The following is a 72,089-nucleotide window of genomic DNA, read 5'->3' on the forward strand; positions in this document are numbered from 1 at the left end:
CCTCTCCTATTCTCTTCCTCCACTGTTGAACCGGAACAAAGGTCACTTTGAAGGGAAGCAAAACTCAACTGTTACCAAAGGCGCAAAGATCAAAGTTGGCAGCTACACTAAAGTTCAGGATTAAGAGACTTCCTCTTTAAGATCAAAATTCCAGATGATCCAAATATAGGCAAATGAGCCCCAGTAGAACACTCAGCTTTCTGTGCTGAATCCAGGAAAGAAGCAGAAATCACCATAGAAGCAACTCGGTTTCACTCTTTGCAACCCCGTGGGCTCTATGCTAATTGCCTACCCCAACAGTGAGATCGCATTTCAAAATATGGTCAAACACAAAACAGCCAAGTCAATCAAGCATTAAGTATTCAAGCACAATTATCCGAACACATGCCCAAGGACCAGCAGTGAAGCAGCTTAATTTGGGAGCGGCTCCGTAATCATCTCTCAGGGCAGCTGAGATTTTAACCTCTCCCCTCGGGCCTCCTGTTCGGGGCACTAGGCTAGCTCTCTCTGTGTGAGAGATCACAACGGGAGCCGCTGCCCCCCAGTTGTGAGGCCTCATTTAAATTCATGCTAAGAGGGAGGGAGGGGAAAGGGGGGCAGAAGGTCTGCCGAAGCCCCCATTGTTGGGGAGAGACGTGTGGGAGCAGATGGTCTGGCTGGTCACTCAGTCTGGCTGTCAGATGCTCTCTGTCAAGTTCCCTGGGGACTGCGGGGTTTTCTTTCCACTCTCCGCTCTGGTTGTGTCTGTTTGCTCAGTGTGAGCCAGGGGTCTTCTTCTTTATCACCCCTCAGACTTCCAGGAGGTGGAGTTGCCTCGTCCTTCCCCCACTCCTTCCCTCTGCTTTCTCTGCCTTTTCTGGACCAGCTAGTGAGTGCCGCGCCTCCAAGGGCCCGCTCACTGCAGAGAAAAGCAAGCGTTTTCCTTTGTCTCTAATTGATGCTGTGCTCTCTTCCAACAGCTTCTGACTGGCATGCTCACTCGGTTATTTAACAAATTACTCCACAGCCCTCATTAGGACTACTGACATGTGCAGCTAACCAGCCCCTACAGTTAGGGACGATGGAGTAACTGACTTCCATCGTCTCTGTGCCTCCTTTTAGTTCCGTCCCGCATAGGATAAGCAGACAGACCTTCAGAGGTTTAGTAGGCCTTAATATGCGCCTTTAATATTACGTCAGGATCTAAAAAACTAAATGGATAAAGCATGGGTTACAGATGTGACTCTTATTTGCATCAGTAAGGGACAAACACAGAGTCAGCTTTTCTACATATAACTCTGTCTCTAAAGCATTAGCTGTTGAACATAAATCTTGGCCTCAAAACCTGCTCCCTTTTAAGATTCCACACAGCTTGTGCCAAGGCAGCTATTCCTTGCAGTTCTCAGTCAAGATTTCCCCCAGCTCAGGAGGCTGTTAAATTTGTTTTAGTTTTTAGACCATACTGGCAGCTCAGGGCTCACTAATGATGCCTCTGTCAGCTGGATGAAGTCAATGTCAGCCCAGAGAGGTTAGTGTCTGAGATTGGGTGGCAAAGTGAAAGTGAGAAATATCATTCGATCCCCTCATCTGGATGGCATTAATGTTTTCCTCTCATAAGTTATCCTCTGGAAATAAATGCTTGAGTGCATCACTCATCAATAAAATTTTGTTTTCATGTTTATCTCCCTTTCTCCCCCAAATTGGAGAAACCTTGAAGGAAGAGATTGTAGTAGTTATATTTATTGGTTCAGGATACAATGCTATCTCTTGACATGTCAGAATAGCTCAATAAATGTTGAATAAATGAATGAAAGAAATTAACTCATATTAGAAATTACAAAATGGAATATAAGAAAATTTATGACTATCTCTAAACTAAATGTCAAACATTTTTTTTCCATACCCCTACCATTCCAGATGTTCCTGTGTGCTACAGTAAAAACCATACCATCTTACTGTGAAGTAAAATGGCTGTGAAAAATTAAAAAGAGAACCTGACTCACTAAAAACTTATAATCTAAAAGATCAAAAACTCTAACTGCCCAAGTACTAATGTTGGGTGAAGACCAGCCCATAGGCTAACAATTTGGACAAGCAGTTCTGCAAGAAGTGCAACTGACATACCTGTGAGGGATGGTACGGGAGCTTACCATGGCCTGTAAACCCCACCCAGTTCTTTGCATGAGTCCTTAGTAGCCAGGGGCTACATGCAGAAGCAGAAGGTATGGATTGAATAAGTGCAGTGGTGCTTTAGTGCCCAAGATCCAAAGTGTGACGAAGAGGGTGGGGGCCGTCTTCCCTTGAGCAGCACTGCTGCAGGAGCTTAAGCATTTACAGCTTTCAGAACCTCAGGGGATGGCATCTCTAGCACAGTCTTCAAGCTTCTTCATTGAGTACCTGTTGCACTAAGATACCAAGTAGCTTAGCAGGACATCATCGTAGTTGGAGGGGCTGAAGAAAAAAGAAAAGGAGGAAACAGACATAACCCATTATAGTACAGAATGCTGTGCAAACACCCTTAAAGAAAGGCAAAAATTGAAAATTTGAAGAGGCCTGCCTATATGCCCTACTTTAGCAGACAGAGGTGAAAGCCAGGACGTATTGATTATGTACACTTACATACATACTTTTATTTTTATTGTATGTTAGCTTTTCTTTTCATATAGACATAAGTACCAGAAAACCCATCTTGCACATATAACAATGTACCCTCTAATTTGAAATCATAGAACACTCTTTAGGAGTGGGCATCTCTATAGTCTGTGTTCTAACATTTTTCTATGAAAGGCTTCTTGAATCTGTTCAATCTATTATTTTTTACCTTTATAAAAGTCTTTTTGTTATAACATGAACCAAAGAGACCACTTTAAAATAAGATGAGCAAATCCTCCACAGGCAGACTGCCACCATCCCCTCTCATACCCATTACAGACATTGCTAGTCACTTAAGGCCTTAATTGTAGCCTTCAAATTCCGCTAAAGCACAGTATACCGGCAGCTTTTACCAATCAGTCTGTGCTGGTATTTGAGATTACTCCTATTTGTCACCTTCTTTAAAGATAAAAATTGTATATTACAAACATAAAAGCACAGGAAGTGAGCTTCATTGCTCAAGAGGCAGTGAGAAGACTCTATGATGCAACTTTTATTATCAAAAGGGCAGGTCCACCATTGTCAGGAAGTGCTCCTGGTTTCCACACGACGACATGAAATACAGCCTGTGGGATGGCGTAGAGGATCATGATGGGAGGACAAGCTTGGAAAAATGGTAACCTGACATACTTACCCTTGTGTGTGTCTAGGAGATGGTAGGTATTTTGTAGCATTGGGGAAACTGAGGGTTCTAGGAAGATTTTCAGGGAGGTGGCTTCTCAGGATTGGCAGGATACAGGGTGGGAACAGGTAGTCATTTCTCCTCGGCCACCTCTTCCTAGAAACGATAAGGGAAAGCCTTGGATCTCATTTCTTTTCTTGAACATCACCTTCATATTAGCATAGAGGCCCCTCAGGCAGCATGCTAATATATAAGAAAGTCCGTCACAGAAACTAACCAAAAACACTCACAACCCAGAGTGCCACTGGCCATAATGTCAATGGCTATACTTTGCTGCATACTGTCAAGGATTAGAAATTTGAAGAGCAGGTAGCTCTTGTTCCATGGTTCAGATTTCAGCTATCATTTCAGTGCTATGTGCTTTGCATACATTAACAACCTCACTTGATACCCACAACTGCCCTATGAATTATCCCCATTTTAAAATACCTAAGACCCAATGAAGTTAAAGTGCCCACAGTCATAGAGCCTGAAGTGGCCAAATCAGCATTCAGATTAGAACAGGTTTGTGGCAGCAAAGGCAGCGTTCTTTCACCACACACTATAAATCCATGTCAGGGGTGAATAACCTATGCTCCTAGAATATCTTTAAGGACCATCCATGCTTCTTCCTTCTCTCTGTCTGACATGAGTTTTACAGGGACTTCTTTTTTCTTGGCCAACTCTTGTTTCATGTGCCATATCTGGGTCTAAGAATGGAACAGAGAAGGACAGTTCCTATGGCTTAACTTTCTACCATAGAAAATAATTGAAGGCACTCTTCTCTGAAGTTTCACTACCCTTCTCTTGTACAGTGAATATCCAACCAGGTTGTTAATATCCTCATTTGTAGGTATCTATGTTTGTTTTACAACAAAATTACATATGATTATATTAAAGTTACAAACATTCCTGATTGGTCACTCATTGATGGTAGGATGAGACAATGAAATGAAAGTAAAATTATTCTTTCTGAGATTTCAGCTCTTCAATAAATGTACACTGGCATAATGTTAATGTTTAACAGCTGGTATTAACCAGGTATCAACCAGAGAGAATGTGCAGGCCCTAGGGCCCCCCAGCTGTGCCAGACATTAGGAACCTCTTAATTGCTGAAATATGCAGAAATGTGGAAAGATGGTAAAGCACAATGAGGAGACCAAAGTAGTGACTATTTATCTGGCAGCAAGGAAGTTCCAATAGCTTAAAAATTGGTGGGGTCACAGAGGTGGTGCAATGGTGGAACATCAGCCCTGGATATGCTTTCTAAAACATGACTCACAGTAACACAGTTGAATGTTTTAACATGTCAAGAAGAGTATGTCGATCAAAAGTGGGGTTTGTTAGCCACACTGCTGGCCAACCCGGCATAGAACATGGAGGCCAATGCCAGTAGCTGTAACCATCTTGATGCTGATCCAGGAGAGACTTTGGTCCATTCATCAGGATTTATCAGTGGTGGAGATGGGCCCAGCTGGCTCGCTGAGCCCAGATCCATTAAACAGTTAAGCTACCTAACTAATCCCCTCACTCTATTTCCATATCTATTTTAAAATTTATTTTATTTGAACTTCTGTGCTGCTTTTTTTCTGTGAAACAGCTAAGATGAAAATATTTTTACACAATCATGTTGAGCATGTTGAGCAAACTTGGAGGAAGCAGTAGATGTCTATTACATTGCTGCTTTCAGCACCCTTCCCTGATCAGTTTCAAGTATGATAATTAACACAGATATTGGGCAAGAGCATTCCTAAGAAAAAGTTTGATTTCACCATGCCTAGTATGTTTAACTTGGAAAGTCCTGAAAGAACTGTTTCAGTGATATCAGCCAGGTTTTCCATTAAACATGATAGTTATGGGGAAAATAAAAGAAGGAGAGTGGAATTATTTTCCAAGTGCTGATAACACTGAAAATGTACACAGATTCAAGGAGGGTTTGGTAAATCCAGTGATGTAAAATCTGAACAGATTAGTGTCCTCTCAAGGCCTTTCTGATTTGTGTGTTAGAGATTGTCTTCCCATCAAGCTGATGCTGTCAGAGGGGATTATTAGGCTGGTTGAAAATGAATATGATCCATTTGATGATATACCATGAGACTGTGAAGGTTGGTGGTACAAAATGCCTGATGCAACCAACCAAATGTCCCTGTTCCTAAAACCTCAGAACTCCACGTGTTCTAAGGATGAAGGATTTGAATCAAGGGAATCAGAGGCTTGAGCAATCATTGGAAGAGCTGGGGCAGCAAGGAACAGACAAGCATTTGCCAAAGATCTCTGCCCACAGCAGTGAGACTTGTGATTCCCAAGAAGCCTGCTGCAAATGTCAAGAACATCCAGGAAGCTCCCTCTACCTATCTCAGTCAGAGCATGAACCAAAGATTTTCTAAAAGCCACCCTGTCTATCTCTACTGCCTGGATCACAAAGCAGGTAATTCACAGGAGCTTCTGACATGACTGGCTCTCACGAGCAGACCCTAACTTGGAACCACATGGGGAGGGGGATCCTGGAAGAATGTTTCTAGCTTCTCCTCTATAAAACCTTAGAAGTGGACCAATGTCATTTCAAGCTGATAACAGACAACTCAGAACAACATGAAAAGGCCCAGGCTTGTGAATGAATGGGTAAATGAACATGAATCCCTGAATACTTGAAGTAGTCACATTTTTACACAGCCTTTTTTTTTTTTTTTTTTTTTTTTTTTTTTGAGACGGAGTTTCGCTCTTATTACCCAGGCTTGAGTGCAATGGCGCGATCTCGGCTCACCGCAACCTCCGCCTCCTGGGTTCAGGCAATTCTCCTGCCTCAGCCTCCTGAGTAGCTGGGATTACAGGCACGAGCCACCATGCCCAGATAATTTTTTGTATTTTTAGTAGAGACGGGGTTTCACCATGTTGACCAGGATGGTCTCGATCTCTCGACCTCGTGATCCACCCGCCTTGGCCTCCCAAAGTGCTGGGATTATAGGCTTGAGCCACCGCACCCAGCCTTACACAGCCTTTTAAAACCTAGTCAGGAACATTCTGGTGGCTGAATCTTATTCGGGAGCTTTCTAAGGGTTAGACCTCAGTTGATCCCTAAAACTCAATGTTTCTCAAACTTACAAAAGAAAAGAACCTGGAATAAATAATGCTCTTCGCAAAATACTATGTTCTGCCAAACACCTGAAAATATCAGCATAGTGAACTCCATCACGTGAAGCACGAACAATTTTACTAAAAGAAAAATTCTGCATGTAGAACTGGGAGCCCACATGTCCACAAAGAAACAAGCTGTCCAACCAAGCATGATCAACTCTTTCAGAATTTTTCCATTAATATTCATTTGCTGCTTGTTCATTTCTTTGGTCATCTGCTAGTGCTTGCTACCAGAAAAGTGGTAGCAGGCATCAAAGTCAAGAATAAATTTCGGGACAAAACAGTGAGAAAATTTTCTACTCTAATATGACAAGGTTTTCTCCCTGCAAATTTTGAAAGGATTGCCACAACCCTGGACTAATACTAGCCATCTCAGCCCAATATTCCACTGGGCAGTTTTACCATGTAATGGATTTTGATCAACACCTGAAGGAGTATTAAAATATGGTCGGGTGTGGTGGCTCATGCCCCTAATCTCAGCATTTTGGGGTGCCTAGGTGGGCAGATCACAAGGTTGAGCGATTGAGACCATCCTGGCCAACATGGTGAAACCTCCATTTCTACGAAAACTACAAAATTAGCTGGGTGTGGTGGCATGTTCCTGTAGTCCCAGCTACTCAGAAGGCTGAGTCAGGAGAATCACTTGAACCCATGAGGTGGAGGTTGCAGTGAGTCTAGATCATGCTACTGCACTCCAGCTTGATGATAGAGCAAAACTCTGTCAAAAAAAAAAAAAAGAGCATTAAATACTGGCCTAACTACATGTTAAAAGATAAAGTAATTGGGAATAACTTGATATCCAATAAGCTGTTCCTGCTGAAAACAACACTTAAAGATGGGAATCTCTAATGATTTTTCCAAACCTGAGATTCTTTGAAGTGCACATCTCTAAAAGTCCTGTGCCAGGAAGTTCTGAGTGGCTCAAAATCTTGGAAATTTTGCAGAACTTTTCAATACTCTGCTAGAGTTTTGAAGTAAATGCAAGAAGTAAAAAAGGGTCTTCTGCTGGAAAAGCAAAAAAATAGTATAGACATTTAAAGCTAAAAGAGTAGCCAGGCATGGTGGCTCATGCCTATAATCCCAGCACTTTGGAAGGCCAAGGAGGGCAGATCAGCTGAGGTCAGGAGTTCAAGACCAGCCTGACCAACATGGTGAAACTCCATCTCTACTAAAAATACCAAAAATTAGCCAGGTGTGGTGGTGTGTGCCTGTAATCCCAGCTACTTGGGAGGCTGAGGAAAGAGAATCGCTTGAACCAGAAGGTGGAGGTTGCAGTGAGCTGAGATCGTGCCACTGCACTCCAGCCTGGGTGACAGAGTGAGACTCTGTCTCAAAAAAAAAAAAAAGCTGAAAGAGTATGTGTATATTTGCATATGTGCACATGTACACACAAGCACACATGTGCACAAGAGTGTACTAACTAAAATTTTTAGCAGTTAAAGGGCATAGACTAGAGTTTTGACACTGAAGTATCATCTATGGGCATTAAGAGAGAAATGAGGTAGACTCCTTCTCCTAAATGCCTAAAGCTTACCCGGGGGATTAAAAAAAAAAAAAAAAAAAAAAAAACAACTGGAAAACATAGGAATGGGACTTTGACTCTTCCCAGAGGAATGTCAAATCTATTTATTTTAAAATGTGTGTCGTGAACTGTCTTGCTGCAACTAAAACCAGATGATGAGAAAGGACATCATGCAGCCTCATAAAGGGAACTGTCCAGAAGGCGGGACTCTGGATTGTGTAACCCAGATCCAACAATACAGTCAAGCTCAGTGGAATTACAAACAGGGTGTATACTAAAACTTGACTGGACCAGCCTGGTTCAGTGAATGACTTCTTATTACCCTTAGAATAAAATTTAAGCTCCTTATTATGGTTTTTAAGTCCTAAAGGACTAGGCCTCTGCCCACCCAGTGCTCTCCTTCATGTTCACTGAGCTCCAACCACACTGGCATTCTTATGTTTATTCAAATACACTTAATTTATTCCAACCTCAGGGGCTTTATACCTGCTACTTTCTCAATTCTTCACTTGCACACATCTTTTGAAAGAGAGATCTTTCCTAACCACCCTCCCTAAAAGAACTTCCATCATCCCAACCCAGCCATGGTCTTTCCCATTTCCCTCCTTTATGTTCTTCATAGGACTGGCCATCATCTGAAATGAAAGTATAGGCATACTTTTTTCAACTACCTCTACTGCTGGAACATAAAGGTCATGAAAATGAGGACCTTATCTTTCTTAATCACAGCATGAATGAGTTGGCAGAGTTGGACCAGCAAGAGAGATAACTCTTAGAGCATATTCTCTACTGTTGGTTAATTTATTTTTTTAGTTATTCAAAAAGCACTTATTAAGTTTCTGCCCTATGCCAGGCACCATTCTAGGTGCTCAGAATAAAACAATGAACAAAGTCACTGTCCTCCTGGAGCTTACATTCTAGTGTGCAGAGATAGTCAACAAACAAATGTAACAATATCAAGTACGCTTATGAAGAAAAATAAAGCTGAATGTGAAAAAATGATACAGAATTGGTATTTTATATTTTATTCTATATAGGGTATTCTGTGAAGGCTTCTCTGGAAAAGTGCTATTTAAGTAGAGACCTAAAAGAAGTGATGAAGCTACCAAGTAAGCTCAGACAAGAGGAACTATTACCCCACACAGAGGAAATAGGAATTGCAAAGGCCCTGAGATGGGCGTATGGTTGGCATGGTCAGAGAACAACCAGAAGGCCAGTGTGGCTGAAGTATGGAGCATGAAGGGGATGGGGTAGAGAGTGATACTGGTTCGAGTGCAGTGCCTCAGGCCTGGAATCCCAGGATTTTGAGAGGCCAAGGTGGGTGGATCATTTGAATTCAGGAGTTGGAGATCAGCCTGGGTGACACAGCAAAGGCCCATTTTTACAAAAACAAACAAACAAACAAACAAACAAACAAAAAACATACAAAAATTAGCCAGGCCTGGTGACCTATACCTGTAGTCCCACAGGGGTTCCCTGTGGGCGTGTCTGTATGTACACAGTGGCTGGCAAACGATCTGACTTTTTCACTTAGCATCACTCTACCTGCTTTGACCATTTTCACAAGACCAAGCCCGGACAAGACGACTGGCCTAAGCCACATTACTATGTTTGCCTCTCTCCTCTCATGGATGTTCAGTTGATTTAAAACTGGCTATCTTCAAAGATACACTTGAAACAGAGGTGATGCTACTTGAAGATTACTAGTATCACTCCCTTTCTCATATACCCTTTAACCATCAGTAAGCTTCAGTGTTCTTCCCTCTGCATTTTTTCACTTTCCCCATCGTATCTCCTCTCATGGTTTCCTTGGTCATTCATTCATCAGAAACTCCCAACACTTTAGCAGCAGTTTCGAACTCTCTCCTCACTTGCAAACCCAAGAGTGGAATGCCTTAAGCCTTACAGGGAGCACATTCTGCCCATTTCCTTCCCAATATGCCCTCCTCCCCACCCCCCCAACCAATCCTCTTCCTCTACGTTTAGTTAGAAAACTGCACTAGTGTAGGTATAGATTCCCAATCTGCAAATGTTTCTCCCCTAGCAAATTGGTCTCTGTGTCTTTTCAATTCTCTCATATCTGCTCTGGACTCTACCACTACTGCCCCTGACTTTCAGTCATCTCCTGCTCAGACTTTAACAACAGAATCCTAATCATTTTCTTTACCACTTGTAAACCAACCTGCAAGAGGCAATAACTCTTCATTATTGATTGACTTCAAATGAATGTGGTGCTGCCTCGGATAGAAATTCCCAAACAGGAATCCAGCAAAACTTGAACATCAACATGGGTTGCGGGATAGCACCTGCCAAAGTTTCTTCTTTAAAGAAGATGATAGTTGAATATGCAAGTACAGATAAGTTTGTCACAAAGAAAATCAACCTCATCACATTTCAGATGCATGCTCAATGCAAGGGAAGGTGTGTCGGTACACTTTAGATTTCAAGAGACCTTTTGGGGGGCTCCCTAGTTAGATGGCTTTCAAGACACATGGCTTCTCCTCACTTCCATCTTCCCATCTGGAAATTCAGATATTAATAGTGCCCACTTGGCAGGATTGTTATATTATGTGATAGTGTGTGCAACACCAATCTCTGTCTGCCTGATGCAAAGAAAATGGCATGAGATGCCCTTTTTCCCTTAGCACCTCCTCGTTACTTCTCCCTTTATCCAGGCTCATGCTTCTCCACAGCAATATTGGACCTGAGCATAAGATTCTGGACGATCTCCCCAATGTGCTAACTGTGAGGGGGATTTAAGGTGAGCAGCCTTTTCTTCTGAGTCCCTAGCCTGTGTGTTGGGCAAATGCTTCCACCGGCTGGCTGACATATGTGGCCTGCTGCAGACTAATTTCTTCTGACATGTTGCCTTGAATGCACAGTCACAGAGCATGTGCTGAAGTGCTAAACACCCCCAAACTGTGCACTTTCCAATCTGTGAAAGCTTTTTGGTGGGTCCAGGCTTTTTTTCTAGACCTGAGGCATTATAATGAGGAAGCACATGGACACGTCATTGAGGCAATCTGTCACCTTGCAAATGCTTAATAGCAGCAGCAGGACCTGTGTGTCCCTCTCAGTGAGCCAGACACCACGACACAGCTGCTCTTCTGTTGAAGTTGTTGCTGCATTAATGAGCTTCCAGACAAAGGCATGACTGTGTGGCATGTAGCTCAGGGTCCGCACACAGGCTGGGAGTAATGCACAGAGGGAGACCTATACTCGAAAATATTACTTCATTTGCAAAAAATTGGTTTGGAGCCCACAGGAATTACAGCGTTTCTTGAGACTTCAATACTCGTAAAGGCCAGATCATCCCCCTGCAATCTTTTACGATAACAGTAGCATGTTAACAGCTATCTGATCCCCCAGGGTTTATAGTGTTTTCACACTTTGAACCTCACCATATCCATATAAACGTATTGTTTTACAGATGAGGAAATTCAAGCCCTTCAAAGGTTCAACAAAATACCGAAGTACACGTGGCTAATAAAAGGCAGGGACAGCCCTTGAATGGAAACCTGTGTGACTCCAGGTTCTTGACTTTCTGAAGAATTATCACCAGACTTACTCTCAGTTCCCCCATATACGATGAGATGTCACTGAAACAGCTAAAAAGGAAGCTTCTGATAGAAGGAGCTTTCAAGGGACTGAGCTTCTCCATTAAGATTTTAAGTCCTTTATCTGCCAGCATGTTAAGGGAGGAGACTAGGGCATCCCAGATGTTTTCAAAAGCTAAGCATTACACCCAAAGCAGGTCCTTCCTCTGCCTTGCCTGTGATGATGATATAGGAACCTTATGTGATTCCTCACACCACCAATACAGGAGAGTAACAATTGAAACACAACAAAGAATACAGAACAGATGTAGAAATCAAACCCCAAACTACCTCTACTACTTCTATGACTACTATTAACAAAATAATAATGCAGATAAGACGTCAATAACAAAAATAACAGTTAGTAGTCAGCATTTCTTTAGCCTCTACCACATGAAGACACTTAGCGTTTGCATACATTATCTTGAATTCTCTCAACAATCATCAAATAGAGGTTGTCATCCTTCTGCAGATGAGGACACTGAGATTCAGAGAGGTAAAGGAACTTGCTGGAGGTCACAGAGTTTGTACATGGCAGAATGAGGCAAGATGCTCAGGTGTCCCGACTCCAAGGCTGTGCTATTTCCGCTTGCCTTCTCTAAAGGAGATAGATAATCACCAAACTAGTGAGTAGTGTCCTGGAGGTTGGAACATCCCCGTAACCCAGTCTGGGCAAGGCTGAAAAAGACTAATAGGTGCATAGCTGCTCCTTCTGGTCATCCACGGTAAGTATTATCCTTCGGGACCCAGAAAATGGGTTTCAATTCCTGCTTTTAATCTTCTGTGTCTGACCAAGAAATAAGGAACAAAGGGACAAATTCTAAAATAAATTATTGCTTCAGGTATGAGTTCAACTGAACCCTCTGACAGTGTGTGAAAGTATCTGTGTATGTGCACACACACCCACATTCATGTCACACAGGTGTAGGAAGCAAGCAGAGAACGGTAGGCTGATTACATGTCCTTTTCTGCCTCCTGACAGCTATGAAACTACAAGTGGGTAGATTATAGTTGAAGATAAAAATAGACATTATACTGCCGCTTTCTCTTCCCAGCTTTTTAGTCGCTCCAGCTTGAAAGCATATTGTAGCATTTTATTGTAGTCTGGGCTCTTGTGGCTTCTCTTGTTTGCCATTCCTTTTTGGAAAACTAGAAACATTCCCTCTCCATGGGGAAATGAACTCAAGTAAGTGAGAGTGTGAGAGAGGCAGCAGAGTGCCCGTGTGTGTGTCTGTGTGTAAGTGCTTGTGTGCACACCCAGGTCCCTCCATGCCTGAGGAAGGAAAGGAGGTGGAACGAGTGCATGTGTATGCCTGTGTCCCACTGCCTCTAAGAGAAGAGAGGAGGCAGAGTGTGAATCTGAATAGAGCGGAAATTGGGAATTGACACAGCTGTTTTTGTTTCACTGTAACCATTTTTAGAACCTCAGGATGCCCTAAGCTTCCAAAGGAGGCAGCCCACTCAGCCTTGGGATTAAACACTAGCCAAGAGTGAGTAGTGATTTGAAGGCACTGGATGCATCATCCCAAGGTCTAGAGCAGACCTCTCATCCAAGCATTGCAGGTCACTTGGTATAATGCATATCTGGTGCCCCCTTTGCCTGACAGTTAAACTGAATTGTGCAAGTAGTTGCACATCAGGTCTCATTCCAAACCTTTGCCTTTCCACTTATCATCTCCATTCTTTATCCTGAAATTTTATTTTAGGGTCACTTCAAACACAGCAAGGCACAGTGTTCCATATTTCACGCTTAGGTTCCCTGGACAACAGCTCCGCCAATCAGCGGATCTATGTTTTATAATACACATTTCTGTACCCACCACAGACCTACTGAATTTGACTCTGTTGAGATTTTGACTTTTAACAACCTTCTCCTGGATGTTAGTATCATAAGCGCTAAATGTTTCAAATGCCTAATAAAGCAGCAAAAAATCAAGACTTCGGTGTTGTACTTCCTGGTATCAACCACTGAAATATTCAGCCTCTCGTCACCTTTACTAGTTCTACCACTCTATAACCAGGAAAAAAAAAAAAAGAGCTATTTACAAGCCTTATGACTCTCATCAACTCGCAATTTCTCTAGGTTTCATTTCTTTATCTGCAAAATGGGGATGATAACGGCGCCTAGTGTAGGGTTGCTGTGTGAATTAAATGAGAGAACATATATGTTAACATAGGGCAGTAGTGATCAACTGGGAGTGGGGTGACGCTGCCCATCAGGAGACAGCGGACTATCTGGAGACATTTTTGGTGGTCATAGAGGAGTAGGGGTGCTGCTATGATGTAGAATAGAAGCCAGGGATACTGCTAGACATCCTACAATGTACAAAGCAGCTCCTCGCAATAAGGAATTACCAGCTCATCATATCAATCCTTAACATTTTGAGAAACCCAGGTGTGAGGTTCAGCCCATCAGGCCTGGGTTCAAATTTTAGGTGCTAACAGTATAGCTGTGTGATTTTCGGTATTGCTCAGCCATTTGGAGCTTTGATTTCTCCATCTGTAAAATAGGGATAAAGAAATCTTGTCTCGCAAGTTTAGTGAGAGTTCAAAGAACTAATTCATAAAATATGTCTGGCATATTTTTCAGTAGGGTCCTTTCTTTTAGTTCCTCTTAAAAGAGGCTGGTTTCCACATTTATAATAACCTAGGAAGCCAAAGGCTTCCTTACCTTTCATTCGCAAGTGAGGTACTTTATGCGTTGGCGCAGGGCAGGGAACAGATGGCCCATCATCTGAGTATGCATGCATGGCCAGGCCCTGTTACTGAGGTTAGGAATCACAGGGCCTCCTGTTGGGCCATGGCTCCAGAACAGTCCCATAGACAGCGAGAGGCTGACACGCTTACCCTGAATGCACTATTAACCCCATGATGCTATTTTTAAATAATGAAAGAACGAGCTTATTGGGAAAAAAAGAGTACAAAGCCTAAAAATAAATCTAGCTAACAAGGTGAGGCTTATAATCTAGAGACAAGAAAACATGACTCCCTTTAACATTTAGCCCGTTGGATTTAGAATCCTCCAAAATTATCATCAACTACTTTTTTATCCACTTAAATGAGAGAGAGCAGAGGTATAGATAAATCAAAGCTGTTTTAGATTTTATATGCGACCTCAAAGAGCACATGAAATCTAAAACATTGTATTGACTTATATATATCTTGATGCAAAATATGCAGGATCATGGTGTACCCTTCCAAACAAGCTGTTGTTTCTGATGGCCCATCCCAGGATACTCTCGGGTTAAGCTTGGCACTACTGTCAGCGGAGTAGAAGAGCTTGGAATTTCACTACTCTGGGGGCAACTTGAACCTATAATGATCACAAACAAACAGCAGTTGCCAGATCTTAAGATTAACTTGCACTAAGAGAGAGATGTGGAGACCTCCCCAACCTCACTTCTCCCCAAGTCCCAAGGCCACCCAAGTCATCTTCATTCCCCTACTTTCCAGCACAATCAATTCCAACATCCTTAGCCAACTGAATGCACATTATTTTTTGTCCACCTATCCACCTAATGTCCTCAAAGTACAAAATGACCAAGGGCATGGTTCAAGCCCTCAAGCAGTGGTAAAAGCAGAGGAAACAAGATCCCCACTTCCCAGAAAATCAAGGCTCCTGTGTCCTAAGAAAGAAAAGATGCAAATTAGAATCAGGGTTCTTACTCTTTGTTTTTGAGCCCAATCACACACCACCCTCCTGGGAAGGGGAGAGAAGGGAGTGGGGTGAGGGGCTCTGCTATAGGATTTTTGCTCCAGATAGAGATGGAAACAAGCAAACACCACACAACTGCTGCCACAGCATGGAGCCTGCGATGAAGTCAGCAGGCAGGTGTCGCCTCACTCTCCCTCATCCCCCTCATCGTTATCACGCACAGCTGCATCAGCTTTTACTTTTCATTCCGGTCAAATACACTGTAAATTCATCCTCCTCATCAGGAAGTCTCCCGTTAAGGAAATGAGACTCTGACGCGATCCCAGCAGAGAAGCTCAGACCCCCAGTGGGCTCTCTGCCCGAGGGAGACAGCCACACAAATGGAAGGCTGCTTTTGTCTTTCTGGGATGGTGGAGGGGGGAGCAATGCTGCCTTCCAGAGCCACCCCTAGTGTGGGTCTCAGAACCTTGAGAATAAAGGACCCTGTCTATGCTTTCTCTGTACTGTCAGCTTTGCCCCCCCTCCCAAAAAAAGTGCTCTCCATCTACCCTGGGTAGGGACAAAATGCAATGTTGTGCAATCCTATGGCAGCCCTTGAAGTATGTAGGTAGTATCTTCATTTTACAGCGGAAAAAAAATGATTTTCAGAGAATAGAGAACGACCTCTTTCCCCAAGGAGGCCTCCTCAGCTGTAAAATTCACTTTACATTGAAATATGTGCAAGTGGTTAAGAAAGAATCTGATCTTGTTACTTCCTGGCTTAAAACCCTCCAAAAGCTTCCCCATTGCCTGAGGCAGTACTTCTCAACCCTGGCTGCACACTGGAATTACCTGGGGAAATTTTAAAAATGCCAATGTCCTGGCCCCAACCCAGACCAATTAAACCAGAATCTATGGGGGTGGAACTCAGTCTTGGCATTGGTGTTTTTGAAAGCTGCTGAGCAATTCTCAAGTGCAGTCAAGATTAAGAACCACTGCCCTAAGGGATTAGTGTCAGGCTCCTTAACATCTCTTGCCAAATCCTTTGCAGCCAGGCCCTTGCTTCTTTCTGTGGTCTCATCACTCACCCCTCTCTCCTACTCCCTCCTTACCAGTCTTCATCCCTCCTAGGCCAGCCTGAGCTTCTCCAGAGGACTTCCACACTCCTGCCTCTTTGCTTTGATGCTCTAGCACCAATCTTCCCTAGAATGCCACTCCCTCTCTTCACCTAATTCCTACTTGTTCTTTCAGATGGAGCTCAGCCCTGCTGCCTCCAGAAAGCCTTTCCTGACACCCTTTAGATATCTCTAGATCACCTCCTAGGTACTCTGTATGAGCATACCTCTAGCATTCCTATACATTGCAACTGAGTTTCACTTATCTTCTCCCTCACTGGAATGAGTACTTTGACGAGATCAGATCCTATGCTTCCCCTCATTCTCAGTACACAGTACCAGACACTCAAAAAGTTTGTTGATCTACAAGAATTGAGAGCAGAGACTCACACACACACACACACACACACACACACTCATCCTTGTACACCAATGTTCACAGTGGCATTGTTCACAACTGCCAGATGTGGGAAACAACCCGTGTGCATCACAGATGAATGAGTAAGCAAAATGTTGCATAGAATACATACAATGGGATATCATTCAGCCTTTAAAAAGAAGGAAATTCCGACACATGTACAACATGGATGAACTTTGGAAATGTTATGCTAAGTCCAATAAGCTTAACACACAAGGATAAATAACTAAGTTAAATAAGCTTGACACACAAGGATAAATATTGTATATTTATGTGAGATGCCTAAAATAGGCAAATTCATAGAGGCAGAAATTAGAATAGGGGTTACCAGGAGACAAGGCAGTGAAGGGGAAGGGGTAATGGGAGCTGTTAAGTAGGTATAGAGTTTCTGTTTGAGATGATGAAAAAGCTCTAAAAATGGGTTAATGGTGATGGTTGTATAACATTGTCAATGTACTTAATGCCACTAAATTATACACTTAAAAATGGTTAAAATAGCAACTTTTATGTTATGCTCATTTTAACCACAATTTTACAAGGAAAAAATAGCTGAATAAATAAATCACATTGGACGTCAAAGAGCATCTAAAGCAGGCGTCCTCAAACTACGGCCCATGGGCCACATGTGGCCCCCTGAGGCCATTTATCCGGCCCCCTGCCGCACTTCAGGAAGGGGCACCTCTTTCATTGGTGGTCAGTGAGAGGAGCGCAGTATGTGGCGGCCCTCCAACAGTCTGAGGGACAGTGAACTGGCCCCCTGTGTAAAAAGTTTGGGGACGCCTGATCTAAAGCCTTACTCAGGCCCCTTATACCACGTAATGTGGCTCCTTATACCACGTAATGTGGCTCCTGCTGTCCTCTCTGATATAATCTCCTAGCCTTTCTCATAAACATTCTACTCTGGCCACATTCCACTCCTGTTTTTTTCTGCAAAAATACCAGACTTGTTCTCCCACGTTCATTGCAATAGCTTTCTAGTGGTTAAAATGGTCTTATTCTACATCTTCATATGCCTCCCTCCCTCCCTATTAAGTAAGTGTCCTTCTGAGGAAGGACATGACCACTCCATTTCAAACTGCTATCTTTACTCCCACCATCTAGATTATTGTCTGTATCGGTTAAGCCAATGCTTGCTGATGTCATGAACAAATTCTAGAATCTCAGTGACTTAAAACAGTCCTAAACTTTAGGGTGCAACCAGATCATCTTGAGGACTTTTAAAAACACAGATTACTAGACTCTACCCCTCCAAGATTCAGTATGTCTGGGATAGGGCCCAAGAATAACCATTTGTGGCAGTTCCTAGGTGCTATGGTTTGAATGTTTGAGTCACCTCCAGAATTCATGTTAAAACAATACCCAGTGCAACAGTATTGTATTAGTCCAGTTCATGGTGCTGATAAAGACATAGTGGAGACCGGGCAATTTACAAAAGAAAGAGGTTTATTGAACTTACAGTTCCATGTGGCTGGGGAGACCTCACAATCATGATGGAAGATGAAAGTCACATCTCACATGGTGGCAAACAAGAGAAGAGTGATTGTGCAGAGAAACTCCTGTTTCTAAAACCATCAGATCTTGTGAGACTTATTCACTAGCATGAGAACAATACAGCGAAGACCCACCCTCAGAATTCAACCACCTTCCACTGGGTTCCTCCCACACAACATGTGTGAATTGTAGGGGTTACAATTCAACATGAGATTTGTGTGGGAACACAGCCAAGTCATATCAAATATTAATAGGTGTAGCCTTTAGGAGATGAATAGGCCATGAGGTCTCCACTCTCATGAGTGAGTTTAGTGACCTTATAGAAAGAGCAGCAGAAACTAGCTAGACTCCTTTTTCCCTTCTGTCCCTTCTACCATATGAGAACACAGTGTTCAAAATGTCATCCTGGAAGCAGAGAGCAGCCTTCACTAGACACCAAATCTGCTTTGCTCTGATCTTGGGCTTCCAAGTCCCCAGAACTATGAGAAATAAATTTCTATTATTTATAAATTACCCAGTCTTAGGTATTTTGTCATAGCATCCTAAACAGATTAAGACCCTAGGTGATGCCGATGCTGCTAGTCTAGGGACCCAATTTTGAGAACCACTGGTTTAACACAATTAAGGTTTATTTCTCATTCATATGACTGCAGCACATATGCATTTCAAGCTGGGAAGCGTTCCTCCATGCAGTAATTCAGGATACTATGGCTCCGCTACTTTTAACACACTGCCCACAGTTGCCCCAGGAGTGGTCTCCCTCCAAGTCAACCAAAATACAAAAAAGCATGAAGGACCATAAATGACAAATTTTTATGGTCCATACCTGCAAGTGGCACATCACTTTTTTTCACATTTTATTGGCCAGAACTCAGTCAAATGGCCACACTGAACTGCAAGGGAAGTTGACAAATACAGTCTATCTTTGTATCCATGTGAAAGAGTAAATGGAATTGGTAATCAACTATACCCACCAGCCCCTCATGCTATTATATTTGCCTTCATAATAAGGCCTGTCTCCACCTGATATTAAATAACTTATTTATTTGCTTACCTTTTAATGGCCTCTCCATGAGACTGTAAGCTAACAAGGGCAGAGTCACTCTCTTATTCATCACTATATTTTCAGTACCTAGTACAGTGCTTGGAACTGTGAACATAGAGGGCACCAATAACTATTTCTTGAATTATTAAATATATTTTTTGTGGGGCACACTATCTGATGACCTCATATTTACTTCTCATCTTTCAGATGCTCTTGAAACCATATTCTTTATCCTGCTTATGTCACTGAGCCCCTGCCATCAGAGTAGGCCCATGTTTAATTAAGCCAACATATGGGACAAGTTTTTCTAATAGCACTAACCAAGTTATGCTGCACTAACGACTGCTCTGTCCTGAGCATATCAGTCATGGTATCTTGTCATTCCCAATGTCTCTTTCTAGTTTACCCTAGTGGCTCTCTTTGGAAGCAATAAGAAGAGCCCACAAGTTCATTCCTAGCCAGGCTAAGGACTCATGAGTTGGTCTAGCACAGAGCACACTCTAAATGGAGTGATCATAACTAAGACAGATAGCTACCCTGTGGGATTTGAACTAGGGGAGTTTGGAAATTAATCGGCAAAACATAAAAGAGTAAATACACAGAAAGAAGTAGACACGCTGTGACTGTGAAGTAGCAACAGTCAAGAGAGATGAAGCAACTGCCTTGGATCCTCACGGCCTTCCTGTTACAATTGTAGTAAATTGCAGGATGTCTTAAAAAATTAACTGTCAGTTTAACAAAATGAACTGCCCCACCCAGAGATGGTAACTAGGATTACATACTTCATCCAAGATACTACTTGCTCCCTGCCCTCATTACCTTATACTAAGGATACCACGGCAGTTTCTTCACTACCTTTCTCATCTTTTCTGCACCTTTCCACCAGATCCATCTCTCATAAAATACGAGATTTGCTCTAATACTTCCTGCTCTAATACCCTCCAATGTTCCCCACAGATTACAGAAGTAACGCTTAATTTGCATCTATGTGATAAGAATTCTTCTAGGGCTACATATACATTGTCTCACTTAATCATTAGATGAACCCTACAATTAGGACCACCATTTTTATTTTGCAGCTATAGTGATCGGATCATGAAAGGAAAGAATACATTGCCCACACACATGGAGCTAGGAAACAGCAGAGCCAAAGCAGAAACCCACATATGCCTGTTTCTAAAGCTTCTCCTATTTGCAAATAGTATACATTCTTTCATTCATTCAGATATATTTGCTGAGTGTCAACCATGTGCCAGAATTGTGTACGTACCAGGATTATAATAGATAATTTACTGATAGATAATTGTAAGAGTACTGTGATAGAATGAATTATCATTAGTATTAGACAGGAAGTATGAATGCTAAGAAAGCAAACTGCAGAAACTCTTGCAAGCCTAGCCTCATTGCTCAGGGAAACCCTTCTCAAGGCAGTGTCATTGGAGTTATCTGAAGGTCACATAGGCGTGAACAACCTGCTTTCTATTAGGAACATTATCCTGGTGGCAAAGAGACTGTGTAATGCCTTGTCTCTCTCTCTGACTCTCCTACACTGCTGGGCAGGGAAGAGGGAAGCTAGGGGAAGAAGGGATAAAGGGACAAATCCAAAAAGACCTATTAATTGTCAGATGATATTACCAAAGCATATTTTGTATTTCAACAATTCTTATCCTTTGGGTTTCCAATTGTTTCTGTGTAATTTTAAACTAAAATCTATTTCCTTACCCAGCAGCATCTCTTTCTTCTTCCACACAGAGATGCATTTTTATTACTAGTCTGTTGGCAGTGCTAATTATATTCTCCATAGCACATTCCTGATTGCATGAAATTAAATAAGGCAGGTGTGAAGGTGACAAAACAAAACAAAATATATGACTTATATGACAGACTGATTGGTTTGGTAGAGGACAGGGTAAAAACAGCAAATGTTATTCTATATAAAGATTAGGGCAAAAGGCACAATAGAGTCACACTTTTATACAGGTAAATCAAATCAAACTGAAAATAATTTTTAGCAGTTTCCTTTATTATAAATGTAGTCTGAACACACTGTCTTACTGTTTTTCAGCCTTTCACAGGCTTCTGATTTACCTTCTATTTAAGATGTCTCTAAATTAATAGAACTATTTTGATAGAATATTCAATTTTGCATTACAACTTGAAGGTTGATTCACAATCATCACTTCAACATCAGAGTGAAAGCAGAAATTATAAACATCTTTATAAGAGCTTTACCAAATGGGACAAAGATGGAAAATAAATTCTATGTAAGAAGCAGAAATAGAAAATCTGCACAAATAAGCCAAACTCTAAATCCATACTGGATTAGATAAATTTCAAAGGTGATAAAATATTTGTGGGAATGGGATGTCCCCAAATCAGAAAGCCTGACTTGTGGTTTTGCTGATGTCTCCCATAATTTTAGTGATATACATATACACTGTAGTTGTGTGTTCACCAAATCTCATTTCCTTTTCTTCCTGGACCCATCTTCTGTACCCATATTCCCAGCCTCCCACAGATGAGGTGTGGCCTTGAGACTGAGTTCCACCCAAGGAAATGTGAATGGAAGACCTAGGGGAGCCTGGGAGCATGAATGACTAAGCAGAGCACACCCCACCCCTCCACACACATCTGCCCTGACCCTCATGAGACTGCAATGGAAGGGAGCAAATGCGTTAAGTGACTGAGTGTCCAGTGTTGTTTTTTGTGCAGTAGCTGACCAACCCTAAGGCAGGGATGACCCAGGTCCTGCCATAGTAGACCACAATTTTGTAGGCCATGAGTTAACCTACAGATAAATGAGTTAACTGCAGATGTTTTGAATGGTTCTACTGGATATCGATGGTTGAGAAACTTTATATTAAGATATAACAAGGCATCTGAATAAATTTCCAAAGGCCAGAGCATCTAAGAGGAACAAAGTTATAAAGGAGGAGTAGATGGAAGGAAAGATGAGTAAGGGGGTAATGCAGCTAGTATCTAAGATGCTCCTTCCAAACCTGTGAGCTCCCTCCTGAGAGAAGTAATCAGGTTCCTCTTTGCTTAAGTGCCTCACGCATGCACCAGCAACTAAAGTCCAAAACCTCTAAAGCTGTCATTAAACACTCTCCATGATCTCATCTCTGCCCAGCTCTTTAACCCATTTACGCCGGAGGTTGCAAATTTTTGTGTGTGAAAAATCAGACCTTGGCAATGACCTTCAGCAGTAGGATATAAATAACTCCCACAAATTTAGCATTCCCATAATAGAACACTAAGCATAAATTTAATCATCAACCACTATTTATCCTCTGCTTGACCCACCTTGTATTGCAAGTGTTTCCTTAACAACCCCATCTTATGCCCTTATGTGTAACATTCCCTTTGTAAGGTGTACCTTCCCCCACCTCATTTGCCTCCATAATTCATAATCATCTTTCCAAGCTAAGCTTAAACAACATCTGCTGATGACTGTTATTCTGAGGAAACGTGCTCCTTAAGCTGGTTTCCATAACCCTTTATAACCACATGTATCACAGCACTTATGAAAGTCATGATTGTTGCTCTTCATTCTCATTTTTGGCTAGATGCATATGTCCTTGATGACAAGAACCACGTGTGATGGCTCTTCTCTCCCAATGGCCTGTTGAGTATCTTGCCCCTTGCCACCTCCCTCCCACCAAGGTAACAAACAATAAGTATATGATTAAGTTGAAAATGAGACACTTCCTTGGGCACACAGTCCAGATGTGACTGGAAACAGTGGAACACTGTACAAATTTTCCAGGAAACCTAGGAAATATGCCAGCAAAAGAAGTCCACTGTAGCTCTTGAATAAGTTTTGCTTTACAGACTGTCAGTCAGTCAATCTTAAGGTGGAATTACACTTTTCTGTAAATACAGATGTCAAAGGAAAGCAAGCTTAGGAACCTATACGTTCTCTAAAGATGCCTGAGAATGTATACAAATAAAAAGTGAACATGACAACCTGAGACATAAAAATAAATCTAGATCAAAGGACTTCTTGATTCCAAAGGCCACCCCTTCCTGACTCCACACATTAAAAATATTCATTTTTCCCTTAAATAAAACAGGCTTTTATTCCACTGTTGAAATCCAAGTACCAGAAATATCCTACAAGTACAATAGGGGCATGGTTAATTACATCATGGACTATCCAACAGAACAAATTATAATGGCAAAGAAAAATGTTCACTGCCAATTTTGACTATCGAAAGTATCATCTCAATAAAACATTATTTTAAATTATATTTATATTTTTAAAAAGGAAAGAACTGCCAAAAACTGCTGTAATTGTGGTTTCATAACAGCAGTAAAATAGATGGTTTTATTTTCTTCCATATGCCTGTTTGTATGTTTCAGGTTTTCTATGATAAAGGCAGAATGCCTTTATAATTAGAAAATGCAAGAATGCTCTTAAGTCAGACAGTGTGGCTTTGAATCCTATTCCCACTTCATTATAACTGTGACCTTCATGCAAGTAATACACTTCTCTATTGCTTCAGGTTTCTCATCTGGAAATGGAGATGATGATTCTTTTTAGGGTTTTCATAAGATAATTGTGAGGTAGTCCACATGAAACACTTACAGCAGTGGCTGGCATACAGCAAACCTTGATAAATGCTACCCAAAGTTTCTGCACGTGGAAGAGCCCAGTGGGGGGTTCAGAAACTCAAGCAGCAAGGTCAGATGGGGAGAGGATGGGCTTAAACAGCAAACTTTTATCTCCTACACAGTTGTACTCAAGACTGCTTAGGGATTCAAACCTGGCAAATTACTGGTTCCCTGTCATGCAATGCTCAGTATCTCCTTTGCTCAACACAGCTGCCAGAGAGGAAGGAAGAAAAGATCAATTTTCAACTTTATTCTCCATTGTCTTTCTACTTTCTCATCGCAGCCTCCCTTTCATTTGTATTTTGTCTTAACTGCCAATTTTGGGCTTAATTGGTAGAAGGCAAAAAAGCTCAAGTAAAACGAAGCTCAGCAGAATATAAAGAAACAAAGGACTAAAAAATGAAGGCATGAATGGCTGTCTCAACTCTATATAATCAGTGAAGCAGGTTGACATGGCACTGTAACATATATAACCTCCTACTGAAGTGGACTGTTTCATTTATTGCTCCAATTTTCTCATGGCAGAGATAATTTGCCTGTGTGATGATTACACTGTGTCTCAGGAACTTTTGCCTACTGTTGTATCTTAAATTTGGGAAATCTGTCTGCTTTCAAAGTACTGAAGATAACTTGGGAGGCAAAGCAATCTCATTTCCACTCCAACACAGTTGCAGACTTGGGTTCAATCTATGAAAGTCAATTGGTAGATTTGCACAAGTAGTCTAATTAGAGATATTCAGATAGCAGGCACAGGTTCCGTTTGCATTCTAGTATTTTTTTAAAAAAATCAATGTCCACACACAGGAAGAAAACTGAGCACTTATTTTAAAGCCTCAAATTACAGCAGTGCCACGCACAGAAAGCCAGTAGAGGGGTTATAGGTCAATACAAAAATACCACCTCATGGGGAAGAATGATTAGAAGGGATGGACAGAATTTTCACCTCCAGGTCACAAGTTCAAAATGCTGCCCAGCCCTGCCTGTATGGTATTTATAACCTACTAAGAGTCCATCTAAAAAGGGTTGGCTCAGGGACTATCTTTCCACCAGAAATTGTCATCCTTTCAGCGAGGAGAGTGAGAAACAGTAGGATTCCACCCCCCCGCCCCGCCCACAAAGGAACTCACCTATGCAGCTCCTTGAGATGTATTCCAGCAGGCACAGCTGTGTCAATTGCCCATTGACTAGAGCCCATTCCCAGCGTTCTTGACCCAGGCTCTGTGGCTGTGGGCCCTGGGAAGGTGAGGCTTCCAGGGGGAAACTCAGTCAACATCATTTACCTTACGTCTGACTTTCAGTCACAGAGTCAGAAAGAAGGAACAGAAAACATGAAGGTATTTCCAAATGTCCAAATAAATCTCCTTCCTCCAAGTTCTTCAGGCTCAAGTTCTGGGGTACTGAATCAAACTAGCAACTAAAAGCTGAAGAGGATTCTCTATGTTTAAATAGAAAACTAATATTTATTAAACCATAACCATGAGACAGCACTCTATGAATTGCTTTCCTAGACTTCCTTCATTTCACAAACATTTAATGTAGAGAAGCTAAGCCAAAAAATGAATTTTAAAAAATCAGGATATATGGATGAGGGAATATATTCCCTGTCGCAAGGGAGTCTGCAGGAGTCTTTAATTCTTAAGCCTGTGAAGTAATTTTTATCTCACATTCCCAAAAGTATTTTAGGCAACTGAGAGTTAGTTGACATCATCATCATCATCGCTGTCAACATAATCATCCCCATTTTATAGAGTTGAGAACTGAGGCTAAAAGAATTGAAGAAATTGCCCAAGATCACACATCTACAAAGTAGCACGGCCCATAAGGCAACACAGACTATCCAGTCAGTAGTTTCTGCTTACAACATGCCACCTTTTATTATAATTCAGAAATTCTTTCTTCTTAGACCAGATTTACCCAAAAGCTTGGCAAGATAAAAAGGAGACAACAGAATACCTGATACCATTCTAAAATCCCAAGAAAAAGAAAAAATAATTTTTTCTTTGAGTATGACAACAGGAATGTCTGGAATGAGTCAATGCTACCTCTAGGGGTCGCAAGTTCTCCTGCCCTAACAGTTTTCATGTTGGATTAGAAATAATGAGTAGCATTCCACCTTGTGCAAAGCAGAATCAGAACACTGCAATCCTCACCATGGGGGTGGCCAAGAAACATCCTTCCTTTTCAGAGAAAGTCCAAGGTAGAGAAGCCATATGGCAGGGCAGAGAGGGAACAGCATCTGTATCAAGCCCACCTGAGTGTGAATCCGCAGTCCACACCTGGTAATTATATGACTCAGGGCATATTAATGTTAGTGTCCACACCTGTAGAAGGGTGGTGATAAATCCCATTTTGTAGGATTGTTGACAAGATGCTTGTACAGCACCGAGAGGCATCCTAGGATGTGGTAAGAGCTCAATAATTGGATGCTATTATTTTTGTTTCTGGTCCTCCTAAGCCTCTGGGAATTGCTATTCAGTGGAAGAGCAGTTTCACAGCACGTTCCATGGAATTCCCTATTCTGACTCCCTGAGAACAGCATGCTGATCTCCTCTTGAGACACACACACCCTCTTGCCTCTGAGCAGTCACTCACTATACATCTCTAGGGCCACCCATAAAAGCTAAAAAACCCTCAGAAGTCACCAAGAAGTTGTTCTTTATAGAGTGCAATTCCCTGACCCAAATCAGTCTTTGCCTTCGAATCAGTTTATGTTACTAGTTATTTAGTAGATTGATTGCTGCTATGGCAACTGCACATCCCTCTGCACAGACACAGGCATAAGTCCTTGATACAATCCTGGCTTAGTCTCTCTGGCTGCATTCAGTACATGCCAGAATTACATAATATTGGGAAAATTAATTTCTTTCTGCACTATAGGCACTGGGGCTGCATTGTGGTGCAAAGAACAAATGAAGCCTGGTGCGTAAAGCAGGGACTGTGCTTATCATCCACCAGCTTGGAAGGAGAGGGAACTGAAGAGTCCCCAGCTGTGCTCTGGCCACACTGCTCACCTTTGGTTTCCACGATTTCTGCCAAATATCAAGGCAAGATGTGCCCAGAGAATGCAAACGCCACTTGGCAGTGATTTGCAGTCTTCCAGGAAAGCTTTTCACTAATGTAGGAAAGTACAGGTTTTTCTTAAATCAGAAGGAGTTGGGTAAGGATTCTGAGCCTACCACTTCCTTAGCTGTATGATCTTGGGCAAAGCCCTTAAACTCTGAAACCTCAGTTTCCCCATCAACAACATGATGAACTAAGAATAGCATCCGCTCCCCTTGGTTGCTACAAAGATAATATGACACAACAATCCTGGCATGTAGACAAAGTCTAATAACTGGCAGGTCCATTTTTCTCTATCTTCCTTCTTCTTCCCTTAAAAATCTTTTTTTTTGTCCTTTTCCTCTGATTAGCAAGAGATATTATTAGGCTCATTGATTAAGGAACTGGTTCTATGCTGTCCTTAAATATTTCTGATTCAGAGGCTTGAGCCTCAATCAAATTCTGCTAAATGTGTCAAGTTTGCTGTATAATACAGGTCAGTGTCTTTGCTTGGTTTCAGCTCAAGAAGACATGCTAGATCCTGAAAGTGACTTTTGCTCTGTCCTATTCTGTCACCTCCAGCTTCTCCCCTTTTCCCTCAGGTTAAACTTCCTTAAAATGGCAGCTATTTATCATGAATGAGGATGGAAAACTAGTGTGTAAGTATAAAAAGTGCACCCACTTCTCGAAGAGTCCCTCACTTCTCATATTCGGAGACAGGCTAAGCACTGTGATCATTGTTTGCTGAGGAAGCCATGTTATTAGCAGCCATGCTGTTTCTGTATCTGGAGATGCCAGGAGTACTTACAGAAATTCTTCTAAACCATATGTTGTTTTTATATTTTACCTACTCTTTATGTATATATAATTTGCATAAATACAAAAATAAATAGCTGTCCTGCATTTCTCTGAAGACTGTAAACTCTGAAGAGGAAAAAATTTTCCCATATATCAGCCTTAATGGCATAGTGCTTGGTATTCAGTGAAAGTCAGCAATGTTACAAGCCCAAACTGACTTTCTGGGATTTCATAGTTAATCATTTATGATAAAGATAGTCTCCTATTATGTACTTTTTACCACCAACACTGAAAAAGAATGGCATGATCAGGCCAGAAATATTATTACACCATAAACCAATGCCAATTTCATCAACTTATTCTGAAGATCCCAGGATTCAAGGTCAGTTACCTGAGACAAAACAATTTATATGAAGAAATGCTTTGACTGCAAAGTATAACAAGTGAGAACATGGCTCTAAAGTCAGAGAGACCTGGGTTCTGGATTCTAACCTCAATTCTCAGTTTCATTTTCTTTAAAAGTGGTAATATTTATTTACTTGCAGGGTTGTACAAAGTGATGGTTAGGAATGCAAACTCTGCAGTTAAGAATGTCCAGGTTGGATTCGTGGCCTGTCCACTTGTGGACACTTAGTGTTTCAGTGAACCTGAATAAATGACTTTACCTCTGGAAGCCTGTTTCCTCCTCTGAAGCATGGAGGTAGTCATGGCCCTATTGCATGGGTTTTTGTGAAGATGAACTCATATTATCCGTGTAGAATACTTAGCACAGGGCATGGCACGTAAGCACTCAATAAATGTAGCCAGTAGTGGTTGTAGAGTAGTAGTAAATGAAATGATGGGTATAAAAAGCCTGGCTTTTAGATTTTTTAAAAAATGGAAATGTGTGCTGTCAAGAAAATTCCAGACCATTGCAAATTTCTTTAGAATCAAAAAGTTGGACAGGGACTATGATGAGAAAGGAATCCTCTTATAAATCTGTCCTCCCATTGAAGTGGCTTCAGTGCTAGCAGAACAGTAAGAGGGTAGTGAAGTCTGGCCTACATGCGACCTCCCTACTTCTGAAGCGATGCCTGCTGAAACACATGGGCCAGGGGCTTATTGCACTCTACAGCCCCAGGAGTGGGTGATTACTAGCTACTGCCAAGGATGATGGGGAGAGGAAACACAAAAGCAAAATTTTAAATGAATCGGCATAACAGGGCAGTGCCAGGAAAAAAAAAAATAAAACATCGACGAAAGGCTGGCCAACCACCCTCTGAGAGCAACGGGGTGGTTTCCTTTGAACACAGGGCCATCTCTGAGGCCAATAAGGGAGCTCCAAAAGAGTTGCAGCAATAAAGAAAATAATGATTTTTTATAGACACATAGCCTAGATCAGATTGCTGGTCATGCTTTTTCTGTTTTGTTGCTTCAAAGATACACCCACACACCTTTGGCAGTGTTATCCTCAAACGACAAGATGTTACTTCTAAGTTGCAAGACCTCAGGCGCTATTTGTCCTCACCCACACCCAACTGTCTGCCATCTTCAGCAACAAACATATCCCTGAGGACGAAAATGGCCCTTCAGTTCCTGAGTCGTTTAAACTGAAAAACCAGTTAAAGTGCCATTCCCAAAATAAAACAGAAACATGGCCACTGGCATGAAATATTTACAGCTGTGAGACAAGGGGGGGGGGAAAAAAGCCTCACTTGACCTGGTCGTCAGGGGAATGATGTAGCTACACAGGCCCGTAGAGAAGTATTTTGGCCTGATATCATTCTCCCTTTTGTGATTCCTATGGGTACCTGTCACTCAAGCTAAAGACCCAAAAGTCATCTTCAACTGCTTTGTTCTCTTACCCCTATATTTAATCTCAAACATAGTTCCATCTGTTCCACGTCTAACATTTCCTGAACTGGTACTCTCCTTGCCCAGTGGACACCCCTCTACAGTTCAGGCTCTCATATCTCTGCTGACCAAAGCAGCCACGTCGCTCACTCGTTTTTTTCTATCCAGTATCTCCCCCTTTCCCATTGCTCTTCCCACTGCAACAGCATGACTGCAAAAGCCCTTCAAGATCAAGCTCTTACCTACATGTCCACAGTTACCCATTATCCATCCAGTCTTCAGTTTCCCCACAGCCCAGCAACTCTCATCCATCCTGAAACATGTTCTACGTTGTGTGTACCTTCACACTGTGGTGCATGCTTTTCCCTCTCTGCATGGAGTTACCTCAGCCCTGATAAACCTACCTATCCATCCTTCAACATTCAGCTCAAATGTTTATGTCTTCTCTTCATTCCTTGATTTCCTTAAGTTAGGTTTAGGGGCTCTCTACACTGTGCTCACTTTGTTATTTTGTATGCTTTTATTATAGCACATTTCATACTGTATGGCCATCATATAAATATCTCTATGTCTATTCGTGTTCTGGGTATATGATGGTCAGTCAGGTGTGGTTATAAGAGGAAACATAGAAGAGGCTCAGGGAAACAAAGTTTATTATACTCACTGGTCCTAGAAACAAAAGGCATACTGATATTGTTTGGCTAAGTCCCCACCCAAATCTCATCTTGAATTGTAGCTCCCATAATTCCCATGTGTTTTGGGAGGGACCAGGTGGGAGATAATTAAATCATGGGGGTGGTTCCCCCGTATTGTTGTCAGGGTAGTGACTATATCTCCCAAGACCTGATGGTTTTATAAGGGGTTTCCTCCTTTGCTTGGCTCTCATTCTCTCTTGCCTGTCACCATGTAAGATGTCCCATACTCTTCTGCCATGATTGGTGGCCTCCCCAACCATATGGAACTATGAGTTAATTAAACCTCTTTTCTTTATAAATTATCCAGTCTCAAGTATGTCTTTATTAGCAGTATGAGAAGAGACTAATACACATGCCTATGTAGGGTCACAGGGGAAGCACCAGATTTTGGTCAGCAGGCAAAATACGATAGCCAGGAGAAAGTCTAGGCCACAGCCTTTACTGAGGTTTCCTCAGGAAAGGCAAGGCAGGGTACAGTAAACAGATTAGGACTGACTACATTAAGTAATTTTGGTGGACTTTGGGATCTGAGGGTGGCTTTTTAGTCACCTGGTAACTGGACCAGGGATAATTACAGTGAAAGAATATTGCTTCCTGGGGTGTATGGGCCAGACAGAAGAGGTATGGCTCTGGACTGGTTAGTTTGCATATCAAAGGCAATGCTCCTGGCTGAGTCCTAGGCTGTCTCTAAGAATTAAGAGTCTCTCCCCAGCCAGAATGATTTTTAAGATGTAAAAACATTATGATATATAGAAAAGCAACAATGTAAATGATAAAACTCCCAACCTCAAACTAAAACCTGAGTTCCTTCCTCCCATGTTCTAGGCCTTGTTGAAAGCAAGGCTGATATTCTACTGACATGCTGATATGTACAAATGTACTGCTTTTCTATACCTGGTTCTTCCTGATTTACTAACCATACTGGTTAGTAAATATTTTTGTCATCATCCCAATTATGTTTTGAATCTAACTGCTTTATTAACTGTCATCACAGCTTTGTAAGAGATGTATTTATTACCTATATTTTAGAGATCCAGAAATGAGGCTCAGAAAAGTTAAATATCTTAACCAAATCACAGTTAGTAAACAGCAGAGCCAGAATGGGGAGCCACATCTGCCTATGCTAGAGGCTCTTTCCTCTCCATCATACTGCCTCTCTGACTCTGTTTTCCCTTCTAGACTTAGGCATCCAACAAATGTCATTCATTAAATAACTGCCTAATGGATTAAGGCATAAATAGCAGTGATATATTTTACACTTTTCCCATAGCTAATTTCCTTTATGGAACAAAAAGGCAGGAGGTTCAAAACCTTGTTTTAAATGAAACACATCTCATAATAAGAAATGCTTACTTTGGCCAGGTCTGTAATCCCACCACGTTGGGAGGCTGAGATTGGAGGATCGCTTGATCCCAGGAGTTCAAGACCATCCTAGGCAACATGGCAAGAACCCATCTCTACAAAACATAAAAAAATTGGACAAGCATGGTGGTGTAAACCTGTGGTCCCAGTTACTCTGGAGGCCAAGGCAGAAGGATCCCTTGAGCCCAAGAGGTCAAGGCTGCTGCAAGCCATGATCATGCCACTGAACTCCAGTTTGGGCAACAGAACAGAAGCCTATATATTAGTTCATTCCCATATTGCTATAAAAAACTACCTGGGAATGGGTAATTTGTAGAGAAAAGAAGTTTCATTGACTCACAGTTCCACAGGGTGTACCGGAAGCATGACTGGGGAGGCCTCAGAAAACTTACAATCATGGCAGGAGGCAATGGGAAAGCAGGCACATCTTACATGGCAGAAACAGGAGAAAGAGAATGAAGCAGGAGGTGCAACATACTTTTAAACAGCCAGCTCTGTGAGTACTCACTCATTATAAGGAGAATGGCAACGGGGAAGTGTGCCCCCATGATCCAATCGCCTCTGACCAGGCCCCCTATAATATCAGAGATTAAAATTCACACATGAGATTTGGACGGGGACACAAATCCAAACCTTATTCACCCTATCTAAAAAAAATAAAATAAAAACAACAACAACAACAAAACAGAATTGCTTATTTCATCAAAATGCCATAGGTTCATTACAATAGCTACGATTTATTGAGTGACTGCCATGTAGCATAAACTATGCTAAGAACTTTGTGTTCATTATCTTATTTCATCCTCTCACTAACCCTGCAAAGTCAAAACCTACATATTTTTGCCATTTCAAATGAGGAACCAGAGCCTCAGAAAACATATGTAATGCTAATGGTTCAGAGGTGGTAAACAACAGAGCAGAGATGGAAGCTATGACACAATCTCCAAAATGCTTGTCCTTTCCACTATGCCACATGACCATTTTATTTCTATGTCCATGTACAATTTGCAGGAGTTAGTGTATACGGCAGGTATTGGGACTCCATACTACTTGAAAATTTCTGAGACAAAAAGGTCCTATACCACCATTAAGTTGCCTTGTCGGCAATGGCTTATTGTGGCTTCTATCTTCTGGGCCCAATGGGAAACACGGTCATGGGCTCAGGACCCGTCTCCTGCTGGAATCTTATTAGTACTTCCTCTGTACAAATAAGAACTGGTGTATTGTATTAAATTGACTGACACAAACAACCATGCTTTGTCCAGAAATAGAAAAATGCTATTTTCTTTAGCAAAATAAAACATAGGAAGTGGTGGGGGTTGAAATGTCATGCACGGAACAAAGGTTTGGCAGAGGAGAAAGGTTAAAATCAATCACTCTACAGGAGGAAAAAAAAAAGGTCTGCAGTATTCTATAGTAATTATCCACCCAAAGACACACTATAGAATTAGGAGCCACTGCTACTCAGAAATTCTTTTAAAAAACAAAGAAAGAAAATTTCCAACCCAATAATGTTAATGTTTTACTTTCACAAATCATTTGGAAAGATCATAGATATACAAGTAAAAATAAATAAAAGAATGCCATTTTAACATTCTCACCTCTAATGGTAGGAAGTAACCTTTTCATTTAAGAATGAGGCAGGAAGAAACCAAAATTGTTCACTCAAAAGAAAGTACCACCAGTATATTACTACTCTGACTTGTATGCTAGAGGAAATTAGAATTTAAGTTGAAAATGAAGGCTTATCCACCATTCATATCTTCTGGCTAATAACCTTTTCAAGAGAAACGTCCATTCACATATGCTATAGCTTCACAAACCTCAACATGGCACAACTTTCTGGGATTATTATTATTATTTTTATTTTCTGCAACATTTTCTTATTATTCTCTACCTAAGATTACAAATTCTTTAAGGTCCTACCTCTGATGTTCATTGTCCTCATCCTCCTTGTTTTTTAATCTCGTATTTCTCATTCAGACCAAGAGGAAGTTGTTAAGAAGAATCATAAAACAAAGACAGCAACGTACTGGTTTTTGGAGCCAAATGCTGAAATACGAAGTAAAAGAGAAAACTTTAAGCAACACAATTGATCAAGAATCCACTAAGAAAAGTACAAAGGAACTACCCTGACTCTAAGAATAAGAACTACAGTCTGCCCATGTGGTTGTTTTCTGTTCAGTTGAAAGCAGAACAAACAGAATAAAGGATTTATATCACCATTTAGAGATCAACCTTTCTCATATATGTATACATGTCTGTAAGTGTGTGTGTATGTGTGTGTGTATATATATATATATATATAACACAGATAAAAAACGAGTATTAAGTCAGAAAGGTGAACTCATTAAAAAGAAAGAATAAAAACCATGTATTTCATTGTTTAGCCTCGATTTGACCTGGAAGCGGAATAGTAGGGGAAGGAAGTAAACTGGCTCAAGGTTCCATGAGCCGACTATGCACAGTGTGATTAATCATACTATTTCCCCAGATCTAAAGCCTCTTCCTTTCTAGCATACTCTAGAGAGTCACTTCTTCAGTTAAATATATATTTGGATTCCTGTCACTTTCAGCTCTCAGTTCTCAATTCCTTTTTATCCTTTATAAGATACTTTCTGAGTATTAATCGTCCCCAGGAAACTATGTCCCTTACTTAATAAGAACTATCCCTTACTAAAATAAGAGATAAAGGCTGTCAGGTACCCTGACTTCTTGAAAAATGCATCAACAGAAATAAGTTTGGGTAGGGAGAAAAGAATTTTACCATGTAAGTGAGATGAATATTAGATAATTTGATTTGGGAGAGAAAATGCTGCAAAGATGATACTGATGAGAAAAGAGCACAGCTGTATTGTCTTGATTAAGTCACATATGGTATTATCTTAGGGCCCTAATTTGGGCATCTGTAAAGTGGAGGGGTTCAGCTATCTGAATATCCCTAAGTTTCTTCCTGGCTATAACATTTATGAATTAAGTCAGAGCTGAGATTGTGATTCAGGGTTCAAGATTTTTAGCTGTCTGCTTGAGGCATGTTAAAGAGCGATTTTCTCTTTTGAATCGCTATATGTGTCAGAAATAAATCCAGTGTACAGGAAATAAAACATTCTGCCTCTTCCTCCACACCCCCACTCCCTGGGTCTGATTGTTGGATAATAAAAACCAAGACAGGGAAGGCCCAAGGCAGACTCTTAGCCTGGCCTCTCCATTCAATGGATTCAGAATTATTCTGGTTTCTGAATAAGACTATTCTCCCTTTCACCCCCAGCATTTATCACTTTGGTCAACCATTAAAAGGATGAAGCAAAAGCACTGCCCAGCAAGAAACTCCTGCAGCTGGCAGAAATGAAAAGCAAAGATCTTCCCTCACAGGTCAAATCTAACTGACACCACACAGATAAAGCTAAGCTGGGAGAAAAGGCAGACTTGCAAGCAGTTGAAACTAGGGAGGAAACTATTTTGAGTTCCTTTCACCAAAAATTGTAACATATTTGTGCTTTTCTATCAGAGCCTCCTGGAACTCTCTGGCTTCTCCTTATTAATATTATTATTATTGAAAGATTTTTTTTTCAAGCGAGTCCCTGGTTAGCTAGAATATTCTTGCTTTTTTCTTTTTAAATCCTGTATTCACACTATAGTGTTTCCCCTGAGCCATGGGGACAATCTGAAACAATGTCTTTTTCTGCTTGTGGTCCCAGAGTTTTAAGATCCTAACTGAATGGATCTGAAGTTTTCTGAAAAGTCTCTTGTCTCCCTGGAGCCCCTAGATGTTCTAGAGAGAAAATGTCCAGGGATCTGCAACTGAGCATACCACTTACTCTTTATTTTTTTTGGAGACGGAGTTTCGCTCTTGTTACCCAGGCTGGAGTGCAATGGCGCGATCTCGGCTCACCGCAACCTCCGCCTCCTGGGTTCAGGCAATTCTCCTGCCTCAGCCTCCTGAGTAGCTGGGATTACAGGCACGCGCCATCACGCCCAGCTAGTTTTTCGTATTTTTAATAGAGATGGGGTTTCACCATGTTGACCAGGATGGTCTCGATCTCCTGACCTCGTGATCCACCTGCCTCGGCCTCCCAAAGTGCTGGGATTATAGGCTTGAGCCACCACTTACTCTTGAAAGCATAGTCCCTTCGTGGAATGGGCTTTCCTCCTGGTAGTCCTGCTCAAAATGGAAACACAAATGGCTATGTGGCCAACTTAATCATTCGCTTGGATACCACAGGCTTATTCTGTAGCTAGGGACATCCTGATACTTGCGCAGTTAGCATAAAGAAGAAAAGTCTGTACCCATGTGTCAGTCTCACTGGAAAAGAGAGGCAAGTCTGAGGACAATAACGAAGGAGAAGGGTTGAACTGGGAAGCCTGATCCTCAGAGTAGACTGTGTTTTCAATGAGGGAGGATGACTAATGACTTGGAAATTTTTGGAAAGTTGGGAGAGTGACAAGACCCCTTTCTGGCCTAATTTAATGTAGTTTAAGGGAAGAATGGCTTTCACTGCAGAGCAATTTGAAAAAAAAAAAAAAAAGTATCCTGGGAAAGACAACGGGTTTTTAATTTGGCTGAATGACATTTTGATAAAAGGTTGATGGTGTAGGGTACAGTTTAAAAGAGAAATAAATGTTTCTGTGCATTCAGTGGAAAAGATCCACAAGAGGCTTAATATTTGGTGGACCTAGAAGTAGGGAATTATAGAGTAATTAGAGAATTTGGGTTTGAGAGAGGATGGACAATTTGCTAGGAACGGAAGGGCACAGCTTGTTGGGAAGTGACTAGCCATAACCGGCCTAACAGCTACATAGCTAAACTTTCCAAGGATCAAGAAAGAGAAAGAGTAGGAATTGTCATGCAGTTGGCAAATGATTACAAAAGGGTCTGCACTCGCATGGGCAGCAAAAAGTTCTGCAATATGTGGCCTGATTTTTAGAGAAAATAAAATCCTGATTGGGGTTGAGGGGAGATGACTATGCATATAAACACACATGTACCTAAAACTAGAGTTCTTGCTTCTACTGAGCCCTACCAGGCCAATAAATAAATAAATAGTAGCCTACTATAGTGGAGCTTGCACATAATTATGAAATAGGTCAATGAGCTCTACTGAGGGGTTATAAGGATTGAACATGGGGTTCTTCCTGAGGAACATGAAGCGAACATTACCAAATTTTGATACTGATGGAGTTCTGCATTCATGAAACTTTCAATATGCTTTGGTAGGAATGGGTAATAATCTGGGAGTCAGCAGACTTGAATTCTGATCCCCCAAACCCCTATATACCTTTGAAGGAAGAGACAACCTAATGCTAATGGTTTCCCTTCACCTGACTTCTCCTCCAAAAGCTGGCTTCTGCCTCCGCCCTTCTGATGAATCTACTCAAGTGAAGATCACCAATGACTGTCCTGCTACGGTTTGCCATCCAATGAGTACTTTGAATTTTAATGTAGGTTTCTTTTCCTCCCTGTTTCCCATGAACCAAGACTTCTTGCTTATCATCCACTGAACCACTTCCTGGCACTAAATGCTGGTAATGTAGGACACATCAATTAATCATCTTTGTATGTCAAGTAAGAGTACAATGATTATCAAATCGAAAATTAAATAAAATGCTTTTGTCACTAAACTTTTATATCTTCATCTTTTCAAATTAAAAGTTTGGACTTCAAAATCTAAAACATGTGATTGCATGCTCTTCTTACAGTGTTTTTATGAATGTAAGAAGCAAGTGTCCTCCACTAAGGGAAAAGACTCACTTATTAGAAGATTCTTGAATTTATCATATAAAAAGGATGTGACAATATTGTCTTCTCTCAAGGTCCCAGAAGCAACACATCAGCATTTTTAGGTTACTGATACCAAAGCTTTGGATAGGTAATTCTGTTTGCTTCATACATAGATAGGTATTAATGCACAGACATATAATACATAGATATGCTAAATATAATGGCTTTAATGTTGCCATTATCTCATTCTCTTTAGAATATCGTCTAACTTATTGAGTTGTATATTGTAATAAAACCCAGCTTCAATTTGAAGAACTGTTCTTTTTAGCAGTATGTGCTTTAAGATGCTTAATTATAATCATACAGATCTATTTATATAAACACATTAAAAATGGTTCTGCTGTTTCTATGTCAATTCATTTGTCATGACTTGGTACATAATTCCTTCAACTCATTCTTTTTAGAGTATAAAAATAATGCTTCCTAATTACAATAAAATTAAAGTCAGAAAAGTAGAATATTTTCTTGAGCACACAAATTCCTAACATTCAATGGCATCAGATGAACATTTGGTGTATTTCCTTTTGGGGATTTTTTTTTCTATTTAAAGATTATATTTTGCTGAGTTTATTTTTAAAGACATAGTTTATATATAGTTCTTGAAAAGAATATATGTATCATTTCCCTGAAAATATTAATACACGATCGTCAAGATATTTGGGGATAAATTGTCACTTCAAAAATGCATCTTACAAAGAGCATTCACATGGTTTTAAATAAAAATCTCTAAATATCTTATTCACAGATTATAGTGGTAATGTACCTTTTAGATAAATAAAGCTAAATAAAGTACGCAGAAAATTAATGCAATTTAACATTCTCCTCAAACACTGCCCCTACCTCTTCCCTCTCAACAGCTAAATTACCAGGTGCAGATGCCACCAAAATCTTAGCACAACCACCTTCAGAGAAGCACACGATGGGAATAGCATTCAGGTGCCAATTAACACAGGTCTCGCTCCCTGACACAGCTGTCCTCCAGTCACTCTAATGTATCATCCCATAGTCCCACTTCCTAGGAAAAGAAGTGAAAAGAAGAAAGTGAGTATTTAGGCTGTCCCTGACTTCTTTTAGACCTTATCTGAGGCTGAGATCTCTCTGAAGGAAGATGAATAGGATCCCACAAAGCACAAGGCACAAGTTTTATTAGTATTTGTTGACTACTGAATAAAGGCCAAGGGCAAACAATCAATTAGGAATAATTTCAACTGCAAGTGGCAGAAAACTCAAAGGCAGTGATTTAAGCAAACATATAGGTGTCTTTTTCCTTTCTAGCTAGAAGTCCAGAAGAAGGCAGGTGTTGACATTTGTTCTGTGGCTCAGCAATCTCAGGAGTGATATCGCTAAAATGCTCTCAGCCTTCCCCTTATGCCTCAAGATGGCGGCATTGGCTTCTGTCACAAATCCATGTTCAAGGCAAGAATACGCCTTGAAGAGCCCCCAGCAGACTTGAAGTTAAATCTCATTAGCAATATTATATCACTTCCTTTTGCCGCAAAAGAGTATGGGAAAGTGCTTATATTTCCTGGAGTTCGTCCCTGGAGTTAGGCATAAAATCTGGATTCTGTTAGTAACAAAAAAGGGAGAAATGGGTATTGGATAGTCAATTAACAGAGTCTGCCTCAATAAATATTGTTCTCTATCTTTTTAAAGTCAAAATAAAAAGTATAAATTGAAAATAGCATAATAAAACAATCAAGAAAAGAACATACATTCCATGCAAACTTCATAACTATGTATGACCACTCACTGACATTTGCTACTGATAATAGTGACTCGGTGAGTTGGAAGTTGTGGGTGGTTCAATAGCAAGGCTTATCAAGAAACCTAAAAATGTGTGTATCTTGAGCGATGCACTCAACTACATACTATATCAGGGTTTCTTGTCTTTAAAAGGGGACCCAATATAGGATAAAAAATAAACAAATTTTATTTGTCAAAGTTAGATGAATTATGAATGCCTTTTTTTTTAATGCTGTCCAATATTTAAAAAAATATTTTAGAGAATTTGTGGAGGGGGAATTGGAAGAGACTATTTAGACTCTCCTCTTCATCATATCATGCAGCCTCTGCTTAAAATTTCCAGCAATGAGGTCTCTACTCTGAAGTTGCCAATTCAACTTTTAAATTTTTCTAATGATCAGAAAAGCCTTTCATAATTTGAACTGGATTTTACTTCTCAGTGTTATACATCTACTGTTTCTAATGCCGTTTTCTAGAGTGACCAGAATCAGCTTGTGTCTCCTTGCATATGACAGCCCTTAAAATAAATCAACAAAGTTAAGGTCCCTGTTCCCGTAGAGAAACAATTCGGGCCTTGAACTCTTCCTTAGTTAGCACAACTTCCACATCCCTTTGTCCACAACTCATTCCAGATAGTTGCTCTTCTCTGGGTACTCTGTCCTAATGAATGTTTCTTATGTTATAGTTCTGGCAATAACACAATAACACAATACACCTGTAACCACCAAGGGTGACTGTAGATGTCTACAACCACACTTGGTGTCAACACTCACCATTTCTATTTTTGTCCACATCTCTGGGCCTAAGAAGAATTATTTAACATCCTTACTGATCAAATATGCAAGTTCTCTCTCCTGATATATTTGCCAAACAAGCCCTCCATAACGTCATCCAAATCATTAGATAAAAAATTCAATAAGGCCAGGACAATACACTAAAAGAGCTTTCCTTTCTGGTTATCAAGCCATTTATAAATATTGCGGTGAAACTGTTGTTCAATTGTCTATTAATATATCACAAAAGATAACTCCATATTTTTCCATTTCATGCAGGGTTCTCAGGATTTTCCTTTCTGTCTCTCCACCAGGTAATTTAGAGCCACCATAAATGATTTATTTGCCATGCTCTCCACCACATTTTAAACAGTACACCACAGATGTCTGGCACTCCTTTAAAAGTCAGGTGGAAAAATGAGGGTAGGTGTTAACATTTATGGAATTTATATAGAGTTACTAAATAACAAACATTGCACTAGGAGATTTACATACATTATTCCCTTTGGTCCTCCTAACCACTTTTTAAGGTCTTATAATACTCTCCAACTTTTTAAAGAGAGATTACCAACAAATTTATTATAGTTAAGAAACTTGGTTTAGAACTATGTTATTTTTTTGGACACCAAATACACGTCACTTTCCACACAAATTCTCCAAATCTTTAACATCAACTGGGTGTCCACCAATTTGATTCAATTCCAACAACTACTGAGAAATAAAAATGAAATTCCAAGACCCTCAACTGACTGAATGGACCCTCTCTTGGCCAAGGAGACACCAGAGAAATCTGAAAAAATGGGTTCTTGGCCATGACAGGACAGGTAGTCAGACATGCCACAGTATGCTCCTTTCTTATTAACCTTTAACCAGAATTCTTACCTAAGAAGTAAACAGAAACCAGCTTTGAAAAACAAGATACAGACAACTCATTTCATTAATCACCTTTAACTAACCATCTGAGGCCGTGTCCGGACTTGCCCTCCCTCTTTGCTGTTTCTACATGACAACTCACCAGTTTCACCACGCATCTCTTCCTGAAAACTATGCTCTCCAGGCTGGTTTTGGCCAACTCATGGAGGAGGCACAGTGAGGGTTCTTGTGTCCTCTGCCTCACCTTTTGACATCAGTAAGCTTAAAACCCCACCCTTGGATCATGATAACAACACCCTTTATTTTTGAAGAGCCATGAAGAGCCGTGAAACTCAGTTGTGCATGCATTTGTTTCTCCTTTCAAATATTTCCTGTTCCTATAGCTTATTAAATATGCATACTTAACCAACGTGTTCAGCATAAATTCCTTTCATATGCTTCTCTTCCTCAAAGTGCTTGTTCTTGGCAGCCAGGGGCCATGATTCCTAGACTGTGGAAAGGCCAGTTTATTTCTCTTTTATGAGAAAATTTTTCTTTCCAAATTTTTGAATCTCGTCATTATTCAGATGTCAAAACCCAGAGTTGACACAGATCGTACAGCTTAAGGGCTCAGTCCCACAAGACTTCCCCCTCCTCAGATGCCAACTGCAAGTGGGGTGCGGGGGCTACCCACACATCTTCCCAGTTGCCTACAAATTCAGGGTTTCCTATGACCTTCTCAAGTGTATAATTCCTTAGAAAAACTCATAGAACTCAGGAAAACAACTATACTTAAAGGATAGCCAAATGGAAGAGACACTAGAACAAGATATGGAAGACGTAGAGGGTAGTCCAGAGCTTCCATGCCCTTTCCAGGTGCGCCACCTTCCTAGAGTGTCAATGTGTTCACCAATTAAGAAGCTCACCTAACACTGTCATTTAGGAGTTTTTATGAAGGCTTCACTATACAGGCATGATTGATTAAAATCATTGGCCACTGGTGACTGAATTCAATCTCCAGCTCCTCTTTCCTCTTTGGAAATCAAGGGGTGGGGCTGAAAATTCTAACATTCTAATCACATGACTCTCTAAAACCTCCGACCATGCTTTAGGCATCTCATTAGTACACAAAAGACATTGAAGTCCAAGAGTTTTAGGAATCTGTGTCAGGAACCAGGGGCAAAGACCAAGTATGTATTTTTTATTATACCACAAGATCCCATGGTTAGTAATGGTAGAGCTGTATTTCTAACTCAGGTCGGCTTGTGGTTGAAATTCATATTCTCCTCTTATAACAAATTTCCTTCTGATGAATCAAATTTTATAGAACGAAAGCTATATTAGTACAGGATATTTTGAGATGCGTTCCAAGTAGAAATATCCTGTGTCAAAGTCACATCAATCTGAAAACTGGTAATCAAGAAAATGAGTCTTGAGAAATGTGTTCTCCTTCTTCTGAATAATCATGATCAGCTCTTTAATTGTTATATTTACCCTTCATAGGCTAAAGCAGGTCAAAAAGGTAAGACCTTCATTCTTCATCACTTATGTATTACTAACTGTAGGTTAAGGATTCAACTAACATTTTACAGTAACTTTCACATTTATCCTTTGCCCGTTGATCTACCCACATACATTCATTGTCAAGGTTACGTATTGTAAGTATACTCATCTAGAAAGCAAAAAGAAATAGATTTATCACACCAGAAAGAATTTTAAAACAATGACTAATGTTGCAGGAAAATAAATTATTATAGCTTGAGTGACTTGTGTACTGAAAAGTACAACATTCTCTGTGTGGGTCTGTTTCTGTAACCTGCAAAACACTATGGAAAATATTCTTGGGACAGAAAGCCAAGCCTTTTTGTGATATCCTACTCTATTGAACAGTTTAATAGTAATGACTGAACATATAATTCATTTGAGTAACAAAAATTAGTTATAAATTTCCATTTCAAATTTTCAGCAATGAAAGAGTCTATACCATTTATTGAACTCCTCTGATGTCAATTACTAATAATGGCAAACACTTTTCAAATCTCTAATCATTGCAACCAGCTCCACAAGACAGATGTCATATCCCCATTTTTACACATAACTAAACTGAGCTTCAAAGGCTGAAAGGCAAACCACATGGAACATATATTGTTGTTATGGCATCTTGCTATACTAAACTCTCAACCCTAATATCCCTGAGAAGTCTTCAAGAACAATGCAGACTTATTTCTTAAAAAGATGATAGAGAAAGAAGGGAAAGCAAAGAAATATTTTTTCTTAAAAAAGCGAAAATGGAAGAAAAGAAAGGGAAGGGAATGGAGAGCAAGACCAGATGACACAAAGCAAAACAAAACAAATACTCTACACCAGAGCATCTGGAGAAACAATAGCTAAAATTCTGTATATTTCTCATTACAAGCAAAAGATTATACTGACATTATGTCACCACTCCAGATGTGTTTTCAAATATCTTGGTCATTCAGTCAACATATTCATTGAGCACTTCTCTGTACTCAGAATGTTGTAATAGGTGCTGTGGGAAAAATACATAAGCACCTTATGTATTATCTTTTCTTAAAGATAAGTTGCCACCCTTATGGCACTCACAATCGAGCTAGGTCAAGAATATAAATGCATGAAATAGCAGGAGACTTTCTTGGTAACACCTTAAGGACAGATATTTCTAGCACCAGCTGTGAAGCCAGAAAGGCAAAGTGCATGAGTTGGGCAGACTCTTCCATAAGCCAGACTTCTATGATAATCTGGATTTGAAAAGAACAAAAGAATAGGACACGACTCTGCCAACAAGAATTAACACTGAAGGTTCTTTACTGCGTATGCTGCATGTCAACATACAGCCCATGGTAGGCTCCATGTCAAGACCATTATGAGAAATAAGCAGTTCCTACTCTGAACTCTCAGCAAGATAGTGATCTTGGTCCCACACACTTTACCTTAACAGGTTGCACACTTCAAACCTTGAAACTCTAGGTGATAATGAAACATACTAAGATTCTAAGCTCATTCGTCTGCAAATAGATCAAGATTCTATGCCAAACAGTGGAATAGCATCTACTGTTGTTTTGGTAACACAGTAACAGGCACTTGGGCAAAAATGATCATGAAAATAAAGTAACACTCCATCATCCGTAAGTGATTTCTGGATATTCCATTTCATGAGTCTGCCATGTTTATTTCTAAAACAAAGATGCCAGGCAGGATGGAGATACTCAAACAACAAATGGCTGAACTGAAACCTTCACATGAGTCTCAAGAATTTGGCAAGGTTTCTGTTGATATTTAAAACACCAATATCAGAACAGTTGTATAAAGACATAGAAGGACATGTTTTTGTTCAGGTCTCTTTGTGACTGATGGAATAATTTCAGTTATTTTGAGACAGTGTTTCAGAAAGCACATCCTTGCACACATCTTGAGGAGGGCTAGCAATTCCCTACATTTCTTGATGTCCCACACAGGCCCGGTATATAATGCTCACTAATTGGATGACTGGGTGCTATATTCCAATACTCTCTCAGAGAAGGCATCCAAAAAGTGACACAATGTAAACTTTGTGTTCACATATTTCCATATAACTCCATTTTAAAATTTCAATGATTTTTCTGAATGAGCATCTGCAAGTCCATGTAGTTCCATAAAAGTCAAGGAGAGAGTTCTGTTTCCTGATACTCTGTGCTAAATCCCTGTTGGCTCCATATATACTCAAATAATCTAGAGTTTATTCATTATAAAAGACTTAGCTAACTGACTCTCTGAGTACATTGATTTTCATCCAACAAACATTTACTGAGCAACTACTACATTATAGGCCTTGTACCCAGTGTTTGGAGAGAGAGAAAAGGACCTGGTTCCCACCCCACTCTTAGGTCACTTAGTCTAAAGGGCTGTCAGACCACCAGACAATTAAAATGCAGTGTGAAGAGGGCTGAGATGCAAGGTGATGCACTGCCATATGGTGGGAGACGTAGAAGAGAGAGCCAGCAGACCACCCTGGACGGTACCTTTCTAAATTTACCATTTTTGTGGTAAATCCAGACCTGAGGCATGTCAAGAATGAGGACACCTTTTTAGGTAGTGGGTACTTGAATCAATGTGATCAACTGCTTCTCCTCCTAAGAACTGACAATTGGGTAAACCATATTCCTTCTTATACTTTTAACTAATAAAAATTATGATATATACTATAACTTTCATTTGAATTTATTTACTGGAGTCATCTTGGTCAGGTGACTTACCCTCTCTAAACTTCAATTTCCTCATCTGTAAAATAAGAGTAACACCATCACATAGATTTGTTTTGAGGCTCAGTGTCAAATAATGCACATAAAGCATTTATCATAGTATCTAGCACATAGAAAGTGCTCATTAAATAGCTGGAGCTTTAATTATTAATGCCATTCGTGAATCTCTCTTCTTGCCTTTCCTCCTGGGACATGACAATTGCCTGTTCAGCTCTACAACCTGAACTTTAAGCTCTCTCTCTCAGTCTCAGTGGTATCCTTTGTTCCTCAAGCTTGTTTAAGAGAAAACGGCTGATATCTGGAGCCAAACTTCTACTTTATTCAGTGAAAAAAAATTAAAAAACACTCAATGATCTTTTGGGTACATGCTTCTGGTTTATATGTTTCCATAAGAATAATTTCTTTTCCCTAATACTCTGGCTCTATTCCTTTTGGCTCCCAGAAAGCAAGAATTACTCTGAGATGCCCAGACTAGACTAGACACAGATACAGAAAGCCAGTGACCTATATCAACTGCCAACTAACCATTAGAGTGAGGGAACAGATACTTCCCATTTTCTGTCAAGGGCAGACCAATGAATTAGGCACTGACGCAGACCAAATGTGATCTGATATGTTAGTTCTGTGCAATCAGCTACAATAAAGCTAAGTGGTTTGGGAAACCATGGCAAAGAAGTAATCATCCCTAAAGTAACCAGAGGAATAACTAAGAAAGTGTCTGCTAAAATACAGTCTGTGCCTTTTAAAGAGGCTCATGTCTCCATCTGGGCCTCCCCAAAACTCCCTTAAGTAGACATACATGGCAGCCTAGCAAACAACCTGAAAGGCCTGTAATCTATAATTTTGGGATGGCAAACAAAGGTGCTGGTCAATTAAACATAAGAATAATTTTTCTATAAGGAACTGAATTTGAGCCCATACTTAAGTAAAAGCTGTGGTTGTGGCAGAAAGAGGGAAGAGTTAATCCCCAATAGTGCCCACATGTGCAGTGGCAGCAGAAACTGGCAGAAAGAACCCTGAACTAGCCTTGAGTTCTATTCTTGTCTCCACACTCTCTAACTGTGGGCTCCCTGCCAATAACTGCTTTTGTGAAGCCACTAGGAGCTGCTGACTGGTTGCATTTCCTTGTTCATCCAAAAGCTATATTTAGAATGACAAGCCCTGGAGATTTCAGGGACCCTGAGACAGGTCAAGTGATGTGATCCTGCTCTGAGGAAGCCTCTCTTGACTCAAGCCAAGGGAGTAAACTCCATATCGGGGAGATGAATTGCAGGACAGGAAGAAGTAAAAGAAAGAGGGAATTCACAGAGTACCAATAGCATTCCAGGGCTAGAGCTGGGTGCTCTCACTTACATGAACTCATTTAATCTTAACAATTAGGCAAAGCAGCTACTGTCCCATTTTTCATATTCTAAAATGATAGGTAACTTGGCCAAATTAAAAGAATAAGTAAAGAGCTGAACTTAGGGTAACTTTTAAGTCTATTACCATGGTTCACTCCCTCTGCATGGAGCACCCTCTGGTGGGCAGGGTGATACCCAGACTGAATGAACACCTTCTCTAGACCTTTTTCCTACAGAGGCTGAGACCTGTGGCACCATCCTCGCCTGTTAAAGTGGCCAGGAGCCTGCCTGGGTGTGAAAGGGATACTTAGGCAGCTGGAGATTTCTGGGTCTGCTTCAGAAGTTCTAAGCACTTCAGCGTATTTAACAAAAAGTTTCAAGGAAAATAGACCTCCTTCCTTGGGCTAAGAATCCTTTCCGGAGAGATGATTATCTATTTAGATAAATGTAAGTTTCAATTCTTCCCTTTCTCACAGTCCTCCTCTCTAAAACAGAATTAGTGAGTAACACCCATCTGAGAGTGATACAGCTTGGTAGACAGTGTTTTGGAAGACTGTAACTTTTTAACTCTTGGAAAAAGAAAAATATACAACCCTGCAATCTGCAAAGTTCTTGCACAGATATGAACTCACTGATTCTCAGAGAACTGGAGGTACAAGTATCATTATTCCCATTGTACAAAAGCTCAAGTGGCTCAGTGACTTCCTTAAGATAAAATGGTTAACAGGAGCCTTGCTTTTACTAAGCAATTTGACCTCAAAAGGCATGTCTTTCTCATTAAAAATACCCTTTCTATAATCATGTTAAATAATAAACTTCTCCCAGTGATAAGAGAAGGGGACTGATAAAAAATTAAGCCATTGTCTTTTACCTTGCTATGGCTTGAATGTTTGTGGCCCTTCCAAAATTCATGTTAAAATGTAATCCCTAATACAGCAGTATTAGGAGGTGGGCCTTTTAGAAGATGACTAGGCCATGAGGACACTGACTTTATGAATGGATAAAATATAAAAGGGATTGAGGGTGCAACTTCACACCTTCTGTCTCTTCTGCCATTAGAAAACACAGTGTTTGTCTCTTTTGTAGGATGCAGCAACAAGGTGCCATCTTTGAAGCAGGGAGCATCCCTCACTAGACACCAAATCTGCCAGCAGTTTGATTTTGAACTTCCCAGCCTCCAGAATTATGAGCAACAAATTTATATTTATAGATTTCCTGGTCTCTGGTATTTTGTTATAGCAGTACAAAGGGACTACGATATCCCTGAATCATATTTCAGTGGTATAAGACAAAATGTTATATATACATGTGTTATATATGTATGTTATATATATTAAATATTACATATATATTACATATTACACACACACACACACACACACACACACACACACACATACATATATATATATGGAAACAGACACATTATTTTACTCCAGTGGAAGAATAGTAGTGTTACACAGAAAAGGCTTTATGACATAGGCAGCAATTCAACTGAGTCTTCTGTGAAAGATGTCATGAGCTCAAGATAGGACTCTGGTAAAGGAATGGAGGAAATCAAGTGGAGGAAAAACTGAGAAATCTAATATTGCCTAACTATAGGTTCCATAAGAGGAAATAGTGAAAAATAGTTCTGGACAAATCAATGTGGATGATCCTGAATGGGCAATCCAAGTAAAAGCATTAGGTTTTAATTGTTTTCATTTTTTATTCTGCCAATATGGAATCCTGAAAGGTTCTGAACCACAGATACAATGATTCAACCTATCCTACTCTGGTACTATTGTAAGGTACAGATTAAAATGGGGAGACATTAGAAGATATAAATATCTTTGCCTCAATTCACATGAGGCCAAAAGGGACCCCTATCAGGGTTCCAATACTAGGAATGTAAACGTGGGAAGAAATGACGTAGGTAGAAAATAGAACACAGTGAGTGACTGGATATGAAGGCTGGCCAGGGGTTGAAATAAAGAGCTATAATTAGGGTTTGAATCCTGCTGATTTGAAGGACAGTGACAGAACTGAGGAAGACAGCGGAGACAGGAAGAGGAACTGGCATGGAAGGGAATATGGTAAATATTGTACATGCTGAGCATAAAAAAGTTCTAATTGATTATTCAGAATTACATTTTGAGCAAACTCTTGGTGATATGTAGTAGATCTGGAACAGAGGAAATAAATCAAAGGTGGAGACTCAGGAGTCAACGGCATAAGGAAGACAGAAGTGAATAGAATGACCAATGGAGAATGATGAGAGATGAGTGCAGGAAACCAAACAGACCCTGAAGAAAGCAAACTGAAAGAGACAAAGGAGAAATATGAAGATGGGCAGGAGAAGAACAAGAAGAATACAATGCCACAAGATAAAGGGAGTGAGAAACATTAAGAAGTAGATTATGGCCATTAGTATCAAATCTCACAAAGACATAAAGGAGGATATGGGTTAGGACTAGACTATTAGTGAAGTTCCTGGTGGTCTTTGAGAGCAGTTTTAACAGAGCTATGTGGGCTTTCAACAGATTGAAAGAGGTCACAGAGAGAGAGAGAGAGAGAGAGAGAGAGAGAGAGAGAAGGAAATGGATGCGGGGAAAGCACAGGCTATGACTTTTGGGAAGCAGACAGCCTGATGCGTATAGCCAACCATCTGATTCTAAACTACCTTTTCAATTTTAGCCACCATTTTGCTCCAAGAAATAGTTTTCTCCATATTGCCTTGTCATGTTTCTATCACCTGACTAAACCAGACTCATTCTGAATATTCTGTTTTCTCATCCACTCTGTACCTTCAACCTCTCTACCCATGAGAGGCTGCACATTGAATCTTATACAATCTGCATTGTCTAAGACTCAGATCATGTCCTAATGCCTCATGAATCATTTTCCATTTATTTTACCTTTACTGATTTCTCAGATCTCATAAAGTAACTATTAGAAAAACCTAGACTATGTATGCTTCATTTCCTTGTGAAGAACTTCCTATTGCTATTTAAATAATCTGCATACAAAGCAAGGGAGACTTAGCCTCTTTGTAAAACAGAAAGTAAAACTTATCTGCCTTTACACCGCAGAAGTTCAGGCTCTGACAATGGAGTTGGGCAAGAGATGGAGGCTGCTTGAAGGAGAGAATGCTGAACGAAAAAAGATTCCCTCAGAAGTTGGTGGAATGGAAAAATACAGATACAATTAGTTATACAAATAATCAAAAGAAATAAACACAATTGTATGATTATACAATTTGATAGGCATAAGAAAGGAGGTGAGCTAAATCTTAAAATCATGTGAAACAATAGATAATACGTAATGTTTACTAATAAAGATAAACTAAAAATAAAGATAAATCACACACAAAAAATCTAAAAATAGAAGCAGTTGAATGTAGTTGAGTCTGGATAGTGAGTGGAAGGAGAGAGTGGCAGGGTGAGGAGACCTTAAAAAATATATAGGATGTTCTTTTGTTTTAATATTCACTTTGTTTTTAACATGCATATCCATTACTTTGACAATAAAACATAAATAATTTTGGTATACCCCTGTGACTGCAGTGGTCAGGTATACCTGGTTCAAACATTCATCTTTCCAGAGGAGTGCTTTGACATGGGAATTTTTATTTGCAGTTCATTGTAGTTAACTTAAGTATAGCTAATATATGGCAAATTTCAATATCCATAAAGTAAGATTCTGTTATCAACTTCTAACTCTGTCTTAGTTGGAGATGGATAAACCCTAGCCCAATGTACCTCAGAATATCTGCTTGGTAATGTTCAAATGCCTGATGATCTTTTCCATTCTAACTCTGTTCTTATTCCACCAAAGGGTACACTGGCAAGTTGCTTTGTTGTGTTAGAGTTTAGATTTTCAATTGCAGAACTTTTTCTTTATGTCTCCAAGTGTTTAAAATTCAGGTCTCCTTGCAAAGACCTTACTTTCATTACCTCTTCTCAGATCGATACTGAAAGTAAATGAGTATCATTCCCATTTCAAAGACAAATGAAGGGTTAAGTAAGTCAAGTAAGAGTCCTAGAAGTCTCCACTCCCCAAAAGGAAGAACTCAAACGTAAACCTTTCAGATTATAAAACCAATGCTCTTTCAATTAAAAGCAAAGTTGATTATACAGTAAGAGAAATCTGAATTTGCCTCCTGGCTCTACCATTTACTAGCTATCTAACCTCGGGCAAGTCAATTTCTAGTAGTCTCACTATCCTTCTACTATGTAAAATGGGACCATTAGTCTACTTCTTGGGGGCATTCAGTAAGACTAAATTAAATAAGATAATTTATTTTGAACATTTTGCAAAGTAGCTGGTTCACAGTACTCAATAAAAGACTAAACAAATGTCTCTCCAATTTCCCTTTTTTAAAGCAATCATAAGTATGAACTGTAAAGTAATTTAACATAATTTAAAATTATTTCACTAATATTATTTGTGCATATATTTACGTACACTACAAGTGTAAAACTAGGATGATAATGTACAAAACAAAAAGGGAATCAATTCTAGACTTAGCTTCCAATGAGATGCCTAGAACACAGACAGATAAGACTAATCAGTGAGATGCCTTTAAAGAAAAAGATGCAAAAACACAAGGAATTGGTCAAGAGGAAAATAAGGAACAAAGGAACAAATACTTGGCACATTTTTAAAGAAAATTAGGAATTGAAATCCATCTGTTCAATTTCCAATAATTTTTTTAAAAAATTCAACAGAAGGCTTGGTCCACTACAATAGCTGGATAAGAAGGAAATACAAACTGGAAATACCATTTGGCATTATATAGCAGGCTGGAGTGTCACCAAAGAAATCAACATGTCCCCAAAGAATGAGGGTAACTTGAGACAAACCCCAAGGAAATACTGGATCGGGGGAACAATCTAGGCTATGGGAATGGGATTTGCTATTTTCTTTTTAATACTGGACCCTACTTTTGTAAAATGTTGAATGAGGACTGGACTCTACTACATTCTGCCCTTTGATGTCCATATGCCTACTCACATGTCAGTTGCTTTAACTGCCAAGAACATAAGCCATCAATTGCCAGGGAGAAAAGTCACCGAAGAGCCTTTTTTCTCCTGTATCTTTCAGTTAAAGTTGGCATAAAGGAACTGACTGCTACTATTCACTTTTTTTTTTGGACAGAGAAGAATAATGCTTCTTTTCTCAATGCCTTTCCTAGCTAGTAGACAAAGAGTGGTATACCATTCTTTACTAACATGTCAGAAAAAGTAGTTCCCCAAATTAAAAGAACCTCCATTCTTCAATGTCTTGATGATTTACAGAGTTTTCTTTTTTTAATTAATACACAATTTTTAGGGCAGTTTTCGGTTTACGGAAAAATTTAGCAAAGTATACAGTTACCTTACACTCCATATATTCCCCCTCTTCTCCCTGCCATAGTCTTCCTACTGTTCACATATTGCAGTAGTGTAACACACTTGTTCCAGTTGAACTGAGAGTCACATTAACTGAAGTCTATAATTTACATTAAAGTTCACTCTCTGAGTTTTATAGTTCTATGGGTTTTACAAGATTCATACAGAATAATTTTACTGCCCTAAAACTTCTCTGTGCTCCACCTATTTACTCCTTTTCCCCTCAACCCAATTCTCTTCAACCATTGCTGTAGTTTGCCTTTTCCAGAATGTCATATATTTGAAATCATACAGCATGCAGCCATTTCAGATTGGCTTCTCTCACTTAGAAATACTCATTTAATGTTTAATTTCATGAAAAATTTTTTTAAACAATTTGGCATAATAGAGTTGACTAAGTCATAATATACTTTAGTGTTGAAAAGTCAGAAAAATTACCTCCGACATTTAGGCTAGAACAAGCCCAAACCATGGAGACCTCCCAAGATGTTGCACATTTTCCCTCAGTTTCCATTTCACAGGGCAACAATTTCCCATGAGGAAAACATTCTTCATATCTGCCCTAAATTGCTGGAATCCTTTTAGATTTTAGTGAGGATTCAAAAGGATAGAAATGTTCTCCATTTCTCATTCAACATATATTTATTAATCACTTGTGTGCATTTAACAGACTGTGTGCCAGTCTTTGTGTTAGTAGGCACTAGGGGCATAAAGATGAATAAAACCCAGTTCTTATCCTGAAAATCTAAATGTCTTCGTTCCCCCTAATATCCTTTGCATTCTTCCAATTAAAGCATGCTTTGCCTTGTCACTCTCCTTCCAGGGAAACTATTTAAACAATTACTCCTAGTTGCCAAACATATCAAACAAAAATTAATGCCAAGCGTGGAAGGTTCTACCATATTAACTAGGAGATCTTCCATTACTTCCCAAGTATGCTTACAATTGTCACAAATTTATATGACAAGAATATCCTTTGTAAGGGGAGGTTTAAACCAATGCTACGCCTTGGCTATCCATTTGCTAAGACATGTATCTTTGCTCCTATGTGGTACCTGCCATCATCTTCTTGCAACTATAAAGCTTTTCCAGCTCTAAGTCCTTGGGCCACATTTGTCCCACTGCAAGCCACATGGGCAAATACTCTGCTACTCTACAGTCCATACCATGAAGGGACGGGGACTCTCTGAAGCTGCCCACTCATGCCTGGGCAACTCTTGCAGCTGTTTTCACCTACCAGCCTAAACCATGCTGGCTATAGTTGCTTCTCTATGCTGCCGTACCTTCTAGGCCTTTCTGGAAAGGAGGATACTTGGAAAGCAGAATTCCCACAACTGTTTGGAGGTTTATCTGTGCTTCAAGTTTGAAAAGTTAATTCTGAAAACCAAAATCTGAGCATAATCTATTCTTTCTACATACAGGCTAGCAAACCATAGCAGAGAAAAAAAAAAAAAAAAGAAAGAAAACTTTACTACTGCCTGAAAAGGGAACATGGAAAATTTAGCAGAAAATATGGGGCAAAGAATCATGGTTGTAGTATTTCAAAATATGGTTCCATTATATGAGGAGAAAATTCTCAGTTTCTCTCTGCTTTGGGTTAATTAAAAAGTGACCTTGCAAATGACGGTCAGTTGGGTATCTCTTATCATCCTTCAGTGGTATTGCATGGTTTTTCCTGGAACTACAGATCTGCATTACTTGGTTAGGGAGGAGTGGGTGGATATATTTAGAAACATTCAATAATTAAAATCACTTTCTACTTACCTTCTGCAAACACATCTTAATGATAGAGTTTCCTTCAATTCCATTAAAGCACAGTTTTAATGAAATCTGTTATCTCAGCTTCTTTTAAGTAGATATATTCCCAGTAATTCTATTTTAAGGGGGCTACCTTTTCTTTCTAATGCTTACGAAGTGCGCGCGCGCGCACACACACACACACATACACACATACACACACACAGAGTTTGCTGTGATCTCTCCAAAAATAAATTAAGAAATAGTAAAAGAAAGGGATTAGAGGTGAGCAAGAAAAATCACCCAGGGAAAGCTGCTAGCTCTTTTCAAGTCCTCAGGAAAACAGCATAAACAAATACACCTTTTTAGCAGTGTAATCTTTAAATAACCTTAGAGTCATGATTCACTTTTAAGAACAGCTCCTTGAACTTCCATCAAAGCTTCCACGGTCTTGCTTATGTCCCCCTTCCAAGGAGTCTGAGGTCACACCTCTAGACTTTTTCTGGAAATAGCCTACACTTTATAGGAACAATTTATGCAAAACTGCTTGATCACTTTGTGAAAAACACATAGAAAACAGAGAAATAGTGCATCAAGAGACTAGCAATGTGGGTCATCTGCAATTCTTCATGTACAAGACAACTTGCTTTGTTAGTAAAGGGTTGCTGTTCTAAAGATTTGTCAGACTGTGTTGGAACCTCCCTGAGATAGCAGGTGGACCCTAAGGGGGTGTGGAGATCAGAGTTACAGGACCCAAGGGACAGCTTACTGGTGGCAATAGCAGCTTCTGGATTCTGTCTGTAGGTATAATCTGTTAATTCAATTTTTCCTGGTTCCAGCTTCCCTTTGACTTCGAGATCTGCTAAAAGTTTATGAAAAGAAAAAACAAAACAAAGTAACAAATAGTGGGTAGCATTTTTTTTCTTTATATCTTGTCTTCTAAATTCCCAGGTATCAATTGGTAGTAGTGGTAGTATTGGCAGCAGCAGTGGTAGTGCCAGTAGTAACAGTTGTAAAAAGAACAGTAGCACCTAACAGTAATTATATATTATAAAATGAGCACATAAAATTAATATATCAAATCTGAAATATAGCTATTTACAATGTTCTTCTACAAAAGAAGCAGCTAAGCCTCAAAAGGAGAGTGACTTATCTGTAATCACTCACAATTAGTAAAGGGCAGAGCCAGAAATCAAGCCCAGACACTTGACTCTAATATTCTTGATGCTGTGCGATAATGTGTAGGATCATAAGGTAAAAAGCCATTATCTCAGTCTCTAATTGTATAGTATATGAAAGTAGTTTGTTGCTTTAATATCCTGCTTATAAAAATATACTCAACAAATGACACCATGGTATTTCACATTCTCTTCATGGTATTAGAAAACCCTGGCACAGAAGTTATCATTATTTTTAAAAAAGAAGTCAATAGGAGTTACCATCTTTTACATTCAGCTAGATACAGATTTCTGTAACATACATTATTGACTACTAACAATGGGAAAAGCACGATACTAAATGCCTCCACATATACATTTTGATGTAATCCTTATAGCAGATAAGGGAGGTTACATTATTCCCACTTGCTAGATGAGGCAATGAAAGAAGATAGTCATGCATCCATTCAAATATTCAACCAGTATCTGAATATCTACTACATACCAGGCACCATTCTAGGCACTGGAGATGCAGGAATGAAAAAACAGACCCTGCTCGACAAGGTTTAAGTCAAGGGAGAAAAACACCCACAAATCAAAAAGGTATCAGGACCTAAGTGCCATGAAGAAAAACTAAACAACATAAGGGATAAACACTGAGGTGGTGGGGACAGGGAGGTCCTTTTACATGGAAAGCCTCTCTGAGGATGATAGTTAAGCAGAAAGATGAAATGAAGCAGTAGATATATGGGAAAAGAGCACTCTCACCACAGACACATTTATCAAAATCAACTTTGTGCCATACTGAGCTTGGTACAATAGATAAAAAGATTAATGAGGCATGGTCTTGCCCACCAGGAGCTTTTGGTCTATTTGTGAAGACATATATAAATGCATTATTATAGTATGATCAATACATATTCAGGGCATTGAGCAGGGTCAGGACTAGGACAAGGCAAGGAAAAAACTTCATTTTAAAAGCAGACAACACCAGGACGACTGCTTTTTGTCTTGCGCCTCAGGTTCTAGCATGGCTCTGCATGGCACTGATAATAAGTACATACAGGAAAGGGTTCTTACCCTCTTTCTGGGGACCAGTGGTCCTGGAACTGATTACATCTGCGCTGAGCCTTAACTGATAGCAGCAGCCAAATTCAGTGCCTTGTCAGAGTCACTGAGCTAGAACGTGTAGAACAAGGCTTCAAAGACACATTTCCATATTAAAGATCATGGCTCTATCTACCTGATCAGCATTTTGTAAAGGGTGTTTTCTGTGTATGCAGAGCAGTGGATCCATAGGATATTAATAGCTACTACCAGAAAAACTGGTTTGGTGATGAAATGAGTTCGAGAACATTCAGCATACAAGAATTTTAACAAGCCTCTTTATGGAAGAACTTTTCAGAGACTTCATAAGCAAACAATATCCAACACTGAGAGAAGCACTTCTTCCTTCACAAGGACAACAGAGGAACAAAGTGATACCAAACAACAATAATGCAACTATTGTTTATTGTGTATGTATCACAGGCCAGCACTTTACATATACATACATACATGCAAAGTACAAGCTATGTAATATATAAATATATGTGTGTGTGTGTGTGTGTGTGTGTGTGTGTGTAATAACCCTGGAAGATAGTTGTTATTATCTCCATTTTGCAGTTGAGAAAAACTGAAGGATTTAAAGACCCTAACAATTAGCCTGAAGTTATGCAGCTTATATGTAGCAGACCCAAAGGTTTTGACTCCAAAATTTGTGTTTTCTTAGACATTCTACTGCCACCCTGGAGTCTTGGTAATGTTCAGAGACTGCACAAAAGCTGGCTGAAAGTATCTCTGGTGGATTCAAGAATTTGAATAACAAACCAGAACAGTATTAATTCCAAATGATTTGGGAAAGAAGCCTGTAGAACAAAATGAGCCATGAAGATGCTTAGGTTTACAAAGTTGATTTTGGTTCGGTTGTTTTGTGACTGCAGTGTGCATCCAACTATCTTGCAGGTTTCTACTAATAATGAAAAACATACTATTTTCTGAGTTTTTTTCATAGAAAATACTGTTTTACTCATTTTTTTCATTCAACGGAGAGTGTATGCAATGATCCTCTGTATAATCTGAACCCAACAAGGCAAGGATCTGGGATTATGTCAGCCTTGCCTTCCAACCAAATGACTGGTTGGGGTTGTCTTTTCTACAGCCACAAACACTTAACCCAGTCAAATTTCTTCCGTGCTCATAGGGGCTGACTTACTAGGAGGAACTTCTTGAGAAAAATGCATAAAAATACAAGATGAATATGAAAGGGAGACCCAGGTGGCAGATTCCCTGTGTTATTTTTAGTTAGACCACCAAAATATTTTGCCCTTATAAACAGAACCTATCTGGATTCAGCCTTATTCCTTTGGAGAAGCTGATTAAATAAGAAAGGAGTTTTGCCACTAATAGGCAATGTCCAACAAAAATGAGGCTCTTGTGGCTCATCTCAAAAGGAAAAGCTACAAGAAAGCACTGAATTTGCAAAGAAGTGAACCTCATAAATTGTGCACAAAAAGATTTTGAAGATTCAGATAAAAAGCTCAGTTCCAGCATGACCATCTGTTATTTCCCCCTAAAAGAAGATAACTAGTAGTTTATAAAAGCAATAAAACGGTTCCAGAGCTCAAAGGGAATAGCAAGGACTTCCAGTTACAAATCAGGGAACACGCAGGCTGACATCCAACTGAGTATGCTTCCATTACCCCCCGCACTGCCTCTCCAGTCAGAAACAAAGATTCTTCTAGTTACTGCTGTCTGATCCACTTTTTTTCCTCCCTCAAAAGGATGATTGGGCATCAAACCCACTGTCCCTCTTTCCTTCTGTTGATGTACACTGCTTATTTTTTTTAATCTGGCCATATTTTCCCTACACATATATTATCTTTGACCCCTTCCATCTCACTCTGACTCAGCCTCTTCCAATTCTTACCACTTTTCTTAGATCTCCACCCCCACCCCACCATTTGATTGAGTAGTAAGCCAAGACTGAAATCATATCCTGACTAGTCAGGATGAGAAGTTAATGATATACCTGGTCAAAAAGAAGAAAGTTTAACCATAAACCAAAGAAATCAAGTCCTCACACTGAAATAAAGGGCTCCCATAGTTTCTCCCCCAGAGCTTCCTTCCGGCTCCTTAGTCGAGCTTTGCAATCAAGAGTTTGGGCAAAGACTTGTGCTGCCTGGACTGTAATCTTGGCTCTGCACTTGCTGAATATCTGACCGTGGGTGAGTTACTTGACCTTTAAATCCCTCAATTTCCTCCTTGGTAAATTGTGCACAATAATGTACCTTCCTCTTGAGGTTGTTAGGATTAAATGAAATAACTTATTTAAAGTGTATAACTCAATGCCTCACAAATTTTTAAGTCCACAATTAATGTTATTCATCATTATCAGCAGCAATAGCCGTTACATCTTTCTCCAATTAACTGTTATTTTTTGCCCTTACCATCCTTTTGTAGTAATTACTGACTGTAACTATACTTTTTCTATTCTTTTATTACAAACATACACTGAAATTACTTAAATAGTAACAGGAGGCTAGCTTTGGACAATGATAACGTAAAGCAAGGGGAAGACCCAGGCTACCTGGTGGGTACCTGGCTCAGGGCCTGACCTTCAGATTACAGGCTCTGCTCGAGGTCTGATTTTTGTCAGCTTGCTAGGAATGGACCCATCTCTCAGGGGGTACATTTGAATTAATCAAACTCAGGAAATATTTATAGCACTGCAACACCTATCTTTTAATTTACAATAATAAACATGACAGAGCTGTAATACTTGTGGCAACAAACCAGAGAAATGTCTCCCTGTAGAACTATATAAGGAGCCCAATTTTAACCAGAAGTTATTAGGCGAGTATGCAAATAAAACAAGAGAGTTAGCTGATTTTAGTTACATGACCTAAAACAGGCTGATGCATCTATCTTCCAGAGAGACAGACCCTTCACCCATCATTGGCCAAAGCTCCCTCTAGAATATGGATTAGCACCTTGGATGCTGCCAATAATGGGTAATTTCTCGCTTCTTCCAGGGCTAAGAATTTGCTGAGTTTTCCTTCTTTGAGTAACATTCTGACAAGCAAAATGAAAAGCTATTTTGCTTGTTAGTGGTAACTTTACATACCTCTGTTCTTACCAATTTTATACAAATTTTATATTTGCACTCCCTAGGGAGAATTTTCTTTCCCTTATACAGAAGCTCTTGAGTTGAACCTCAACATACTAACAGCATTTAGTATTTCCATTACTTCACAGGAAAAATAGGCATGTGGGAAGATGGGGGCTACCGAGGGTCCAATTATGTATCATATAACTTTACAGGAAAATTAACTTCAAGTTCCAAGTAAATAACTTTACAAATGTATTTGACACTTGCTCCCATACCCTCCATCTCTATTAATAAAATAGCATTGTGCTAATTTCATTTTTAAGCCAAAGAGTTTCTATGTCTAACATATCTCTTCTCAATGATAATGAGGTCATTCGAATTTTTGGCATAAATGTAGCAAAAAGAAAAAGGTGACATTTGTACCACCTACACAATCTGCAAATCACAGTTAAGAGTTGTTAATAACATGAGAAAATTTTTAATTTAAAGGGTTAACTGAAACAAATCAAGATTAAAAGTAATATATTCCGAATATAGGCAGTATAGCGTAGGATTAGCTTTGCTCTGACACTTACTGGCTGGGGCAGATGCCTCACTCTGCCGTGTCAAATCACATAATCAGATTGCTTCAATTTCTTCATCTGGGAAATGGGAAGACCATGCCTAGGTCACAGATTGTAAGAGGATGAAATGAGTTAGTATCAGTAAAGTATTTAGAACAGGGACTGGCACAAAATAATCACTCAATAACTGTTAGCTCACTGTCATCTCCACAACAAAACTACAATTAAAAAACTAAACAGAATATATCCAGATATTATTATCTGCCTCTGCAAGGTCCTTTCTTCCTCTTTATAGTATCCTGTGCTTTTTCCAAATTTTTTGAAATGCCCATATACTACTCAAATAATCAGAAAAAAATAAACTTTTCAAAAGAATTATTATTTCAGTTGTTAACTTTTAATCTGAAATAACATTTGCCCAAAAGCCCCTTTAATGATGCCATTTTAGATTTATAACTGCATCACTTTTCTACTGCTGCAATAACTATTTACCATGAATGTAGTGGCTTAAAATGATACAAATGCATTATCTTACAGTTCCACGGGTCTGAAGTCTAACACAGGTCTCAGTGTGTTAAAATCAAGGTATGAGCAGGGCTACATTCCTTTCTGGAATGGGAGACCACTGATCAGAGCTATATTGTCTAAAATGGTAGCTGTAGCCATACACAGCTATTTAAACTAATTACAATCGAATAATATTACTACTTCAGTTCTACCATCACTCTGGCCACAAATTCGCATTCGGTCACTATGTGTGGCCAGTGCCTTCTGCACGGAACAGCACAGAAGTAAAACATTCTCATTACTGCAGAAAGTATGGACAGTGCTGAGCTAGAGGTGTGACTCATACTGACTTCCTCACTGGTGTTCTGGTGCTTCAGTGGCCTGCATTATCTTTTCAGATACAAATGGGCTCAGGTCAATCTCCTGTTTAAAATTTTTCTCTGGTTTCTATTGCTTATAACATTTTTCCAACATTTTAAAGCTATATAACTCAAACCAAATCTTATATATAAATCATAAAACGTAGCTGCTCTAGTTATAATTTTAGTAGGGGCTTTGAGACTTCCATTAACTCCATTCCATTGTAAACCTCTGAGCACTTTGATACTACCTGTCTAAAAGACAAAGTGAAACTCCTTACCATGGCATAAAAAACTGTTCTTCATCTAGTTCCAGCCTCTGTGCCCTTCCCCAGAGACCTCTTCACTATTCCCTTTCACCCTTCTGTAACTTCATCCACGAAATCCCCTCTACTGCAATGTCTTTCTCTCTTTCTCTCTTTTTTTTCTGAGACCCAGTCTCACTCTGTCACCGAGGCTGGAGTGCAGTGATGCGATCTAGGTTCACTGCAACCTCTGCCTTCCAGGTTCAAGCAATTCTTGTGCCTCAACCTCCTGAGTAGCAGGGATTACAGATACATGCCACTATGCCCAGCTAACTGCTGTATTTTTAACAAAGATGGGGTTTCACCCTGTTGGTTGGGCTGGTCTCGAACTCCTGACTTTATGTGATCTGCCCGCCTTGGCCTCCCAAAGTGCTGATTACAGGCATGAGCCACTGCACCTGGCCTCTTTCTCTCTTTTCTACCTACAAAACTCCTTCTAGGCCTTTAACCTCTAACTCCACATTTGCCACAGAGAAAAGCCTCCTGATAGATATTTTCACCCAGGCCAGGTGCTCTCATACTGAGAGTAATCACATGGATAGACTTTTAAGTACTTTTCTGTGAATCCCCAAAATTGTATGCATAATTATATGTGTAGGTACATTTAGAACAGGCATCCCCAAACTACGGCCCACGGGCCGCATGCGGCCCTCTGAGGCCATTTATCCAGCCCCCTGCCGCACTTCAGGAAGGGGCACCTCTTTCATTGGTGGTCAGTGAGAGGAGCACAGTATGTGGTAGCCCTCCAACGGTCTGAGGGACAGTGAACTGGTCCTCTGTGTAAAAAGTTTGGGGATGCCTGATTTAGAAGGTAGATGCTCCCTGGTTTTCCTACAATTATTAACTGGCCAGTGACCCCAAAAGTTAAGGAACAGTGCTAGAGAAATTTCAGCATTCAAACAGGAGTCCTTTCAGCACTTTCTGAACCCTCTTTTAATCTCAGGGTTTTTTTAAATGCCTTATTATTAAAAATAATAAGGCATGCTTAATAATAAACATGCCTTATTATTTTTAAAATATTTTACATAGATACAGTCATATACTGCATAATGATGTTTTGGTCAATGATGAACTGCATGTAAAATGGTGGTCCTAGGCCGGGCGCGGTGGCTCACGCCTGTAATCCCAGCACTTTGGGAGGCCGAGGCGGGTGGATCACGAGGTCAAGAGATCAAGACCATCCTGGTCAACATGGTGAAACCCTGTCTCTACTAAAAATACAAAAAATTAGCTGGGCATGGTGGCGCGTGCCTGTAATCCCAGCTACTCAGGAGGCTGAGGCAGAAGAATTGCTTGAACCCAGGAGGCAAAGGTTGCGGTGAGCCGAGATCGCGCCATTGCACTCCAGCCTGGGTAACAAGAGCTGAACTCTGTCTTTAAAAAAAAAAAAACAAAAAAAACGGTGGTCCTGTAAGATTGTAATACCATATTTTTACTGAACCTTTTCTATGTTGAGGTATGTTTAAATACACAAATAAATACTTACCATTGTATTATACAGTATTTAGTAAAGTAACATACTGTGCAGGTTTGTAAGCTAGGAGTGACAGGCTATACCACAGAGCCTAGGTATGTAGTAGGTATATACCATCTCACTTTGTGTAAGGATACTCTATGATATTCACACAATGATGAAACTGCATAATGATGCTTTTCTCAGAATGTATCCGTGTCCTTAAGCAATGCAAGACTGTGTATGTAGTCAGTCTGCATCTCATCTTCAGGTTAGAAGCATATGCCCCATTCTGGTTCATTCTCTCATGACACAGAATGCCAGGTACTCCAACATATGCTCTCTATAAGAAAAAAAGAAAGGTAAGGCAGTGTATATCTTTGAACTAGGAAAACAGTTCTGCCATTGTTAAGTCAACTCTGTACACTTTAGAAGGCACTACTAACAGCATTTACAGAACTCTTCCACATGCCAGGTACAGTGTGAAGTGGTTTACATACAGTATCTTAATTAAGCCTCAAATCCCTTAAGAAGTATTATCTCAACTTTTACAGATGAGAAAACAGGCTTAAGTTACATAGCTAGTAAATGGCACACTGGGATTTGAGCCCAGGTCATCCAATATGTGGGTACTGAATCCAATGCATTCTTGCAGTGTTCTTAGTTCTACTTGAATAATCACTGTAAAGGACCTCTCTTAAAGTGACACTTGTGACTATCTAAAGGTCCCAAAGAAAAGTGTAAAGATTTTAGCCTAATTGTTAAAAATCATTCCCTTTTTAAATGAAGGCAAAGGCTAGCATTATATAGTAACTATATGTTGGATAAAAACTTATCATGAATCCACAAATAGGTCTGTCACTCACTGCCTATATTCCTCTGGGAAAGTTCCTTAAACTCTCAGTACACACAGTCTCCTGATATGCATAATGGGGATCATAAAAATACTTGGTGCTTGGAAAATAAATTAAAGAACATAAGTATGATGGTTAATTTTAGGTGTCTACTTGACTGGGCTAAGGGATGCCCAGATAGCTGGTGAAACATTATTTTTGGATGTGTCTGTGAGGGTGTTTTAGGGAGATATTAGCATTTGAATGGGCAGACTGTGTAACAGTCACCCTCACCAATGTGAGTGGGCATTTTCCAATCCCCTGAGGGCCCAAATAAAACAAAAAAGCAGAGGAAGGGTGAATTTGTTCTCTTTAGTTGACTTATGACATCAGGCTTCTGCCCTTGCATATTGGCATTCCAGGTTTTTGTGCCTTTGGACTCAAACTGAATTATCTACTGGCTTCCCTTGTCCTCTAGCCTCCCAAGTGCAAATTGTAGGACTTTTCAGCCTCCAGAATTGTGTGAGAAAATTCCTATACTAAATTTCCTCATAGATATATAGATGGATAGCCAGGCAGGCAGGCAGGCAGACAGACATACAGAAAGAGCCTACTGACTGTGTCTCTCTGGAGAACCCTGACTAATGCAATGATAAAATACATGTTAGTAATAATCATTGTTGCTGGAAAATAGATTTGAGGGGGAAGAATGCTCTTTTTAACTTACTATTCTTCATAAGTGAGCTAAGATAGCTGAGCTGAAGGTTTTTTTGTTTTTTGGTTTTTTTTTTTGAGACGGAGTTTCGCTCTTGTTACCCAGGCTGGAGTGCAATGGCGCGATCTCGGCTCACCGCAACCTCCGCCTCCTGGGTTCAGGTAATTCTCCTGCCTCAGCCTCCTGAGTAGCTGGGATTACAGGCATGCACCACCATGCCCAGCTAATTTTTTGTATTTTTAGTAGAGACGGGGTTTCACCGTGTTGACCAGGTTGGTCTCGATCTCTCCACCTCGTGATCCACCCGCCTCGGCCTCCCAAAGTGCTGGGATTACAGGCTTGAGCCACCGCGCCCGGCCAAGCTGAAGGTTTTTAAGACTACCTGCTCTTCTGCTTCTGTCTAAGAAGGAAATGAATCAGAGATAAGACTCCTGCTTCACATATAAGAGTTTTGTGGGACTGTGACCAATGATAATTTATTATTCTCTATCAGGAGTTGAAGGGACATAGGCAGATAAGACTATTAAAAATATGAGCCCCTAAACAGATTGGGGCCACTGCAGCTGGCTTTACATCCAGCTCATCAGAATGGTATCTTAGATCTAGCCCTGCTCCTCTAGCTCTCTCCAGGAATGAGCACATAAACCCAACCAAATGAACTCTGGTCCACAAAGAGACACTAATATTGTGTCTTTCATAACCACATCCACCCAAGGATATTTTTCCTGACCCATAGAAGTCCTCCATCTTGGGGCCAGGAATGGGAAAGTACAATGGCTAAGTGAGGAGTTTCTCTTTCAGTTTGTGGCCATGTCTTAGTCAGTTTAGCTGCTATAACAGAATTCCATAGACTGGGTGGCTTAAACAACAAACATGCATTTCTTGTAATTCTGAAGTCTGGAAGTCCTAGATCAGGGTATTAGGTGCTTGGTGGGGGTCCTTTTCCTGGTTTAAAGATGGCCCCTCTTTATTGCTCTACCCTCTATGTGCGCATCTATCACATAGATACACACGCGCGCGCGCACACACACGGAAAGAGACTGAGAGATAGAGGGAGAGAGGGAGAGAGAGAAAGAGAGAGAGACAGAAAGCACATGAGCTCTGACTTCTTTATCCTTTTAGAGAGGCATTAATCCCATTCATGAGACCTCTTACCTCATAACCTAATTACCTTCCAAAGTCCACACTGCTGAACTTATTGAGAACCTAGGCTTCAACACACAAATTTTGAAAGATATGAACATTCAGTCCACAGCAAGCCATGAAACAAAAAATGCTCTTATATTCTGGTTTTAGACGTAGAGTATTAAAGAGAGCTTCATGAAGATGAACCACACAGGATAATAGAAGTTGAGTTATTTCATAAAAGGCATTTTACAACTTTTGAGTTAAAGCAAGCCTATCCTGTAATTTTCAATAAAGAATTTTGCATACTTCTATTAATGCTTGACACTCTAAAACCATGAAACACACTTTTCATTCCTAGAGCCTCCCCAACTGTCTACTTGCTATCCCTTAAACATATTGAACTCATTCCTAACTTCTAGGTTTAGCTCCTGAGTGTTTCGTTACCTACATGGAATACTTTTATATTTGCATATTCAAACTTACCTAACCATCACATTTTTGTCCCAAGCCCCATCTTACATTCAGATGTTAAGACTTCACCAGTTCTTGCCATCCCCAGTCACGCTGCTCACCTCTGTGCATATTCCAGCAACAGTGAATTAATGTATTCTGGGTGCCAGGCCGTATGCTGGGCACTGGAGATGCAGCAGTGAACAAAACAGATGAATGGTAAACCAGGCAGACCAACAACCAGACAAAAATTAAGAAGGTATTTCTACAGTAAAAGGTAATATGGCAAGCTTACCAAGACAGACTATCAGAATAAGAAGAGATCTTACCAAGTTTCCCGAGACCTGGGGTGATGCCAGATTGGGTCAGACCTCACTATGAGCTGTCCTTGGAAAAAAACAAGTTTTAAGACTAGTAGTTACTGCTACCCAGTGAAGTGTAGATAGAAATAAACCAGTACACACACCCTTTATTGTGGGTAAGTCTGAAGTTTATCCTCTCGAGATTTAGAGTACTGTACCATTAATGACATACATACTTTGCCTCCTTTATAAAATGAACAAGTCTTTTTAAGTTCTGGTAGTTACGGCTCTTTCAATACATTGTATCAATGCTATCTTTCTTCAAGCAGCATAAAGTGAATTTTGAAGTGTTTTATTCTGATGATGTCCCTTGAAAGATATCCATTTGTTAAGTATCTCTCATGCAATTTTCAGTCTAAAGTCCATCATCTGTAGACAGAAGTGAGGACAGCACAGTGGGAAAGAGGCCTAAAGCCGTTATTTTAAACAAATAGCTAGTTACAAGTGCTGGTGAGGGAGAGCTTTTCCATTTGTCTTTTCATACAAAGACTAGCTTGTCACTGCAGCATTTGTGTCCCTAATCTGATTAGCTAGAGGGGTGTCCAGAAATCCCCTAGCTATAATAGCCACTTGCAAACTCCAAATACATCAAAACAATGATTAATAAAATATATCTATAAGCACATTTACAGTCACAGGGGGTTAAGAGGGAAATGAAATAGCAGCTATTGCAAACTCCTTTCCCCCGGAATTCATTATTTATTTACCTTGTCTGTCCTGTTCCTGGTGTGGCTACAATCAATTGCATTCAATGTCAACTCAGTACAACAGTCTACTGTGCTTGCATTTCTAGCTCTACACACTAAAAATTCTATAAACACTTTCCAGAAAACATCAGCATCTACGTATTAGTTATCTAGGTGAAATATAATTATTACTAGAAAATAATCTGGGGGCCTAATCTTCCCTGTAAAAGTGTCCTTAAAGAGAAGTATATTAATCAGGGTAGGCTAAGTAAGCAAGGAACCCCAAAACCTTAATGACTTAATATAATCAACAATTATTTCTCATTTATGCCAAATGCAACATGGATATTCCTGGTCTGGCTGCTCTCCTGTGTGGCTATCCTCAAAGCACAAACTAAGGGATCTGAGTTCCTTCCAACTTTTACTGCTTGCAACTGCAGCATGACATACCGCTATTTTCATGGAACAAAATGAGTGTAGGCATGGCCTACCAGAAATTCAACCATCTCTTCCAAATAACATATAATAATTGAGGTTCACATTAAATAAGTCAGAAATAGTCAAAGGCCTTAACTAAATTCAAGAGCCTTGGGTAATGTAAACCCAGCTAAACAGCACTCAACCTTATAGAAAGGGAATGCTAAGTTGCTAGTGATCAGCTAGCCATCTCTGTCCTGAGGACTAATGAAGACATATTTAAAAAAAAAACACACACACACACACACATGATCATCTACCAATCTCAACTCTTACCAATCCTCCAGCAGATTATCAAGGCATGGCTCCTAAGTACTCACAGTAATACAGTCCCAATTTAAAGGCAGGGTATTAGAAGGCCAACAAATGTAGATTCAAATTCTAATCTGTCACTTAGCCATGGTGTGACTTCATGCAGATAATATATCTCCTCTATGCTTCACCTGAGCAATGGAGATAAACTTTCATATTTTATTCATAATGTTGTTGTGAAAATTAAATGATGGGGCATGTCAATAAAAATACCCCCAAAATGATAACAGAGGTTATTTAATTAGAACTCGATATAACAAGGAGTCAGACACTGTCACTTGCATTTGGCAGCGTCAAAGTCAGGCAGGGAATGAGAAAACTTTATAATAAAAAAAGGGAAGGCTTCAGGTATGCTTTGATTAGAGGCTGCTGGCACAGGGAAGCCAGAGATTCGCTAACCAGGAGCAGACGTCTTAAGTGATTGGCTTGTGAAGCATATTGGACTTTCTCTGTTTGATCCTCAGTTCTAAGTGGCAACAATTAGGGGAGAAGACAGTCACTGTCTAAGTCTTGATGACAATGGGCTGATGCTACAGAGGTTGTGGTTTGGTCGTCCCAGGTTGGTGGCTGTGGAGTTCATGAATCACTGTTCTGTCACACGTGGTCTGGCCCTTGTCCCTTTGCATGCTCAATCTCTCATGAGCCATTGCTTTTTTCCAAATTGGATGGTGGGACTACACTTCCTTCACACAGACAAAGATGATCTTCCCAGTTCTCCACTCCTATGGAAGAAATTTAATCAGAATTTTTATGTTCTTAATCCCTGGTGTTAAGGGATGAGGGGCAGAGAAAATACAAGACAAGAGCTTTAAATTCTGTGCTGTCTGGCAAAACTAGGTCTACCACCAAGCTACACTGCATAGAGCAAATCTCTCCACAGCCAGGTGAAGCCACTATTAAAGAGCAATAATGTGTGCTACAGTGCTGTGAATGAATGGGCTTTCCAGGATGCTGGAGAGCTGAGGGCACAGAAACAGTGCTCAGAAATGCCTACACACTGCTTGCTTTTTTCCCCAGGTGAGGATGGAATGCTCTGACCTGAGTTTGGCTCAACAACCAGCAGAGCTTAAAGTTTGCAAATATCTCCTTGAAGAAGTAAGTACAGAGTTTTAGTGAGTATGTAGATTCTTTCTGAATGGTGATGAAAGGCACAAGATAAAGTGATTCTAACCCAGCACAAACTTAAGCTTCTTGGATCCTGCAATACCTTACCTCACATGGATAATGTTACATGGATAATGTTACCAGTAGCTACATGTCCCTGCCCCACCCATTAGAGACTCTGGGGTCCAAGTGAAACGCCAGGAAGATATTCTGCAGCTGCTTTTGCTCTGTGTAGCCATATTGCTTTTGGTAAGTTTCTGTATCCTTGACTAAGTCTCAAACTTACAGTGTGTGTACATTTGCACTCTAGGGTTCAGATGGTTTTTATCACTAAAACATAGACCACTTGAAATTATGTAAGTGTCCTGGGTCAGACCACGAGTGGTGGCCAGTCTCAGCCACAAGCCTCGAAAGAGACATGTAGCACATTCGAAGAAAGCAACCAGGACAAAGGAAGACTTAAATAAATGACACATGAGAATGAATAGCTGAAGAATGAAAGGAAGGAAGGAACTAAAGATGCTAAACCTGGAAAAAGCTGAGTTCCTGCTAATAGCACCATCCAAAAATTGAATATTTTCTCTGGATTGGCAGGAGGCAAACTGGTTAAGTCTCTATCCCTGGACATATTTCAGCAAATATAACAATACTATGTTTGAAATGTTAATTGACTCCTTCTGTCCACCTCTAAGACTTTTCTTTTCTTTTCCCTCTTAGCCCTTGATTCTTTGCAAGCAGCCAAGTTGCCTTTCCTCATCACCTCTGGGAAGGGATGAGCACAAAACAGAGGAAAATGGAGCCCTTTCTTACATTTGTATTCCAAAGCTTAGACTCTTCAGGGAATGAGAAAGGGGAAAAAAAAATCTCCCACTACACTAGAAACCAAAATCCTGCTCTGAGGCGGAAGTTGAAGACCAACTTGGAGGTTTTTGAACTCAGAGTCAGTGAAGCTCAGGATGACAGCATTTACCTGGAGAGACCCTGTAGGCAAGAACCAAGTCAACATTTGCAGATGGTCCAAATTTCCCTGGAACAAGGTCCAGACACTGCCTGTGCCTCAGGGTGCTGCATTCTGCCAGCTTCAGTACTTCAAGTACATGGATGCCTGCCCTGGAGGCAAGAAGTCTGTGTGGGGCCAAGGCTTCAGGCGGCCCCTGGAGGACTCACCTCCTGAGGGAAACTCACTTCCACTACTGCCTCACAACATCCCAGATGCTTTCGACTTCAGAGATTAAAGGGTGGGGAGTGGAATGCTAAGCACCTAGCAAGATGAATTTGGTAATAAAAAGAAAGGCCTACCTACTATGGTTTGGCAGAGCTGAAGAGACCAACCCCACATCCCCCTGAGCCAGGAAAGTAGAAAATTACACCCACAGGCTGAATGATCACTTGGCATGGGGTTATGCAGAGGAAATCAAATTAGGAGTCCGTGTTGGGGTTCTCCAGAGAAACAGAACCTATACAGTGTGTGTGTGCGCGTATGTGTGTATGTGAAGAGACTTATTATAAAGAACTTGCTCATGTGATTATGAATGCTAAAAAGTCCTAACAGCTGCAGGGTGAGGTGAGTCGGCGAGCTCAGAGACCCAGAGGAAATGATACAGTTACAGTCTCAGTTCAAAGGCCTGTGAATCTGAAGAGCTGATAGTGTAGTTCCAGTCAGAAGGTCAGCAAGCTCAAGACTCAGAAAGAGCTGAGGTTTCAGTTCAAGTCCAAAGGCAGAGAAAAGCCAGCATCTCAGTTCTAATGCGGTCAGGAAAAAGGAAGTCTTTCTTACCTGGGGGAGGTTCAGGGTTTTTTGTTTTATTTCAAGGTGTCAACTGCTTGGATGAGGCCCATCTACATTAGAAAGCGATCTGCTTTATTCAGTTCATCAATTCAAATACTGATCTCCTCCAAAAATACCCTCAGAGACATGCCCAGAGTAATGTTTGACCAGCTTCCTGGGTACTCTGTGGCCTAGTTGACTTGTAAAATGAACTATCAATAGGGTCTTAATGGGATGATGATGAAGGCCTTTCGAAACACAGATCTAGTTTCATCAGGAGGGGATACAGGCATCCAGAACTTGGAAAGAAAGAAAAGGCACTGGGGAATTTGTTAAGGCTTATTTATGTTTGCCTAATCTTGCTGATGTTTCTTTCTAGAAACAGTTCTGTGTAGCCAGTCTGTGTTAATCTTCAGTAGAGCATCCAGCTATGGCCTAAGTGCTTAGAATACTTTTATAGTTAAATCCATGTTATTTATCCAGCATAAACCAATTTTTTAGAGACATTAGTAGAAAAAAATTTCCAAGGCTATACAAATTGTTCTTCCATCTTTCCGGATAACCTGATCTTCTGGACCTAGTCAAGTCAGTACGACATAGTGATTAAGGGATTAAAATTAAGTTCTAGAATATATAGGCCCAGGTTCACACCCAGGCTCTGCCAAGACATTCACAATGAACTTCAGCAAATTATTTAAAATCTTTGAACCTCAGTTTCCACATCTCCAAAGGTGAAGATACTGACCTGGCTTATACTCATTACATCAGAGAATTCCAGTAAATAACTTAGCACTGTATTTGCCACAGTGGTTATAATAACTTAGATGCAGTTCTTTAAAATGTGCTGCCAGCATTGCCCTGAAATCTTTTAAAAACGCTTCTTCTACTCATCCTTTCTCTTCCTCTTGCATCCCATAACTTAACCATCCATAATGTAACTACCACTGATTTTCAAGGTTAGCAGATAGACTTCTGGCTGAAATACCAGATGATAATTTCCCCAGAAATCCAGGAAGCCCATTTATGAAGGGCAGGTATTTGACTTGCATGCCAGAAAGGTGGAAAACAGAGAACAAAGATAAATAATCTTATTTCCTCCTACAAATTAAAGCTTTGTGTGCATGCATGTGCACCAGAAAATACCTACTTAATCAGAAGCATTCAATTAAGATTAGAAAAAGTAAAATACAGCCTCAGGACTGAGGCAAATACAGTAAACAACCAGTTATTTCTACAAAATCCAACCTCGTGACAATGCTCAATATCAATGATGTGTGGATATAAGCAATTCCAGAAGGTAGAATAATTGCACCATTTGACAAGGATGCAAATGATCTCTCCTTTACGATGTTGGTTTATCTCTGGCTGTGAGTCTGGAATTTTTCACAGAGAAAAGACCCAAGAAATATGTTGCCTTGATTACTTTTAAAGATAGATACCCTAATAAATTTCTAGATGCAAATTTTTAGTCACATAAAGAAAATGGCAGGTCAGCTATAGCCTAATATTATTCTAATCTACACTGGTTTCAACCAATGGTTTAAAGAGGTAATAACTTTGAGAGGATAGATTCTTTTTTTTTTTTTTTTTTTTGAGACGGAGTTTCGCTCTTGTTACCCAGGCTGGAGTGCAATGGCGCAATCTCGGCTCACCGCAACCTCCGCCTCCTGGGTTCAGGCAATTCTCCTGCCTCAGCCTCCTGAGTAGCTGGGATTATAGGCATGTGCCACCCATGCCCAGCTAATTTTTTGTATTTTTAGTTAGAGACGGGGTTTCACCATGTTGACCAGGTTGGTCTCGATCTCTCGACCTTGTGATCCACCCGCCTCAGCCTCCCAAAGTGCTGGGATTACAGGCGTGAGCCACCGCGCCCGGTGAGAGGATAGATTCTGTAGAGAAATCTCACAGACATAATCACTCAAGGGAGATAACACGACTGAATCATCATTATCCCAAGTGGAATACGTACCTTTGTGCACAAGGTATTTGTGAACAAATATCTCTCACATATGTGAAAGATATTTCTATTATGATAGGATTTTTTTCTATAAATATATTTCTATTAGATATATGTGGTGAAATTTTATCTATAATAAAGGAAAAAATCCTATCATCTCTTGGTAATAAATAATGTCAAAATGATAATGTGTCTAGTTTTCAGGAAGGCCCAATTAAACCTGACTGAGATACTGCAAAGCACATATTAGAATGATAAAGTTAAAAAAACGCAAAAAGAAAAAAAAAACTCTGACTATACCAAGCACTGGAAAGGACATGAAAAAAATGGAACTCTCATGCGTTTGTCATAGTAAT

At 40.1% G+C, this 72,089-nt stretch overlaps 1 long non-coding RNA gene across 1 annotated transcript; it reads right to left on the reverse strand.

Moving 5' to 3' along the window:
* Positions 1–1,175: 1,175 nt before the first annotated feature.
* On the reverse strand, positions 1,176–34,723 carry LOC141582856 (uncharacterized). The gene is made up of 3 exons (XR_012515764.1): positions 33,516–34,723; positions 3,266–3,409; positions 1,176–2,430 (listed from the first exon to the last, which is right to left on the reverse strand). It is a non-coding gene; the product is annotated as an uncharacterized LOC141582856 (long non-coding RNA).
* Between the last annotated feature and the right edge of the window lie 37,366 nt (positions 34,724–72,089).

Source organism: Saimiri boliviensis, chromosome 2 (genome assembly GCF_048565385.1).
Source record: "Saimiri boliviensis isolate mSaiBol1 chromosome 2, mSaiBol1.pri, whole genome shotgun sequence".
NCBI classification, from domain to species: Eukaryota; Metazoa; Chordata; class Mammalia; order Primates; family Cebidae; genus Saimiri; species Saimiri boliviensis.